The sequence below is a fragment of the Ursus americanus genome, chromosome 11 (genome assembly GCF_024610735.1).
Source record: "Ursus americanus isolate L20-20 chromosome 11, mUrsAme1.1.p, whole genome shotgun sequence".
Taxonomy (NCBI): Eukaryota; Metazoa; Chordata; class Mammalia; order Carnivora; family Ursidae; genus Ursus; species Ursus americanus.
Genome location: NC_142137.1, coordinates 18,364,183 through 18,436,271, shown reverse-complemented (window position 1 = coordinate 18,436,271; position 72,089 = coordinate 18,364,183). Strand labels below are relative to the sequence as shown.

The 72,089-nt window shown below is 38.2% G+C and overlaps 1 protein-coding gene and 1 pseudogene across 1 annotated transcript; one reads left to right on the top strand and one right to left on the bottom strand.

Moving 5' to 3' along the window:
• Positions 1–12,941: 12,941 nt before the first annotated feature.
• On the top strand, positions 12,942–35,929 carry MCHR2 (melanin concentrating hormone receptor 2). The gene is made up of 5 exons (XM_045806935.2): positions 12,942–13,123; positions 19,838–20,047; positions 24,509–24,703; positions 27,283–27,402; positions 35,614–35,929. Exons 1-5 carry the CDS (start codon positions 12,942–12,944, stop codon positions 35,927–35,929), a joined length of 1,023 nt encoding a protein of 340 aa, XP_045662891.2.
• A 2,409-nt stretch (positions 35,930–38,338) lies between these two features.
• Positions 38,339–38,421, bottom strand: LOC123798615 (small nucleolar RNA U3; annotated as a pseudogene).
• Positions 38,422–72,089: the final 33,668 nt, after the last annotated feature.

Below are 72,089 nucleotides of genomic sequence, written 5' to 3'. Positions count from 1 at the left end.
ACTATATTAGGTGATAGGAAAAAAATGATGGGGAAAAAAAATGACTCCTACCCTCAGTGAGGGCAAAATGCAGGAGTTCTTTCAGGCTGAGGCACTCCCTGAAGGGGTACAGGTCTACTAGCCTAAATGTGCCTTTCTGCAATTTACAGACTCTCTCCTTCCCCAAGACATTTGACTTCCATCTGTCAGAAAATGGACAAAACATGCCAATTTTATTCAAACAAAGTACTCTACTACCATCAGACAGACAACTGTTTTAATAAATATATAAACCTATGATGTCTACAAAGTAAATAAACCACCCTCCCTTAGATGTGGCACCCTTGAGCAGTGCACAACCTGCACAATTGTAGCAGGAGCACTGCTGGTTCTCTTGGCCCAATTCTAGCCATGGCACTTTCTCCTCTCCCCGTCCCATCCCTGCCCACACTCCAACCAACATCAGAAGAACAGGGCTCTCTAACACTGCTTCAGAAAGTCCACTGCCCTCTCACTCTGATTATAGCACAAGTTATGAAGAAAGGTACCAGGCCTCCTTTATCTGTATTCCCCCACCCCACCCCCAACACGCCATTCCTCCTTCAAGGAAGGCCAACAGATGACCTATACTTCTAAAGAATTGTCTTGACTTCCCATCACCTCTTCCATATTTCAAAAGCTAGGCAAAACTGGGACATTCCCCTTAATACAACCTGCTTTCTGAGAAAGTTCAGATGGCAATCCTTAATTTTGCATCGTACATTTAGTACAATACTTCGTTTTCTCAGGGGTGTTCACATTATAAGCAATATTTGCACTATGGATATGAAAGCCAACATTCTCAGTTAAATTAGTTTCAAGCATTAGTGGAGGGGCAGCTTCCTGGAGCTGCTGAAAGGCTGTCCTTGGGTGTGGCCCTGCTAGACAGTCTGTCAGTTGTAATTTCTTCCTCCACGTTTCTCCATGCCTTTGCCACCTAACACTAGAATCTCCACGGAAGTTGATCCTTAGGGCGTTTTTTTTTCTTGACTATTTATTTTGTGGGTATAATTATCGAGCTTACCACATATTAGAAGTATTTACATTGTTTATATTTATTTCCAGAAATAAACATATGATATGGCCCGAGGCTGAAAGTTAGCATGATGAAGTATACCCATCATCTAGAAAACCTCACTGTGGTTCCGCTGACTGATAATAATAGGCTTGTTTCTAAGTAAGTGAGTTGTCTTCACTCAAAGCTGAGGGAACAGCACGACATTTGAGTTTCTAAGTCAATACTTTGTTGTATTTTTTTTAACATAAGGCTAAGTGGAACTGACTTATCCATTAAGCATAGAAGCCACAAAGCCCAAGGACCCACAAAACTTGTAGAGACCAATGAAAATGTTTTAATTTTTTCTAAATTCAAAAGGGAAAAATAAATAGAATCCAACCTGGATTATATTTGTATTTATACCAATGCAAATATAGGATATAATGTTTAAGTTTTCATGGAGGAAGGGGCTCATGAAGGCAAACCTATCTAGGACTCATGAAAGTATTGACACAGCCCTACTCCGGCTGATACCACAACTTCTGTGAACAATCTCACAGATACTCTGTTCTTCCTAAGCAAAGAGTATTTTTCCTTCAAAATTTATTTTCAACTATTATTAAAAACAAACAAAAAGTCTTCTCTAGCAAAATGATAAGCTAGAGTTTTCCAAAGAATCTAAAGAGTTTAAGATAAGGAGGCCTAGAATGTGAGAGTCTGGACTCTCTAACCTATTTTGAAATCTGCAAAGAACATTCCCTTCCAGCTAATACAGTTCAAGGTCAAAGGAGATTTTGAACGTGCTAATTAAAATGTTAGAAAATGACTGAGCAGAGGAAGACTCATTTTTATTCACACGTTTGAGAGTGATTCATGAATGAGTGGGATAACATGTCAGACTGTATCCCAGACCTTAATCACTTATCCAAAAGTTAAGCATTTACTTAAATCAAACCAAATTTACTAAATATAACTTCATAATAAAAGTGAAATTAAACTGAAAGCAAAATCAGTAAGTCAGGTAGGTATTAGCATTTTGGTCTCCGTAAGCCCAAGATCACTTTTGATGTGGAATGTGTGAGTAGCTGACGAAGAAATGTGTGTGACAAGGGGCCACCAAGTGTATGAGGCAAGAACTCTAGCAAAGATGCAAATCCCTTAAATTAAAGGTAAAACAAATTTGAGCAACAGGCCTTGGATTCCAGCCAGCCCTCCTTACCTTAGCAAGGCCTGAGCAGTCTGGATGCAGAGACTGAAAGGTGCTGATACAAAAGAAGCTGCCAGAAAGTGAGCTGAGGTAGGACCCAGGGGCTCAAAGACCCTAGGTGCATCAATAAACATGAGGTAGCTGGGGGGAGATTTCAAAAAGCTACAGGTGATACTTCATGAAAGATGAAAGCCTTGGCTAACCTGCAGCAGACCCAGGGTAGCATTTTGAACAATTGCATGGGCAGCTGGTGGTTTGAAGGATTGAGCTGTAGCGCAGCTGGTCTACACAAGCAGGACCTACAGCAACCAGGCTCCTTTGCACCATTCATCACCACCAGAGGCTTCATTTCCTTGAGCAATAATGCCAACCACAGATCCCCCAAATCCATGCAGAATTGGTGCCCACCAGACTACAAGTGGTTTTTACTTAGGCTAAAAAAATCCAGACATTAAGAGTTTAGACTTGTGCAAAATCACATAGTTAACTAAAGCACCTGGGTGGCTCAGTTGGTTAAGTGTCCGACTCTTGATTTCGGCTCAGGTCATGATCTCAGGGTCCTGGGTTCGAGGCCTGCATCAGGCTCCACACTCTGCGTGGAGTCTGCTTATCCCTCTCCCTTTACTCCTCCTCCTACTCTCTCTCAAATAAATAAATAAAATCTTTTAAAAAAGGGAAAAAAAGGTTGAGACTTGTGCAAAATCACATAGCTTCCTAAGGCTATAGATTCTGAACTGTGACAGAGATGGTATTTTATAATCGTTGTCATTTGTAGAGATAATTAAAGGTTATGCAACCAAAACATGTAGGAGAAAAGTATTTGTTAGGCAATGAATAAAAATACTATGTTATTTTCCTGGATTTTGCGTTTAGGGTATCTTTATCTGTTTAAAGTTTGTAATGTGTCATGTCTTTCCTCATTCTAAAGAAACATCTGCACTGAAATGTGTATTTGTAACTTTGTTTTCACTTAAATAGCACCCCTCCCCATTGAATAAGCGAAAGGACCCACAAATCTGCATCCGTTCCTGACCACCCGCATACCCACCACTAGACGTGAGATGCAATTCCTTCATCATTCCGATGAAGAGAACCTTCCCTCTGGTTAGCTGGGAACAGAATCCAAATGAAGGATGCTGTGAATGTTTGAGGTAAAAAGTGAAGTGCCTTTGTGTCGATCAAGGGTGGATATAAAGTTCGGTTGGTTAGGCTGCATTGTTACAGCGTGGAGCTACTACGTACACAAAGGAGCAGGGGCGAGGTAGAAGTGAAGCGGTGGGTATGTTCCAAACACACTCCCAGCCAATCTGACCGCATTTGCTCATCAGCATCACCGGCGGGGTATAGTCTTCATTAGGATAAACTCTGCTAGTCCCTTCTCTCCAGCTTCTCCTTGTCACTTAGAGATATATGGGAAGCTGAGAAGTGAGAAAGAAGGCTTTCTTTCTAGCTGTGAGAGGTGACCGAGCCTGGCTTCCCATGCTTAGATCAGGTCATTGTAGCTGCTGTCTAGACAGTCAACAGATAGAGACAGGGTCAGGGGAGTGATCCCTTTTCTTCTGGTTCTCTTTACTGTTTGAAGTGTTTTGAGCTAAAAACTGGCACTATGTTTTGTTAAAGTGATTAAACAGGAGGCCATTCGACTGAGGTGGTCCTGATGCCTTGGTAGCTTATGTAATAAAATCAAACCCTAAGCTGAAGCCAATGCACTTGAATCCAAGAAAACAACACTTAAGAACAACCAATCACAAACAGCCAACGACGCTTTCCCAAATAAGACAACCATAAGCTACAGCCAATCCAGTAATTTTCTTGCATTGCTTCTGCTTCTTCTCTATTAAAACCTTTCCCCTTGCCCCTGTCAGTGGGGCGCTTCTAATCACTTTCAGTTTGGTGTTACTTGATTCCAATAAATGTCTGCTCAAATAAACTCTTTAAAAAAATTTTAATGTGCCTCAGTTTATACCTTTTAACAGTTTCTAAAGCCACTCGCTGTAGATTAAAGTTTAAAAAGTAGAGGGGCACCTGGGTGGCTCAGTCAGTTAAGTGACCACCTTCGGCTCAGGTCATAATCCCAGGGTCCTGGGATCGAGCCCCATGTCAGGCTCTCTGCTGAGTGGGGAGCCTGCTTCTCCCTCTGCCTCTGCCTGCTGCTCCCCCTGCTTGTGCTCTCTCTCTGTCAAATAAAGAAATAAAATCTCATAAATAAATAAATAAATAAATAAGTAAGTAAATAAATAAGAAGTGGAGCTTTGGAGCGCCTGGGTGTCTCAGTCAGTTAAGCGTCCAATTCTTAATTTCGGCTCAGGTCATGATCTTGGGGTCTGAAATTGAGCCCCAGGTTAGGCTCTGCACTCGGTGTGGAGCCTGCTTAAGATTCTCTCTCTCTGGGGCGCCTGGGTGACACAGCGGTTAAGCGTCTGCCTTCGGCTCAGGGCGTGATCCCGGCGTTATGGGATCGAGCCCCACATCATGCTCCTCCGCTATGAGCCTGCTTCTTCCTCTCCCACTCCCCCTGCTTGTGTTCCCTCTCTCACTGGCTGTCTCTATCTCTGTCGAATAAATGAATAAAGTCTTTAAAAAAAAAAAAAAAAAAAGATTCTCTCTCTCTCTCCCCACCCCACCCTCATTCTCTTGCTCTTCTCTCTCTCTCTCTCAATCTCTCTTCAAAAAAAAAAAGGGGGGGAGCCTGAATCTCAGCCCTGCCTTGGTTCACAGCTCCTACTCCTACAACTCTCGTCACAGGTTCCACATCCTCATAAGGAAGCTCTACTGCACTTGATGATGATGATGGTGATGACTAGTTCAACTGAACACTTACTAGAACACATTACGCTCAACACTTTTTCACGTGATCACATTAATCATCACACCCATACTTTGTGGTAGGTACTATTATTATTACTGTTTTACCAGTGGGAGAACTGAGACTTAGAGAAATTACTTAACCAAAGTTACAGATTGCAAGTGGCAGAATTCAGTACATTTTTATAAACCATAAACACATATATTAGAACAATTCCAGGAGGTGGAAATCTTGTTGATCTTGTTCAAGTTTGTTGAATGAATAAGTGACATAAAATAGAGCATGCCTGGAGATAATTAAAATAGAGATTCCCCAGGGCGCCTGCCTGGCTCAGTCAGTTAAGCGTCTGACTCTTGATTTAAGTTCAGGTCATGATCTCAGGGTCCTGGAACTGAGCCCCACAACCAACAACCTCCTTGCTCAGCAGGGACTCTGTTTGAGGATTCTCTCTCCCTCTCCCTCTACCCCAACCCCGTTCACACTCTCTTTCCCTCTCTCTTTCTAAAACAAATAAATAAATCTTTAAAATAAAATAAAATAAAATAAATAAAGAGATTCTCCAAAGAGAGGTTTTAATAGAATGGAAGGGGATAGGTGAATTAGGTGAAAAATAAAGAACCCCGATGAGTTGGGCCATAACTTGGAAAGCAATTCTATACAACTTGGACCTATAGGTGTGTGAGGGGAGGGGAAAGGGTACAGTAGCCAAACATAAGTATTATATTTTGTGCCTTACGGCTATTGAAACATCATTATTGATTTAGCTAATTATTAGCAGTAAAACTTTTTCCCATATAATTATTTTTCTGATATTTAACCTGAAAGGAGTAACAAGACGAAGGCCATAAAGCTGGCTCATCAGAGCCACTTAATCTCATCAACATGATCACGTTCATTGAAAAATAGGTGAGGATTATTATTCTAGGATTCATTTTTTAAAATAATCAAAATTGTGTGAAATATCACTGCAATGTAAGTAAACTCATTGTCTGTTCTTCTGATTTATTCTCTCCATCATGCTCTTCTTTGCCATGTACATTTTCCTATCACTTTTCAGACTTTGTAACACTCTCTTTTTAAAAAAAAAAAAATCTAATTTCCTTTATGTCCATTCCTCCTTTTGCTTGTCGTAGTCATCATGAATAAATTGTGTATGTATGAAGATGTCAGTGTACAAAGACGAACGATGTGAATCAGAATACATTAAACTGACACTGTCAGTCTTCTCTCAACACCAACCTCACAAGCATAAATTTCCCCCTTTTTTTGAAGAAGAAGAAGAAAATCTTCCTACAAGATGTCTTCACCTATTTAGGATCAGATTTCTGGAGTTATATTTTACATAAGCGTCAAAACTTGCAATTTAATAAATGAGAAAGAGTTTTACACCCAGAAGTTTCAAGGGGAAAGTACTTTCATTTACTACCTGGTGGATGGATTTACCCTCAAGGTACCACATGAGGACAGACAGAAACAATACAGATAGTTCTCTGCAAAGGAGTAGTTATTAAGTTCACCTTTTTAAAAATTTTATTATTTCTTTTGAGAGAGTCAAAGAACACAAGCATGTAAAGGTGGGGGGTAGGGACAGAAGGAGAGGGAGAGAAAGTCATAAGCAGACTCCATGCCAGCGCAGAGCCCGGCGCAGAGGCTCAATCTCATGCCCTGAGATCATGACCTGAGCCGAAATCAACAGTCAGACGCTTAACCAACTGAGACACCCAGGTGCCCTGAAGTTAATCTTCTTTTTCTTTTTTTTTATTTTTATTTAAATTCCATTGGTTAACATAAAATGTAATATTATGTTCAGCTGTACATTTTAGTGATTCAACATTTACGTACAACACCCAGTACTCATCACAACAAGTGCACTCCTTCATCCCCATCACATATTTTATTGATCCCCCCACCCACCCTCACTCTGGTAACCATCAGTTCGTCCTCTATAATTAATCTGTTTCTTGGTTTGCCTCTCTTCTTTCCCCTATGATCATTTGTTTTATTTCTTAAATTTCACATATGAGTGAAATGCACCCTGATGTTTATAGCAGCATTATCTACAATAGCCAAATTACAGAATGAGCCCAAATGTCCATCATCTGATGAATGGATAAAGAAGTTGTGGTGTGTGTGTGTGTATATATACATACATATAAAGAAAGAAAGAAATATTACTCAGCCATAAAAAAAGAATGAAATTTTGCCATTTGCAATTACATTCATGGAGCTAGAATTTTAATGCTAAGCAAACTAAGTCACTTAGAGAAAGCCCTGGTTTTCATGATAAAATTAGAGGGAGTTGTCCTGGATGAAAATGGCCCTTAGATATGATGAAACCTTACTTAAGAATTGAGAGATTCTCTGTGTAAAAGATCCTAAAAAAAAATAACTTTCTGAGTACATATTAACAATATTTAAAATATGAACATAAATTAAATAAATAATGCTTAAAACTTTTTCAACAGCTAATATTTATCAACCGTCAGTGAATCAATATTTTGGTTTACTAATGAGCGGTGTCTATTAAGGATTAGATAAGAATATGCTATAAGAATAAGAAAAAAGGATAAGAAAGGTAAGAATACGGTACTTGCTGAGCCTGATGAAGCACCAGATAGTGTTGGTCAGTAGCTCCTCAGATTTAGCTCTTCTCATGTTCGTAGACCTAGAGGGAAAGCAGGCCACTGCCTGCCACAACTAACAAGACCAGGTAAAGGACAAGAAGGTTATGTTCCTTGACGTGGGTTTATTATTCAATTGACGCATTTCTCAAATTTGAAATTAGGTGAATTGGTAAAGCAAGAAATTTCTTATAAATATGATAGGACTCATAAAATTTTAATTGTATTGAATTTTTATGGCTTCAGCAATTTGAATTCCAACATTTACAGGAGATGCTACACAAAGGTTTTAATCGACATCGGGAGAAAACACTAACTCCCAAGGTAACAGGGCTCTTCGCCTTGTCAGGTTTTTAAGGACATGAGCAAAGGTTTTAGATCAAAGGTTACAGTTTACTTTCAGGGTTCTTTCCACACAGTGTTCTTTTACAGATAACTTCTGTTCCCCCTCTCTAACGTTCCTTTCTTCCTCAGAGAACTTGAGAACTGAGATAAATAAAGGAAAAGGTACAGAGAGATGGAAAGGTGAGGATGAAGCGATTTGGGCTGAGATTTTTAACAGCCCAGGAGTTGTCGATTCCAGGTGAGCCTTTCGACTTCGCAATTTTTTTTTATTAAATGTTAAAAAAAAATAACACATAGCCCTATCAATTATACTACCGAATCTTAGATGTGAGGCCATTAGTCTTAGAAACGTACTTATTAGCAAGACTGTCGGCGAAAACTCGAGGAGTCATATTCCTGTAGATTATATTTGGAGAAGAGATAATTGAACATAAGTGATTTGGGAGATAACAGATATTGCCATACATAATTCATGGGAAAATGTTTACCTACGCCTTAAATTTAAATCATTTCCAAAAATGCATATATGTTCCCCAAAACTATTATTTTGAATATGTAATCCATATTTCCTTTATTGAACTTGTAGAAATGCTTAAAAACAATCGTCATGAAAGTTCATTTTTACCTGCTAAACACTAGATTTTTGCATACCCCCCAAATTTTTCTTAAGCATTGGTTTTTCATGATCTAAATAACAGAATGAAAAATGAAATAAATTAGTCATCTCGGCTTTTTCAAATAGCCACATTTGTTGCTTTTAAAACAGCAGGAGGTGCCTGACTGAATATGTTTCTCGGTGTGAGATTATTCAATGAGTTCAGCCAGTCAGTCACATGTAACTGTTTTGCTTGAAAATGGCTCTTTTGCAAAATTTTTGCATATATTTTGATGTCAAATTTCAGCATAACAGAAACGCAATCAAAGTTAACATTTATATTAGCTGATTTTTAATGTTTAACATAGCAGAATAGAAAAACAGAAGAGCACAGAGGCAAAGTAGGAAAATTAAGCATAAGTATTAATAAAGAAGAAAGAACAGAGATTCAGATTATTGCCTTGAAGCCATATGGTTAGATATTAGACTGCATTTTAAAAAGCTATTTTTACTGTTAATATAACCTGCAGAGCCAGACATAAAACCCTCCCATCAATCTGACTTTTCCAGTTAACACTCCTCTGCTTTTTTACATTTTTACCATTATTATATCTATCCCTAATTATGTGGATCAGTTTTGCCTGGGTTTTAAAATTCTGTGTAAATGGAATCATACTGTATGAGTTGTTGCTTTTTGCCTAACCTGAAGTCATTGGATTCATCCATGCTATTGTGTGTACTTGCAGTCGGTTCCCGTTAGCGCTGGCACGCATTTCATTGTGTGAGTATATCACAATTGATTTATCCCTCCCATTGTTAATGGGCATTTGAACTATTTTCAGTTTAAGACATATAAAACAAATACGTCTATGAACATGTGGGAGCACTCATCCTGGTACATATAAAGGTGTATCCCCAGGTTTATCCCATCTTGAGGGAGGTTTCTGGGTCACGGAATAATATGTGTATATGCAGGTATAATACATGATGCCTCCTTGTTTCCGCAGTGGTTGATCAATTTACACTCCTACCAGTGGGGCTGTTTCTGCAGCTCCACATCCTCACCAACACTTGGAACGCTCACACTTGACAGTTTTTACCAATCTGACAGGTGTGTGTAGATATCCCATTGGGGTTTTGATTTGCTTTTCCTTATCACCAATTAGATACTGAATGCCTTATAAAATGTTGGTTGACCATCAGATGCCCGTTTTGTAAACGCCAATCGAAGTCTATGGCCATTTTTCTGTTGAGCTGTTTATGTTTTTTTTATTGATTTACATACTTATTTTATATATTCAGAACAAGAGCCTTTTGTTGGTTGTATGTCTTAGAAATATCCTATGAGGCTTGCCTTTTTGCTACCTTAATAATATCTTTTTCCCCAATTTTCCATGTTACCTTTTATTTTTTGTGAACATGTTTTACCAATAGTCTACTGACTGAAATATTCCACCTAGAAAATAAAATAGTCACTCTGCCCCATTTCTCAAACATCCATTTTGTCCTTTCACATGTATTTTTTATTATTGAGTTACCAATCCTCTTAACTAATTTTTAAGTGAACGGTAGTGTTGAATGTTGAGTAAGTACAATGTTATACAGCAGATCTCTAAAACTTCATCTTACACAACTAAAACTTTATATCCATTGGACAGCAACTCCCCATTTCCCCTTTGTACTACCCTGAGCCACCATTCTATTTCTATGAGTTCAGTTTTTTTAGGTTCCATATATAAATGAGAACATATAGTATTTGTCTTTCTCTAACTTATTTCACTTAGCATAATACTCTCAAGTTCCATCCATGTTGTCACGAAAGGCAGGATTTCCTTCTTTTTCGTGGCTGAGTAATATTCCTCTGTGTGTGTGTGTGCGTGTGTGTGTGTGATGTTTTCTTTATTGATTCATCCATTAGGTTGTTTCCGTGTCTTGGCAATTGCAAATAATCCTACTATGAACATGGGAATACAGATATCTCTTGGAGATACTGATTTCCTTTCCTTCAGGCACACACCCAGGACTCTGATTGCTGGATCTTATGGTAATTCTTTTTCTAATTTATTGAGGAAACTCCATATTATTTCCCATAGTGGCTGTACTAATTTACATTTCTTCCAATAGTGCAAGAAAAATTTCCTTTCCTCCACATCCTCGTCAACACTTATTTCTTGTCTTTTTTATTTTAGCCATTTTAACAGGTGTGAAGTGATCTCATTGTGGTTTTAATTTGCATTTCCCTGATGATCAGTGATGTTGAGCATCTTTTCACGTGCTTGTTGGGCATTTGTATGTCTTCTTTGGAAAGATGTCTGTTCAAATCCTTTGTCCATTTTTTAATTGTATTGTTTGTATTTTACTATTGGGTTGTATGAGTTCCTTATATATTTTTGATAAAAACCGCTTTATCAATGACACGTTTCCAAATATTTTCTGCCACTCCATACGCCGCCTTTTCATTTTGCTCAGTGTTTCTTTTGCTGTTCAGAAGCTTGTTACTTTGATGTAGTCTCATTTACTTATTTTTGCTCTTGTTCCTTGTACTCCTGGTATCATTTCCAAAAAAAAATTGTTGTTAAGACCAGTGTTGAGGAGCTTTTTCCCTACATTTTCTTCTTGTAGTTTTACAATTTAGGGTCTTTCATTTAAGTCTAATCCATTTCAAGCACTATATAAGCAATGCTTATATCTTTGACTGCTTGCTGGCCATTAACCTCAAAAAACATTTTGAGAGTTCCCTGGGGCCTTAGGATAACTGCTTTCCCCCTTCAAAAAGGATCTGCATGTGCATCCGCCTGGCACCTAGGGGCTTCGCACTTCTGGACCACATGAGGCTAAGTTCAAGTCTTGAGAGTCGCTGGTCTAATTAGGCTTTGCCTACTCAGGGTGCAAATCTGAGGGAGGATTCTTCTGGACCCTCCTAAGGAAGGGTCTCTGGAAGCCAGAACCCCAGAGACCCATTTTCTTCTCCATTCCAAATAGAGTAAGGCAGCCATCTGAGCAGTCCCCAATGGTTGCAGAGGTAGGAGAGAAAAATCTAAATCCAGTTCACCCATACCTGAGGATGTAACCGCTGGGGTTCCAGCTCAGAGAAAGGGTTCTTCTGCAAAATCTTTCACCTTAGTAGGCTGTGGGCCTTGACGTCCCTCTGGATATGATTGCAGACATGGAACCAGGGCTCAAGTGGCTGTGGCAGCAGTAAGTGCCTTCTGGATAAAGATAGCCTTGGTGCTTTAATATTCTGCCGACCTCCCAGTTACAGGATCTTTTAATATTCAGGGGGACTGCCAGTAAGTTTTCAGATCTTGAATATTTTTAAATTGCTGTATACACAAACATACACATATTCACATATATACATATAAGCATTTGTCCAGCATATTTTGTTTTCAGTGGGAGGATTAATCTGGGTTACCCAATTTACCATTACCAGAAACAAGACTTAGATGGCATTTTTAAGTATCTTAGTCAAGCAAATAATTTTCCAGATCTACTTGGTTTCATTTCTTTACTTGTTTTTTTTTAGCATATTTTTTCCTGTGCCATAATTATACTTTGTATGTGGTACCCCCCTAGCTATAACACGTTTCCCTTCCTACATTGTCCTTTACTGAGCTCTTAAAAAAAAAAAAAAAAAAAAGCATCCATTTTTTTAGGGGGGGAGGGGCAGCGGGAGAGGGAAAGAAAATCTTAAGCAGGCTCCATGCCCAGCACAGAACAACACAGGGCTAGATCTCATCACCCTGAGATCATGACCTTAGCCGAAATCAAGAGTCAGACGCTCAACCCACTGAGCCACACAGGCACCCCTACCGAGCTAACTCTTATTCATCCTTTAAGATAGTCCAGGAATCATCTCAGGAAGTCTTACTGCGTTCCATTCCCAAATAATCAGAGTTGGTGTCCCCATGCACTTTATTGCGGACAGAGAAGATATATTTAACAACCTAAGTACTGCAGGGGTACTAGTCAGTCCAAGTAGACACACAGACCAATAAGAACAGATGGCAGCTGTAAACAACCAGCACCACATGTACTGAGTAAGTATCAGCAATGTTCAAAGAAGGTACTACACTAAGGTGGGATAACAAACGCATATTACCACAGTACGCTGTTCTGTAATTTGCTCTTTACACATCCCCTTTGATATTCCGTGAGGCCATCATGGACAAAGAGCTGTCATATTCACCTGGAATCTTATGTTGCATGGATTCTTGGTACAAAGAAGGCCCCAATAAATTTTTTTTCAATTAAGTTAAAGAAATGCTATGTTCATGGAACTGCCTCAAAAATTCATTAAAGAAAGAACTTCTTATTCCTTCACAGCTTTAACCACTGGAAGTTCATGAACAATGAATTCAATTCGCTCATCCTGTTGGAACACCTCTGCTGAACTTTTAAACAAATCCTGCAATAAAGAGTTTTCTTATCAAACCCTCAGCATCGTAGATACAATCATCCTCCCTTCTATGATTGGGATTATCTGTTCAATGGGGCTGGTTGGCAACATCCTCATTGTATTCACTATAATAAGGTAAGAGCTTCTATTGTTTTCCCTAATTTAGGCACATTCTATACTCACTAAATGAATCCTTTTCCCTCTATAGGATTTTTCTTAATGAAATCGGTTTTAGGAAATATTTGGTTAAGATCATTAAAGAAGATTCTACAGATATTCGCATCATGTATTAAGTAACATCTGAGTTGCAAAACTCAAAATGAAAAGACCTAAGCCAATGCTTACTGCTGGGTTAGGGAATTTTTAGAGCAGTGATTCTCAATCTTAGTTCCATATCGGATCACCTAGGGAGCTCTCAAAAGTCCGAATACATAGTTTCATCCTAGACTGACTAATTCAGAATCTCTGGAGCTGGAGCCCAGGCGTGGAGTAGAACTGCAACGCAACCATTTTATCGACAGTAAGACTTATACTGTGTACAGCCCAGAGATGTTTATAGAGCCAATACAGATGGAGTTTCTATATTTATTTAAAAAAAAAAAAAAACCTGCCCTCCTCAGTTGGTGGAAGAGGCTATTTTGCACTCATTTGGGCAAGAAAGAGAGACTCCACCTGATCACCCAAAGATTCCGGCAGTCACAGAGGGTGGGCTGTTCCCCTCAGTGTAGACCAGCGCCATGTAGGCCAAACTGAGAGACGTCTGCTCCGGAGCACTTCCTGACCTCGCTTTACATCTCCCACCTCATTCGGGTAATTTCCTCCTTCCTCTCAACCCCAGGGCAGAAAGCTCAACCTGGGAAATAATAGATTACCTGGTAACATACAGGGTAATATTGGTTTCTGGACTTTCAAGCATTTCACATTAATTTTTTTAAATGCTAGAAGCAGTTCAATGCAATATGTATTACTAATACCTTTGCAAAACTAGCACCAAGGGTTATGAAAATACCAAAGAAATGTGGCGGTATCTGACTCTAAAAAGTTCACAGACTAGTGGAAAAGATAAGATTTAAACACACAAAATTGAAAAATAATACAAGACATTAAAAATAATCAAGTGAAAAGGAAAAAAAAAAAAAGATGGTTCAAATAATGAGTTCCAGGAAGGGAAACAGAAGTAATCAGATATTCTCAGGAAGCCTCAAGGAGGCAACAGTGCCAAATAGAAAGTTAATAGTCAGAAACACGAGAATGTTTCTAGCTGTCTCCTGTTTGCATGTTGCTCCTGCCCACTTCTCTTTCCATCTTTCCCTCATACTCCTTGATATTTTTACTGTTGTCTGCTAGAGATACACGTACTGTGCCTCACACCCATAAAGCCTCGGCCCCACTGGAGAGAAATCAAGTTCTTATAATGTGTTGGCCTTGCAGATATGGTTGCATTTTATATAGGCAAATTTTATATGCAAAGACTCTTCAATGTTAGATTTCAGACCCTGTGACAAGCTGTCGAAGAGGTATTTGGGGCAAGAGAAAATTCTTGATTCCCCTCAAATTACACCAATAGATAATGGCCTGAACCTATCTACTCATCTGGAGACAAAGCTGGAAAAAAGAAGAAATGTGGAATATGAACTCTTCCAAAAGTCGATACTGAGCTATAATTCCTGGAAACAGATTCTCAACATAAAGCAAATAATCATTTAACTGGAAAAAAGAAAACCTGAGCCATCATACTGACCAATTTATTTGCAATGATTGTGGAAAAATCTGTGCTTTCTTTGTATCATTACCATTTATAGAAAATATGTGAGAAGATATATGTTAATGAAGCATTTAAGATGAATCTTCTAGTCTCTCAAAAAACATTTGGGAGCAACTTAATTTTAATTAGTAAGATTTTAATATTTTTCTTTGCAAATTGCTCTCCAAAAAATGTATTAGTCTTTCTAAAGTAATGTGAAAGCAAATTAATTTTAATTTTTTTTGGCTTAGGAATTAGGAATTTACCTAATGCTTTTTTTTGAAAATTGCTCTCCAAAAATTTTAAGGCAATTTGTATTAATATTTTCATCATGCCTTGCCATGATCTTTTGTTACCTTCTTAACAGATGGGTGGCTTAATTAAAACACTAAGACTACACTAAAAATAAGGAGAAATAGATACATTTAAAGTTTTAGGGACTTTGCATTTATGATGAGTATTTGTCTCAGGAGAAGATGAATAGAACTAAAAGTCGGTAAGATCATTAGCGATGCTGGGAAGCAAGCAATGAACTAACTCCTGACTTTGCAAAGGAAGACTAGAAACATGTATGAAAAAAATAGGTTTAAGGAAGATGGATTTTCCAGAATAAGAGGTTCTATGTGGCTATTTTTAAAAGTAAGAAGCAATTTGTGCATTAGGAAGGTGACTATAAAGTAGTGAGGCCAGATCATTACCAGTCTGTCACACGTTAAATTCACAGGTAGTCAAAAGGAAGCCAGATTAGAAAATGTAGGAGGGAAATTGGGCCAATTATAACATGATCATTTCTTCCTTTTATTCTTCAGACGGACTAGTGAACTCAACCCCATTACACAACTATGTTCCACAGTCACAGTGGGCCCTGGGAAGCTACTTCCACAAAGGGGAGGATGTTCTTCTCCATCAGTCTCTCACCCCCACCTCCTGAACACATCTTTCACCTGTCTACTGACAGCTTCATGTTGGCAAAGACTCGAAGGGATGCCCTTCTTCCTGATAGATAAAAAGTCCTTGTTCTGTCATTCCCTGACCTCAACTCCCTGTCAAGTCAACAAATTCACACTAAATCATGAACTTCTGAAACACCTTACTTTAAACCCTCCCAATGGTATCTGCATTTCATACAGAGATTACAAGAGGGTCAATGAATTAACCTGAAGGAACGCTAATGATCTAATGGTGGAAGACCAGTTGCTAAGATAGACGGGGAGGGGAAATACTTAGAACAAGGCCTCTTCCTTTCCCCCACCCAGTTTAAATCACAACTACTGGCTCCCTCTGACCCAGCCCTCAGCCATTCTCAGAGTGTCAGCCATATGTAAGCTCTTGCTGGGGTTGACCATACTCTTGCTGCACACATACCCTATGTTTTAGATACTGCAGAACCTTTCAGCTACATCTATTCACCTGAACTGGAAGGTTGTTGAGAGAGCCTCCTTGTGATGGTCCAGTGCATCAAGACAACTCTGTAATCTAAAGGGGTTGAATGCCTTGCCCAAGGACACAAGGAGGGCACAGAAATGAAAATGAATTCCCAGTCAGGTTCTTTTTCAATTGTATTACACTGTGTATCCAGAGCAAGGTTGGCAAATATGTCACTTGACCCTAAACTCTCCCATCCATGCCAATCATCTCTGATCTGTGCACAGGTTTGTCCTATAAGTAGTGCCTGTGTGAAGACTCAGAATTCTTCTCAGCACAGTGCTTCACAAAATCACTACTAATCCATTGGGGCTGGCTCACAATAGGAAATTAATTCAACTAGAGTTAAATGCCTAACAGGGGCTGGTAAGGCCACCCAGAGATACACAAAAGCAGGAAGCTACTACCGTGTCCTACCACCATCTCCCACCCCAACACCACCACCCTTCTCCTGGCCCTGAGTTGGACGGAGAAAAGGAGGCAGGTGGTTTTACAGACCTCAGGAGTCTGGGCCACCTCTCGGGAGCTATAGCCATAATGGGATCTGGGACCATGGAATAGGGACTACAGGATGAAGGTGGAGCCATAGATGGAATGCAGCCACTGCCCAGAGATGCCAACAGCAGAAAGAACAAGGAAATTCCCTGGCCTCTCCTCTCCTCCATCTTCCAGTTTCCCTCCAATAGTGCTTCCTATTGGCCAAAACCAACCAAAAGCCAGTTGGCAAGGACACCTAGGAACACAGCTGGAGAAGGGTAGGAAATGGATTTGAGAGCAAGCTGATCAGCAAAGCAGCCTCCTGCATGTGTGGCATTGTATGTTTTAGCAGTTTTCTTTAATCCATAGCATATATTGTTATTTCTGACTGTAAAAAGTAAACACGTTTTTTAATAGAAAAATTTTAAAGTCAAAATCAGTCTTACTACTATTACCCAATAGATAGTCATTGTAATCAATTGATATAATATTCCAGCATATTTTTAAACCCATGTTGAAATAAATTATTTAAATGTTACATAAATTTATGCTACATACATAATTGGGACTTTTTTACTTAATCAGTACGTATCCCTTTTGATTAAATACTCTTGCAAACTAGGATTTATAACAACTATATAATTTATTGTAGGGTAATGTGGAATACCATAGTTTACTTTATCATTCTTCAGATTATTGAGCCTTAGATATGGCCATGTTAACCATATGGAAAACATGTTAACTAAAATAGTCACTAGTCTACATTTTTTATTTTAAATGTTTGGGTCATGAGAGACAGAAATCTAATGAAGTCTGGCAATGGAAAATCTGGAGATAAATTAGACCTAAAAAAAGAATGCAAGTTGTATAGGTAGAGATTTTACAATTTCTCTTTATTTTTGTTTTAATTTCTATGTTGTCACTTTTAGTAAAGAAAGCAATAATAAACATAATGCGCTGTTTTTATTGCCTTATTATCTCATGCCCAGATCATCATTTGCTTCAGAATTCTCTTTTTCTATACAGAATATCTTCTAGAAACACTTAATTTAATTCTTTTTAATTGCCAGTTAATGGCCTGTACTGTCCTCAACAATGGAATTACCATAATTCATTATCAGTAAAGGATGGGTGCCTGTCTAGAGAAGAGCAAGGGCCATGAATCTAATTGCTGCAATTAGACCCTAAGCAACCACTTATGGTTTATATCCCAATTCAAATGAAAATAACATCTGTTTATAGACTAAGATTTATGAGGGGATTTTTGTGGTATTTTTGCTTTGTTTTTTGTTTTTTTTTAATGTGGAACTCTTTCTACCTGACCTCTAGGGTCTGTTCTCCTCCACCCCTCCCCATCTCCCACTGCCCAAAGCCTGGAGAAGACAGAGGATGAGAAACCAAGGACAGTCGCTTGGCTGCTCTTTTGGTTGACAAGATCTTTTCCTCAAATCTCTTCTCATTTTGGGTCTTTATGATATAAGTCACCACCTGCTGGGGACAAGGAACCAACATGGCATCAACAATGCCCAGAGTGTGGTCGCTGAGTTAAGTGTCCTTGCCAGGCTCTGGGTAAAATATCCTCGCCGACTAGTCTCACAGGAGGATTCTCTGGCTTAGAAATAAAGTTCACAGGCTGTAGAATTTTCAGCCAATGAATAATAAAGACACACACAAGCCTCCAAACACAGAGCAAAGCCCTGAACTAGCAATTGTGGCATAATCTTAGGGCCAATTTTTATGTGCTCTTTAAAGTCTTATTTGTCCTCAGTTCAGATGTCACTTCAGCCAAGAAATCCGCTTTGACTGTGCCCAGGGGAGGGGGTTAGAGGCCCTTTTGTGTGCTCCTTGTGCTTGCTCTAGCTTTCTCTCATCGCACCACAGTGATCGTTTATTTAGACATACCTAGACTACGAGCTCCTTGATGTTACAGTTTATAGATTACTTAGCTTAGCAGCCCCAGAGCACATTATGCTTGACATAGAATTGGTGTGCAATAAAACGTTTGTTGAACTAATGGATATCATCTCCTAGAAAAAGATGTTACCTGTTTATTATTGCATGTCCCAACTCCTTGAACATAGGGACCAACTGAATTTTAAATTTAAATTTCTGTTCTTAGAAAATTCTTTTGCCTACAGAGAAGAGTGCCATATCTAGATAGGACTAAATTCACTGCCCCCAGCAAGAGCCATGAGATCATTCTCCGAGCCCTCTACCAGTTTACTCTTTTCAGATTTCGTCTCCACACTATCTGGATTTCAGGGTCTTAATTTATAGTCTTTGCAAATGGGTTAGATTTATTGGAATACTTCTAAGTAAAGGCTGACATTTCTTTAACAGTGACCTGTTGGGACTGACTTCTGCTTCAGTGGGGGGAAAAAATGCATTACACGATGGAAACCATTTGTTTTTCCTGTTCAGCTGTTTTTGGTGCTAGGCATAAGCAAGGACTAAGCGCTTTGCCTGAGTGAGCTTAGAGTTGGTTTAATTTGTTGCTACACAGAAATTACCCCCAAAACTGCATGGCTTAAAACAATAAACATTTATTATCTCACGTCATTTTAAGGGGCAAGAATCCAGGAACAGCTTAGCTGGGTGGTTCTGGCTTGGAGTCTCTCATCAAGCTCCAGTTAAGCTGTCCCCAAGGCAACAGTCATCTCGGCAGGAGCAGGAGCACCTACTTCCAAAGTAGCTCACTCACACACCTGGAAGACTGGTGCTGGCTGTTGGCAGGGGGCCTCAGCTCCTCTCCATGTAGACCTCTCCACAGAGTTGCTTGAGTATCCTCCCAAGATGGCAGCTGACTACCCCAGAGAAAGTGATCTGAGAGAGAGCAAGGAGGAACCCTATAATGCCTTTATGTTCTTATGTCACGCGTTGTCATTTCCACCATATTCCATTTGTGAAAAGTGGGTTGCTAAGCTCGACCACCCTCAAAGGGAGGGAACTAGGCCCCATCTTTTGAAAGCAATATCGGAGAATTTGTGGCCAAATTTTTAAGCCACCACAGTAAGTTATCAGATAAATAGTTCAGAATGTTTAAATATGCACAAGACTAGGCATTCATATGTGCATTTGTGTAGGTTTTCCTTGAACTTCTTTTAAAATTCATTTTGACAATTAACAACTTGTAACAGGTGGCATAAATTGAAGAAGGTGCATACTTTCAATATCAATCCTCAGTTTCCCTGCTTTTCTTGCAGGTCCAGGAAAAAAACCATTCCTGACATTTATATCTGCAACCTAGCTGTGGCTGATCTGGTTCACATCATTGGAATGCCTTTTCTTATTCATCAGTGGGCCCGGGGAGGAGAGTGGGTGTTTGGGGGGCCTCTCTGCACCATTATCACATCCCTGGATACCTGCAACCAGTTTGCCTGTAGCGCCATCATGACTGTGATGAGTGTGGACAGGTAAGTGAAGAAACTATGAAACAGCTTAACATAATTCAGAAGTGCCTGTGCTTCATCCCAATTTAAGCAACATTGGTGCTGGTTTGTAACAGCCAAGCTCCTCTTCCTTTGCCTGTTTCATTGTAGGACTTAAAAATATTTTTTCCAACTTGCATAGAAATATATTTTTAATGGAAAACTTAAAACACTAAAATCTCCTTTTTGTAAATCATTCTTTTTAACTTGTTTTATTTATAATTCACTGTAAGATAAAAATATCTTGAGATCATGAAATGTTAGAAACCAGAATGAGTGGATCACTCCTGGAATAAGGAAGCTGAGTTCCCAAGAAGTGAAGGGCTTTTCTGAAGGCGCATGGCGAGTCAGTGGCAGAGCTGAGAACTGCAGTAGGTCTCCTCACTCTGTCCAGGGCTACTTCTGGTATGTTCAATGTCTCACTGGTACGTTCAATGTTTCACAGACTCCTGTTATCACCTAGCAGCTTGAAAGAATCTGGGGAATAGATGTGGGCTCCTGAATAGCTATGAAGAGATGCTTCAGTACTAGGAAGACCATATTTTACATCTTCTACACCCATTGTTATGACTGGTTAATGCAAACGCTGTCATTTTACATCATTAGAAGTGCATTCGACTGTGACCGGGAATGTGCCACAACCATATTCACTAACCATGTAAACTAATGTTATTAGAGGAGCTGGTAGTAATGATGGGTACTTGTGGAGCCAGTGAGTGGTGAAGCCCAGTTCAGACCCAGACTATTCTAGAGAGGGCAGGTTGCTCATAACTACCTCCTTATCTGGCCTCTGTAGGAAGCAGGCAAGCTAAGATGTCTCTGCCTCATCCAGATGCTAGGACCTCCAGACTAGGTCTTAGCAGCATTCCCCAAATAGAAACGAGCCCTAAAGACACAGTAATATGCATAACAGGAATTGTCTCAGGGAACAACCCACTTAAAACCTCTATCCATCTTCCCATCTCTCAGCCAATCCAGCACACTTGACCACCCCACCCCACCCCACTCCACCCCCGGCTTGCTCTGATCTACTTTATCTTTCTCCCTTGCTGCCAATATATCACATAGTTTAATTTACTTAGTGTGTGGATGTATGTGTGTACTCTTTATAGTTCAGCTTCCCCTGCTCCTCAAATGTAAATTCCACAAAGTTAGGGTCTTTTGTCACTAATATATCCCAAGTATCTGTGTGACAGTGCCTGGCACAGGGGTGCTCAAAAAATATTGGTGAAATGAATGACTGTCAGTCTTGAGGTCTATGTTAAATTTCCATGGGTCCATCCTTCCTGAGCTCTGTGTCTTTTAGCCTTCCACATGTGCCTTTGGAGTGGGGAAGTGATGAGCAGTTTTTCAAATGAATAAACAAAGGAATAGCGAGGTTCAAAGAAATCATTCACCGAATCATTATTATTCAGACATGAATAATGATGGTGATGTTTAATGCATTTTTATAACCTGTTGCTATATTTTGAATTTTCAAAATATAGAGTGTGCTTCTCAATTTATAATTAACAGCATATTTTAAAATCAATGTACCAAGTAGGTCTGGTTAGTTCAGCTGATGCCAGCCAAGGCTGACAGTGTCCTGAATAAAGCCTGGTGAGCTCATCAGCAGCCCAACACAGGGAGAGGGCTCTGCGCAGGCCCACTGCAGAAAAGCAGCCTATAATACAGGTTTTACCAATCGTAATCCCATTCTCAGAGATTAGAAAAAGCTTCTTCATACCCTGTACCCTGAAGGCAGGAGAGTATTGGCTTTATCTTTAAAGAAGGGAAACATCTCTTCTGTAAACCTTACTGCAAATAAATGGACATTGCCTGCATTGGAACAGACCAACTGTATACATTTCCTAAGGCTCACGGGTTCTTTTCTGTGAGTGTACGTGTGCGTGTGCATGTGTGTCTTACACACCTGAATGTCATTTTTTTAATCTAATGGACACAGTATGCTAAAATTTTATTTTAAAATTAAGACACTCGGGCCCTTATCCTTCTCTCTGCCCTCACTCTAGAGGCTCACATGGCCAGAGAAAAATGAAGATTCTATAAAACTGAACCTTTTCTCTTCAGCATTTCTTAGAGTTCCAACTGTACTAAGTGCATAAAACTTCAATAATATCTGCAATTTGGTAAAAAGAAATGGCATTTTCTTTGCAAGGCCATAACCACAGCATTGGCCATGTCAGTGCCATCAGTAAGCCTTTTGCCAATTCAATAGAGCATAAATTTCAAGTGTTTCTGATCATTTTCATCCTTCTTTCTCTGACTAGTAATAACTACAAGTATGTGTAACATTCCAACAGTGGGTGCCTACCTCCAAATCAATACAAAAAAATTTTGTGAACATCCAAATTAAAAACACGTGCCTCCAGATGAAAACTGCCTAGACTACTTTTGTAAGTAGATTCTCTAGAACATCGAAAGTCAGTAAGTAGGAGCCAAATTCCCTATTCATTTATTCATTCATCCAACAAATATCTGAGTATGACCACAGGCCAGGACTTATGCTGGATACAGGAAATACAACAGCATTAAAGTAATAGTCGAGGTTCCTGCCTTCGCGGGGCTTCCACTCCTGACATGTAGACAGACATTAAATGAAGAGTCACACTGGTAAATGTGTATTTCCACACGACAACACATACTAGAAAGGCAAAGGAGAGTTCCCCTTGCATGTACAGTCACAGGCCCGTGTATAGAGTGAGTGGTCAGGGGAAGCTTCCCTGAGACACAGACTGTTAAACAGAGACTCAAAGGAAGAGCAGGAGGAATCAGAAGGAGAATCGACCAGCCAGGTAGGACAGCATGCACCTGGTCCTGAAAGGGAAGAGAGCTTGAAAGCCAGAGAGGGATTGACACAAGCTACAGCCTGAGTGAGAGGCAGGGCCAGGTGGAGAAAAGCTTGGCAAGTAATGGTAAGAATTCTGAATTTTTCTTTTTTTTATTATAATATTTTTTTATTATATTATGTTAGTCACCATACAGTACATCCCTGGTTTCTGATGTAAAGTTCGATGATTCCTTAGTTGCGTATAACACCCAGTGCACCATGCAATACGTGCCCTCCTTACTACCCATCACCGGTCTATCCCATTCCCCCACCCCTCCCCTCTGAAGCCCTCAGTTTGTTTCTCAGAGAATTCTGAATATTTCTGATAGGAGATGGAAAACCACCAAGGGGTTTTCAGCTGGGGGAAGGAGGGTGTTGGGGTGAGGATATAACAGAGAAGATTCGCTAATCTATTGATGCCATGACTCCATCATCCTTTAATCTCAGACAGAATGATAGCTGGGTTGCTGTACAATCACTACTTCATCCCCTTCAAAAGCAGGGGGGCGGGGAGGCCTTCTCTCCTTAGCCACAGGTAATGAAGGTGCAGTTTGCATAAGGAGGAGCAGCTGGGGTGCCCTGATCTCCCTTCATGCCAAAGGGTCCCTTAACTAAGTGTCCCTTAAAAAGTCCTGCCTCTTATGCAAAATTGAAAGAACAGGGGATGGGAATTTTTTTTTATTTCTACAGATCTTCCTTAAATAGCTCTACAAAAATTAAATGACCATCAAAACATATGTCACATTAATTTAATGGCTATGAATACTGCTTTCCAACACCCGCACCTCCAGCAAAAATACACTTTCACAAATACTCTTCCTTCTGGGTCTAGGCTCTTTTTCACCCTTTAGCTTTCAGTTGGCTCTGAAAAATTCTTCTTGAATTTTCTAGGGAACCAAATATATTTGATATGTCAGGACTTCAAGTTTAATTAATGACTATCCTTTTTTCTGAATCAGAAATGGAAAGTCAGAGAAGAAAGAAAACCCCTTTCCCTATGAAATTAGTCCATTTCCCCTTGCTGGCCTCCAGCCTAAGTTCCCCAAGGACTTTGCACTGTCTGTGCTAGTCACGTCTGTGTATCCTCACTGTGACTTCTGTGAACTGAACCTCCAGGAGCCTGGGACCCCCACTGGAATGCCATCTGGGCAAAATGTCTGGCCCAGCAGGCCAGAGCCTCATCCTGTCCGCAGACTCTCCTACCAGCCAGCGCACTTGCCTTCTTCTTGCCTCCATGTCAGTAAACCCTACTGGAAAGAGGGCCTTTCCCTCCTGGAGGAAAACCCACTCAGAGACAAAGTTTTCCAGAGCCTAGCCTACATGGGAAGCACCTTTGTAAAGAGAGTTTGCACAGGGCTGAATTTCGCCATTATCAGTGTGTTCGTGGAAATGCCAGCTATTCCAGCGAGTGGTTTATTCAGACTTGCAGGGTCAAGAGTTGTTTTCTCTACAGGTATCAGCCGGCTCTTAAAAAATATAACTTTCTTTTACCCTGATAGAGGTGTGCTTCAGGGAGGATAATAATACTAATAATTTACTCTTGTCATGAACCTTTCATCCCTGGAGCTCAGTGCTTTTATTGATTGCTCCCAAACCCTTCTTAACTGGCTTTGCAGGTACTTGGCTCTCGTCCAACCATTTCGACTTACAAGTTGGAGAACGAGGTATAAGACCATCCGCATCAATTTGGGCCTTTGGGCGGCGTCCTTCATTCTGGCATTGCCTGTCTGGGTCTACTCGAAGGTCATCAAATTTAAAGACGGCGTGGAGAGTTGTGCTTTTGATTTAACATCCCCTGACGATGTCCTCTGGTAGGTTGTTAAAACTTAAGAAAAATAGAGTTGAGTTAAGTTGTGAAGTGCTTCATCCTCCTTGTCAACACATGAGCAGTCGCTCAGAGTGTCCTTGGGGATCCTCTAAGGGGCAGTCTCCCCACTTACTTTTCTGCTTTCCACATTCAGTTGGTAGTTTGATTTTAAGGGGAGGGTAACCTTTAGAAAAAGATTTGGAGTTTAATTATGTAGCCTCAGTGGACACAAATATATTTAAATATGGATTTTAAAGATCCATGGTAACCAGACATAGTGGGAATGCAAAAATCAAGAGAGGGGCAGAATTTCCAAAAAGGTCTAGGAGTTACTGAGACTCAGACCTTATCGGTATGCCACAGGAGTTTGGTTGAATGGTGTTCCCCCCAAAAAGATATATTCAAGTCCTAATTCTCAGTACCTGTAAATGTGACCTTATTTAGAAATAGGGTCTTTGCAGATATCATCAAGTTAAATGAGGTCATGCTGGATTAGAGCTGGCCCCAAATCCAGGGATTGGTGTTCACATGAGGAGAGTGAGATTTGAAGGGACACACAGAGGAGAAAGCCTGGGGAGACAGAGGCAGAGACTGGGGTGATGTGTCTGCAAGCAAAATAACACCAAGGACTGCCAGAAACCAGCAGAGACGAGGGGAAAGGCATGGAGCAGATTCTCCCTCAGAGCCTCCAAAAGGAGCCGACCCTGCCAACACCTTAGTTTCAGACTTCTCCCTCCAGAATGGACACAGTTCTGTTGTTTCAAGCCATCGGGTTTGTGGTAATTTGTTACGTCAGCTTTTGGTAACTAATACAGCAGCCAAATCCCAATACAGGGATTCCTCACATTTTAATTTGAAAGGAAAAATTAAGTCAAAAATTTTTTTTGAAATTTTGAACACAGCATTGGATTCTATGACTAAAATTTTTTATGGCTTACTAAGGGCCATGTATTGTGCTAGGTACTTTTTGCCTACATTACCTCGAGTCAATCTGGAAGATTCCTTTTTACCATCCACCACTTGTTAAATAAATGAGTCATTTCTGCATCATGTAGTCACAGCCCAAGAGGGATAGAGGTAGAGGCCCTTGCAAGGCTACAAATCCAGTAACGAAAAACTCCAGAGGACTACAACATCAGTAGGACCGATTGTTTATTCATTATTTCTCCCACCAGCACTGGCTGCACTCACAGATAAAAACCATCTAAAGGTGAAATGATATCTAATCACTGGTGGCACTAAAAACCATCTAAAGGTGAAATGGTATCTAAGCACTGGCTGCACTCACAGATAAAAACCAATCTAAAGGTGAAATGATATCTAATCACTGGTGGCTGACACACTAATATGGACCCCAACGTATCTAAAAGAGGAGCACAACCTGAGATGACTGTAGGACTTCAGCCTGTGTCAAAGAAATGACAATGATTCACTGTTTTGCACCAGCAGCTGCTTCTGCTATTTTTGGTTGGTTATCATAAAGGATAATCTGAGGTTCTAGCCTCTGTTGATACTCCCAGAATTAAGTTCTTACGGGAACCAAGACTGGAACCACTGTGTAGCTTTCAGAGTCCCTCTGGTCCCAGGTGCTTTCTCTCTCTCTGCCACCCTGTCTGCAACCACCCAACATGGGTGACCTTCTTTCACCAACACCAAGGTTCCTCAGGAATGAGGACACCTGGAATCTGTACAGAAATGGAGCCAGCGGACCTGAGAATTTCCTCTGGTGGAGCACGGAGGAAAATACTGGCTCATTTCACAACAGGCCCTTTGAGAAGCTATCTGGAGCCTTTATTACAAGTGTGGGATGTGTAGCTCAACTGTCTGTCTGGGTTCAAATCCCACCTCTGCTCATTACTAGCTGGAGAACCTCGGGCAAGCCACTTAACCCCACCAGGCCTTAGTTCTTACAGTTCTTCTGTAACAGGAGAATACTAATGGCAATTGTACTCATGGGGTGGCAGAGGTTCGGTGGATTAAAGTATTTAAGTACTCAGATCCGTGCCTAGTACATAATAAATGCTACCTGCTGTTCCTATTGCTGTTATTAACACTAAAAGATAATGGTAATAATACATATTCGCACATTTTCATACTCAGTAGCCTTGAGCTTGGCTGGAGGAGAGAGAAGCACTGTTGCCAGCAAACAAATGAAGAGCAAGACTTTTTTTGCAGTTCTTTTTTTCTTTCAAGATTTTATTTAAATTCAAGTTAGTTAACATAAAGTGTAGTATTAGTTTCAGGGTTAGAATTTAGTGATTCATCACTTGCATATAACACCCAGTGCTCATTACATCAAGTGCCCTGCTTAATGCCCATCACCCAGTTACCCCATCCCCCCACCCACCTCCCCTCCAGCAACCATCAGTTTGTTCCCTATAGTTGAGTCTTTTATGGTTTGCGCCCCTCTCTGTTTTATCTTATTTTATTTTTCTCTATGTAAAAGCAGCAAAGATCCTTAACTTTTCCCCAAGGACTTTTATCCTGAGCCCTGAAAAATTAGAGAATCATGCCTCGTAAACTGTAAAAGTTCCTGGCATTGGGAATATGACAATCATGTCTTCTCTCTCTCTCATTTTACAGGTATACGCTTTACTTGACGATAACAACTTTTTTTTTCCCTTTGCCTTTGATTTTGGTGTGCTATATTTTAATTTTATGCTATACTTGGGAGGTGTATCAACAGAATAAGGATGCCAGATGGTAAGTGTTTACCCTATTTTGCTTTATTTGTTGAAAGAACAATGCAGAGATCCTAAGACATCTACAACAGAAATTTAAACAATCACTTGAAACATACCACATTTAGACATATGGGCATTAATGTCTACACGAGCAATTTCTGAAAACAGGACGTGTTCTGAAGCAGCTATTTGAGGATCTCTCAGTGATAAATGTTGCAATCACTGATGTAATGGTTTCACAAAAATGTAAACAGAACTCAAGATAATATTTAAAGAATACTTTTATATTTGTCATCAATGTTAAATGTTTTATCTGTACACTTTGCAGAGTTGTGTACATATGTAAATATCTTAGATGCCATGTATAACTTTCTAATTTTTGTGTTTTAATTTTTTAATTTGGAGGATAGGGATCTCATTAATATTTGAATATTTAGGACAAGATTAATTAGGACTAAACAAAACCAAAGACTTACACTAAGACAACAGACTTGGGAAGAACCTTTAAAGATATTTGTCTCTAAAACTCTATGAATACATCTAAATTATTTTCTAGGGGGCCTGGGTGGCTCAGTTAAGCATCCAACTCTTGACTTTGGCTCAGGTCATGGTCTCAGGGTTCTGAGACGGAGCCCTGCCTAGGCTCCACGCTCAGTTGAGGGGTGGGGAGTTGGGGAGGATCTGCTGAGGATTCGCTCTCCCCCTCTCCCTCTGTCCCTCCCTCCCGGGCATGTGTGCTCGCTCGCTCTCTCTCTCAAATAAATCAATCTTTTAAAAAAAATATATCTTCTACTTGAAATTATCCATACCAGGTTGTTCAAGTGAGTGAGTCAGTGAATACGTAACATGTTGGATTTTTAAAATATTATTAAAAGTTGTCCTTAGACTAGATTACTGTATTTGTTTTGGACAGACAAGATCACTAGATTTCCCACACATAATCCCCTCTTAATTAATCCCCTCTATATCCCCTTCACGTATTTCAACCATCTCCCCACCCACACCCCCTCTGCCAACCACTAGTTTCTTCTCTACTTTTAAGAGTCTAATTTTTTGTCTTTTTTTTTTTTTTTTGCTTTCTTCATTTGTTTTGTTTCTTCCACATATGAGTGAAATCATATGGTATTTGTCTTTCTCTGACTGACTTATTTCCCTCAGCATTATACTCTCTAGCTCAATCCATGTTATTGCAAGTGGCAAGATTTTATTCTTTTTGTGGCTGAGTAATATTCCATCAAATGTATATATCACACATTCTTTATGTCTATCAATGGATACTACAGTTGCTTCCATATCTTGGTTATTGTAAATAATGTTGCAATAAACACAGGGTTACATATATCTTTTTCAAATTAGCATTTTTGTATTTTGGGGGTAAATATCCAGTGGTGCATTACTGGATCATATGGTAATTCTATTTTTAATTTTTTAAGGAACCTCCATACTGTTCCCACAGTGGCTGCACCAGTTTGCATTCCCTCCAACAGTGCAAGAGGATTCCTGTTTCTCCACATTCTCATCAACACTTGCTTTTTCTGTCTTTGATTTTAGTCACTCTGACATGTATGAGGTGATATCTCACTGTGGTTTTGAAATGCACTTCCCTGATGATGAGTGATGTTGAGCATCTTTTCAAGGGTCTGTTGGCCATCTGGATGTCTTCTTTGGTGAAAACTCTATTCATATCTTCTCCCATTTTTTTAATTGGACTATTTGGTTTTTTGGTGGCGAGTTGTGTAAGTTCTTCATATATTTTGGATACTAACCTTTTATCAGGCATGTCATTTGAAATACTTTCTCCCATTTAGTAGATTCTCTTTTTGGTGTTTTTTTTTTTTTATAGTTTCCTTTGCTGTGAAGAAGCTTTTTATTTTGATGTAGTCCCAATAGTTTATTCTTGCTTTTGTTTCCCTTGCCTCAGAAGACCTATCTAGAAAAATGTTGCCATGGCTGATGTCAGAGAAATTATTGCCTGTGCTCTCTTCCAGGATTTTTATGGTTTCAGGTCTCACATTTAGATTCTTAATCCACTTTGAGTTTATTTTTGTGCATGGTGTGAGAAAGTGGTCCAGATTCATTCTTTTGCATGTCGTTGTCCAGTTTCCCAGCACCATTTGTTGAACAGAATGTCTTTTTCCCATTGAACATTCTTGCCTCCTTTGTCAAAGATTAATTAACCACATATATAATTGTGGATTTATTTCTGGGCTCTCTATTCTGTTCCATTGATCTATGTGTCTATTTTTCGTGCCAGTACCAGACTGTTTTGATTACTCCGTAGTATGTTTAGAAATCTAGAATTGTGATACCTCCAGGGTTGTTCTTCTTTTTCCAAGATTTCTTTGGCTATTCAGGTCCTTTTGTGGTTCCACAAAATTTTAGAATTATTTGTCCTAGTTCTGTGGGAAAAAAATGCTGTTGGTATTTTGATAGAGATTGCATTAAATCTGTAGATTGCTTTGGGTAGTATGGATATTTTAGCAATATTGGTTCTCCCAATCCACAAGCATGAAATACCTTTCCATATGTTTGTGGTATCTTAAATTTCTTTCATCAGTGTTTTTTGGTTTTCAAAGTACAGATCTTTCACTTCCTTGGTTAAGTGTATTCCTAGGCATTTTATTATTTTTGGTGCAGTTGTAAATGAGATTCTTACCTTAATTTCTCTTTCTAGCTACTCAATGCAACAGATTTCTGTATATTGATTTGTATCCCACGACCTTACTGAATTCATTTATCAGTTCTGGCAGGTTTTTTCAGTGGAGTCTTCAGGGTTTTCTTAATATATTATCACGTAGCTGCATGATAGTGAAAGTTTTACTTCTCTTCAATTTAGATGCCTTTTATTTCTTATTTCTTTCCAGTACTATGTTGAATAAAAGTAGTGATCTTAGAGGAGAAGCTCTCACTTTTTCCTCATTGAGTATGACTTTAGCTTTGGGTTTTTCATATGTGGACTTTATTATGTTGAGGGATCCTCCCTCTAAACCTACTTTATTGAGGGTTTTTATCATGAATGGATGTTGTACTTTGCAAAATGCTTTTCCTGCATCTTCTGAAATGGTTATGTGGTTTTTATCCTTTCTCTTCTTAATGTGATCTATCATATTGATTGATTTGTGAATACTGAACCACACTTGCATCCCAGGAATAATCCCACTTAATCGTGGTGAATGATTTTAATGTATTGTTGGATTCAGTTTGCTAATGTTTTGTTGAGGGTTTTTGCACATGTTGGCCTCAGAGAATGAATCTGGAAGCTTTCCTTCCTCTCCTATTTTTTGGAATAGATTGAGAATAGGTATTAACTCTTCTTTAAATGTTTGGTACAATTCACCTGGGAAGCACTCTGGTTTGTTGGGTTTTTTTTTTTATTACTAATTCAATTTCACTGTTGGTAATCAGTCTGTTCAAATTTTCTATTTCTTCCTGATTAAGTTTTGGGAAATCATGTTTCTAGGAATTTATTCATTTCTTCTAGGTTGTCCTATTTGTTGGCATATAATTTTTCATAATATTTTCTTATGATTTGTTCTATTTCTGTAGTGTTGTTATTTCTACTCTTTCTGATTTTATATGAGTCCTTTTTTTTTTTTTTAATGAGTCTGGCTAAAGTTTTTTTTTTTTAAGATTTTATTTATTTATTTGACAGAGATAGAGACAGTCAGTGAGAGAGGGAACACAAGCAGGGGGAGTGGGAGAGGAAGAAGCAGGCTCATAGCGGAGGAGCCGGATGTGGGACTCGATCCCATAACGCCGGGATCACGCCCTGAGCTGAAGGCAGACGCTTAACCGCTGTGACACCCAGGCGCCCCTAGTCTGGCTAAAGTTTTATCACTTTTGTTGATCTCCTCACAGAACCAGTTCCTGGTTTCATTGATCTGTTCTACTGCGGGCTTTTGTTTCTGTTTCATTTATTCTGCTCTAATATTTACTATTTCTTTCCCTCTACTGATTTGGGGTCTCATTTGTTCTTGTTCATGCTCTTTTATGTATAAGAGTAGGATGTTTATTTGAGATTTTTCTTGCTTCTTGAGGTAAGCCTATATTGCTATAAACTTCCCTCACAGAATAGCTTTTGCTGGATCCCAAGGATTTGGGACCACTGTGTTATCATTTGTGTCAATATTTTTTTATTTCCTCTTTGATTTCTTGATTGACCAATTCATTATTTAGTAGCATGTTATTTAACCTCCATGTATTTGTGTTCTTTCTAGATTTTTTTTCTTGTGGTTGATCTCTAATTTCCTAGCATATGGTCAGAAAAACATGCATGATATGATTTTGACCTTTTTTAATTTGTTAAGACTTGTTTTGTGGCCTAACATGTGATGTATTCTGGAGAACATTCCACGTGCACTTGAAACAACGTATATTCCACTCTTTTACAATGGAATGTTCCGAATATATCTATTAGATCCATCTGGCCCAATGTGTCATTCGAAGCCACTGTTTCCTTGTTGATTTTCTATCTGATCATTCCATTGATATAAGTGGAGTGTTAAAGTTCCCTAGGAATGTATCACTATCAATTACTTCCTTCATTTTTGTTTATAGCTGCTTTATGTATTTGGGTGTTTCCCATATTGGTTCTATAAACATTTACAATTGTTATATGTTCTCGTTAGATTGTTCTCTCTATAACTATGTAGTATCCTTTGTCTCTTGTTACAGTCTTTTTTTTTAAGTCTATTTTGTCCAATACAAGTAATGTTACCCCAGCTTTTTTTTTTTTTACTTCCATTGGCACGATGAATGTTTTCTATCCCTTCACTTTAAATCTGCATGTGACTTTAGGTATGAAATGAGTCTTGGGTATGCAACATATAGATATGTCTTACTTGTTTATCCATTCAGTCACCCTATCTTTGTAGCATTTAGTCCATTTATATTAAAAGTAATTATTGATAGGTATGTACTTATTGTCATTTTTTAAATTATTTTATGGTTGTTTTTGTAGTTCGTCTTTGTTCCTGTCTTCTCTTACTCTCTTCTCTCATGGTTTGATGGCTTTCTTTAGTGATATACCTGGATTCCTTTCTGCTTATATTTTCATATCTATTACTGGTTTTTGATTTGTGGTTATCATTAGGTTATATATAACATCTTATCCATATAGCAGTCTGTATTAAGTTGGTGGTCTTTTAAGTTTGAATCCATTCTAAAAGCACTAAATTTTTACTCCCCTCCCCCAATATTTTAGGTATATGGTGCTATACTTTCCATCCTTTTATTTTGTGAATCCCTGGACTGATTTTTATAGATATACTTATTTTTATTTTATATATTTTATTTTATACAGATATACTTATTTTGTTGCTTTTGTGCTTTCTACTTTTCTTACTCCCATTTATGGTCTTTCCTTTCCACTCAAAGAATCCCATTGTGAGGCTGGTTTAGAGGTGATGAATTTCTTTGACTTTTGTTTCTCTGTTTTACTATTTTGTGCTCACTTTGGCAGCACACATATGTCTATTCCACTATTAATTCCCTCTAGTGTATTTTTAACTTCAGTAATTTCTCAAGTCCAGTGAGTATCTTTATGACTATTACTTTAAATTCTCTATAGGCATATTGCTTATCTCCATTTCATTTGGCTCTCTTGCTGTGATTTTGTCCTGTTCTTTCATTTGGGACCCATTCCTCTGATCCTCATCTTATCTAACTGTGTCTGTTTCTATGCGTTAGGAAAGTCAGCTACATCTTCTGTTCTTAAAAGTAGTGGCCTTATGAAGAAGAGGTCCTATAGTGCCCTGCAGTGCAATGTTCCCTGTTCACCAGAGCCGGCACTTCAGGGGTGTCTCCTATATGTGTTGCGTGTGGCTTACTATTATGGCTGAACTGCATTTGCCTTCAGTTCAGTCATCTGCAATGGCTCTCTCTGCCTCTTGTGGGCAAGGTTTTGTTACTGTGCTGTTAATGGATCAGTACGGGGTTGCCTTGGGCTTGAGATGGGTCAGACCAGGCATCTGCCAGAGCTGCAGTCACACTGAACTGCAAGGCACTCTCCCTGTGTTGTCCCGAGAAGCTTTTATTGGTGGTCAGGGCCTGCAGTCAGACCAGATGTCTGCCCCTAGCCCAGTGCTGGGGCCACGGTGGAACTTGTGTGTGTGCGGTTATCTTCCCCTCTCCCCAGGGCAGGAGTCACTTTGGAGTGCTGCTGGCCATTGTCAGGGCTGTTTGCACACTGCCAAGCTTGTGGCAGCGCTTTGGATGGGCTCCACCCAAAGGCATATTGGAGATCCGCAGAATGTGCGGTTGGGGCATGCAGGATTAGCAAAATTTGCACAGTTCTGCTCTGGGAGAGGACCTGTAGCCACTTTTGAGGACTGCCAAGGGCAGGTTGGAAAGGTCAGTTCTGAGGAGAACAGGGGGTGGGACACACTGTTAGCAAGCCAGGTAGCGAGTGTTCACGTTGGTTCCCTAGGTGTCCATTTATCTAGGCTGGAGGGCAGGGGAGGGAAATGGCACCACCAGCTTTTTTATTCTTGGAGAAGTCCCCTAATGATTTTTGCTCCTCCAGCAAATTTTCTGAGATTAGTAGATAAATCTTCCAGTAAAGCCCATGGATGTCTCAAACTGCTGCTTCTATTCTATATCTCCAAGGGACTGTTTGTTGTGCTGTCTTTTTAAGAGTGGGAACTCAGTTTCCTACCACACTTTGGCTCTCCCAAAGCTAAGCCTGCTGATCTTTAAATTTCCAGGTGTTAAGCCTCACTGATTGTAAAAACTTGTGAAGTTAAGCCCCTCTGGTTTTAAAGCCAAATGTGGAGATTCATCTTCAGAGTGCAAGTCCCCACTGCCTGGGGTACCTGGTGTAGGGTCTGCTCCTCTGCCTTCTTCATGCCTGCAGCTTTCTGCCCTCCTGAAGACAGCCTCACATGTCACTTGGGTTCCTGACCACATCTTTGTCCTTCCAACCATTTTTGGTGTGCCCTCTTCTCTATGATTAACCACAGAAAGTCTGTTCTGCCAGTTTGGGGGTCATTTTCTGGGCTATTTACACTGATGTGTGTGTTATGTAGGTGGGGGATGAGGTGAGTTTAAGATTCTTCTAACCCACCGTCTTCCCTAGAAGTCAAATAGGTTATCAGTTTGACTATGAGTCAAAATTCGTGGAAACTCTGGTACCAAAGGTTTAGGTATTCTACTGACCCCTGACATTTTTTCTCACTTAGCTTCCTGAAATTCTTTGGAAATATTGCATTCTTTAAGGGTGGGTTGTTTAGAATGGGAAAGGGAAGCAGCCACAGTTATAGAAAAATAATTTAGCTTCTAAATGTATCACAGGCAGCTGAGCTGGTAAGACAGTTGAAATGGAATCACATGGAATATTGAGACACTGACAGCTGGAGAGGATGCTTGAGCCCTTTTAAGACAGTTCTCCAAAGCAGATCACTTTGTTCCCAGCACTGTTCTCAGAAATGCAAAGAGCATCTCAGGAAACAGAACTCATACTGTCCAATTATCCCTCAAAACGGAAAAAGTTAGAGGACTGATGGTGACTACTCTGATAAACTGCAGAGGAATCGTTACCTTACAGTGACTTTCAGTTGCCATGCTTTTTAAAGTATTATTCCCCAGGCTTATTCATCTGCCTCAACTATGTCCCTGGGACGTTTCTATTAAATATCTAAATATAATATAACGTGATAAAACTTGGGAATTTAAAAATATTTTTATTTTGGAATAATTTTAAATTAATAGAAGAGTTGCATAAACAGTAGAGAGAGTTCTTATATACTCACTTCGTTTCTCCACTAATATGCTACCTTACCATGACACATTTGTCAAAGCAAAGAAAATGGCATTAGTACATTACTACTAACTAAAATCTACCCCTTATTGGATTTCTCCAGTTTTCCCATTAAAGTCTTCTTTCTGGTCTAGAAGTCAATGCAGAATACCATATTGCATTTAGTTGTCATGTCTTCCCAGTCTCCTCTGGTCTATGAAGTTTCCTACACTTTCCTTCTTTTTAATGACCTCAAGGTCATTAAAGGAGTACTGGTCAGGTATCCTGTAGAATGTTCCCAATCTGGATTTGTCTGATATTGTATCACAATTATGTGTTATATGTTGTGGGGGAAAATCAGCTCCTCTCATCACAACATATCCGGGGGCACATGGTAACTGCATTACATCTCTGTTGATGAAAGTTCTAGGAAATCATTGCACCGTAATTTCTATGGTTGTTTATGTTCTGTCTATCCTAATGTTTCCTTTGTAGTTACAACCCCAGTGTTCCAAAAGAGAGAGTGATGAAGCTGACAAAGATGGTGCTGGTGCTAGTGGCAGTCTTTATCCTAAGCGCTGCCCCGTATCACGTGATACAACTGGTGAACTTACAGATGGAGCAGCCCACGCTGGCCTTCCATGTAGGCTATTATCTCTCCATCTGTTTCAGCTATGCCAGCAGCAGCATTAACCCTTTTCTCTACATCATGCTGAGTGGAAATTTCCGGAAACGTCTGCCTCAAGTGCAAAGGAGAGTGACTGAGAGGGAAATCAACAATATAGAAAATACCTTGAAATCGAGCTTTTAGGAGAGTACATGGATCACCAAAAGTCTAGTTAGTCTTGTCTATGTTATTGATATTATTAGAAAGGGCAGGTGAACAGTGTGCTTGTGTCCATCCTTCCTGGGTACTTGTGACTCTTAGTAGCGTGGAACATAAGTGTAACCTTTCAAATGCAAGGAGTTTAATATGCTAACTTTAGTATGATGTAAAATATTTGTCTTCATTGGGAGTAAGGAATGGGATAGTCTAAGTTACCTGAGCTCCATGATTGTGGATGTTATTTCAGCACATTATAAACTAGTCATTGATAAAAAGGCCATCCATGACTATTAACGGAAAACTCACTAAGGAATCTGGCCTTGCCATCCATGCTTCGCTTACTGCAACAGTGCTCTTGAGGTTCCTAGGAGGGGAACACCTTACAATGGGGTCTGAAATTTGGCCATTTTTTATCTACAAAATTTCATATGGTCCAATCTAATGCCTTTGATAATCAGCTCCACCTGTTAGCTAACAGTTACCATGTACTGAACATATGCAATATGTAAGATCACATGTAACAAACCCTTGAGGTACGTATTACCTCAATTTACTTAGCCTCAGAAAGGTTAAGTGATAGCTTGATGCTGCACAGCTACGTAAGAGCTGAGCTGAAATCCAGGTCTGCCTGTTTCTGTCCTTTGAAAGCACCACCTTGGTAACCTGTGAAACTATCATACTGGAGAGTGCCAATAATTCGGGGGGGTTTGCTCTCTCCTATAGCCCCATAAGGAAATAACTAATGTCTGTAAGAAATTAGCATATTTTGCATTTAGCTTTGTTCTCATGCTTATGAATTGTAGAAATCAGCATCTGCGTTTTAATAATAGTATTCTTCAGGATGTTAAGCATACACTCAGATACATTCTCTTTAGGTACAGTATGTGTTTGTCCACGGGTACAAAAGTAATACCCCTTAAATTTGTAAATGTTCATTGTATCTATCGCTTCCTCTTTGGGCTTATATAAAACATGCACTTTGCATAGAAAGAAAAGAAAGAAATGCTTTTAAAGCCTCTATTCTCAACAAAGGTAAACACTGTTATTTTGTTTGTGGATGAAATCTATAAACCCACCTCCTTCATCTAAATCGAAGAATCACTTGCTCCATGGATATCTTACACTGATTTTAATCTACCCTTTACAGAAAAGAGTCACAGAGACCAGCTTTTTCAACAATCTAATGTCCATTTTTATACCTCAGTTGTCAAGACACATGACTTTTAACCCAATGTATTTGGTTCTAGATCTTTCAAAGACCATTTGAAACAAGGTAATGTATAAACACATATCTGGATTAAAGGTCATGTAAAGAACATGAGACTGATGCAGGTCACATCTGAGATATTTTAGTTCTGTATCAGCTCTACAGAGCTCCATCAAGAGCCTAGTGCTCCTTTATAATGTCAGCAGAAGCTGGGTCATGGCTACAGTTCCAGCGGCCTTCCTTCTTACTTCCCTAAGGTGCAATAGCCAGGGTTCGGTAACCCTGACACCTGAAGACCCAACACCATGGGTCATAAACATGTTGTCATTTGGTAATTGAAAAACGGTTGAAGAGTTTACCTCCATTGCCTTTTTTAATACAGAAAATATGATGAATTTAAAGATTTAAATGATTTTAAACCAAAAGACATTTTTCTAATAGCATTTCCAATAGGCCTCAAATAATTCCAATATATAAATTGGTCAGTGATTTGTTTCAACTTATATTTATTAAGAATTGTAAAGAACTTTAGCATTCAATCAAAATACAAAATAAACAGGGTGGCTATTAAATTCATTGCTGTGCCTTCACACAGTTTTTCTATACATTAAGTGTATACACACACACACACACACACACACACACACACGTACGCACAGATGCAAATCTGCTGAAGCGGTTTAATAGAGATTCTGTTTTGTATTTTTGCCCATGATATGCGTACATGTTTATTTTCAAGATAAGTTAATGATCAGCTTCCCATATCTAATTAATACTTGTGTATTTGTCATTACTTACAATCATAACTATATGCTTATTCAATTTTAGATAAATCATTTAAATTTTGACCAATTAATATAAATCAATGAATAATGCTTATATATTTATTTACTACTGGCTTATAGATTGTATTCTTAAGGATTTCTTATACAAAGGATTTCATATTTCTTTAATACAGTTTCTCCTAAGCAAGCATATAGAGTTCAGAATTAGTAAAATGTGTCCTAAATATGGCTAATAGTCGAACAGCACTATCACACCAGATTCTCAAAAATCTAGGTACTTGTATTATACCTGAAGTCCTAGAAATTACTGCTTTTCATGGGTTATCTTATCACAGGGGTCACAGAATCTTGGACTTGAAAGATACTTTAGATTATCAGATGCTACAGATGAGAAAAATAATACCCAGAAAGATCGTTATTTTTACACATTCAGAGAAACTTCTCTAGTAACATACTATAGAAATGATCCCTTAAAGTATAGTTTTAAGATAGAGTTATTTCTAACAGTCTAGTGTGTGTCCAGAGATCCACCCCTTATAGGCAGCTAGAAACCAGCCCTGAGTTCTTTGCACGAAACTTTCTTCCCTTTTGGTACAGTGAGAAACAACTAATAAGAAAATTAAAGTTACCACTTAATGACTATAAAAAATTCCTGAGAGTTCAGTAAGTAAATCAAGATTGTGTAAGTATGTTTTAAAAAGTTGTAGAATTAGGGGGAAAAAACTGCTGATTCTTCATCATTTGCTTGGACTTCTTGTCAGGATGGCAGAGATTAATTTTCCATTTATTTCACAGAGTTCTAGGGAATAAGCCCAAAGCAAAACGCCCTCTCCCTTGCCTAAGGCTAGGAACAGCCCTACAGCCAAGACTTCTTTTCGACTTCACCCCGGAAGGATAGTATTAAATTATGTCATTTGTCCTTTCAGCAATTAGCTCAGATACAGCAATGTCCATCCAAAAGACAATGCTAAATTAGTATCTTGATTTTTGGTGTTTGTATATTCATTATTTAACACGTATTTACATAACAGTTTACCTCCAGGACACTATGCTGGGCTCCATTACCCAATCTCAAGAATTGAAAATCCAGTGTCTCCTGTTTCCTGTAGATCAATTCTACCCACTCGGGTGACCCAGAAAACAATCTTACAGTGACTTTTCAATTCTAAAATACAATTCATGTGTAAAATGCACCATTAATTTAATAGTTGCTTTTGGGAAATAAAAATACACCATTAAACATTCACATTAATAGTTAGGTATACCCTAATTTAAAAAAAAAAATAACATGTGGGTAAAGTGCACATCACTAATTGAGAAAAAAAATATATTGACAATTCATCGTTGCATCTTCTTCTAAGATTAAATGTACTCATCTCTATCATTCAATGAAACAATTCTCCACCCACTGATTTCTTCCCTACTAACAGATACCTAAATCCAAATACATAAAATAAGCATACAAAAGGATCTAAATTAATTAAACACCTCACAAAATATTTCACTTGTTTTCAGGCACAGGATTGAGAAAAAAAAATGTAAATAATTTCGAAATAAATTGTATTTCTATAGCAACAGAGCCACAAGTACTTGCTACCTTAACAACTGAAAAACTTAACATGGCATCCTGAAAATAAAACTTTGAGTTTCTTGAGAATAAAAAGTTATCTTGGGCTCCATTACTCCTTACCGGGAATGTAATTCTGGGAGACTGCTTCAAAGGTATACTCTTATATCAGAAATTTATTCAAAAGTATAAAGTCACGCCCTAATAAAAAGCAAAAAACATTTCTAAAATGCATGATTTTTACTGAGAATACAGTTGTTTCTCTAACAAATATAATATGTGCTGTTCTTCTTAATACAATAACACGCTTGCCATTTCTCTGAAAAAATACTCAAGGCAATTATCTCTACCCCTAAAAGATTTAAGTAATTGTAGGCACTTTTTAATAACAGTTCTCTAGGAATGCCTGGGTGGCTCAGTTGGCTAAGCATCTGCCTTCAGCTCCAGTCATGATCCCAGGATCCTGGGACGGAGTCCCATCCTGGGCTCTTTGCTCAGTGGGGAGCCTGCTTCTCCCTCTGCCTACCGCTTCCCCAGCTTGTGCTCTCCCTCTCTCTCTCTGACACTAAATGAGTACAATCTTTAAAAAAAATAATAATAACAGCTCTCTAAAATATCATATGTAGATTTGTTCCCGTTAAGTAACAAAAATTCAACCGAGTAAATTTTAGTGATCTAATTGACTTCATTAAAGGATTCATGAATCAGGTAGTATCCCATCTAGCAAACAGAAGGGCTCTTGAGGAGTTGTACAAAATGAAAGGTCATTCTAGAAGGAGTATGGGGCAAGAAAGTTACTAACAAAAAAAAAAGGATTATTCCAGGTAAGACCGCTTTCCCTTAGGGGTAAAGGCAAGGGGTCTTACCATGAAGATGACCTCATCTTCCTTTGGGGGATGGAGAGGGCCCTTCCAGCAGACTCATTGGCACTGACCAAGAAAGTCCTTCCTGACTGACTGACTAGTTAAGACAACATTTCTGGGGAAGGTAATAAGGTGAGGTTAAGCCACGGTTAGGGAACCTAGTCTAACTCTTTTGGACCTATGGTTTTCTACTCTAACATTTTCAAACAACTGACAAACTTATTTCCAGGAATAAGAAATAAGGAATCAGGTCCCTCTCCTCAGTTTTCAATACTGTACAAAAGCTCTGGAAGGAATTCCTAATGTGCAAGAGAGCTGGTCTCAGTTTCAGCCTTATCAATCACCAGATGTAAAAGACCTTGGTAAAACTATTAACCAAACTACTTCATTGTATGAATTAGAAAATTGGAGCCCAAAGAGGGGTAGACAAAGCAAACAGCTTTTTCTTGTTAAAACAAGGGCAAAATTTTGAAGCTCCTGCTTCAGGCCTTCCCTGTTTCCAGCGTGTCATTCTCTGGGTGGCATTCAGAGAGGAGGAGGCAGTAAATTTCATGCAAAGAAGTTTGGCTCACAAATGCAGTAAAATACTAATAAATGCAGTGAGAGGCCCTGAAGTTTTTTGAGGAGAGCAGTATCACAATCAGATCTTTGCTGGTGGAAATAACGCACTGGAGTAGAGGACGGGATGAATGGGAAAAGCCTAAAACTAGAAAAACAGGCAGGAAATTATCACAATGGTCCAATGGCAGGGAAAAACAAATGCTGCCAACCAGACAATGGCAATAGTTGTATATACTTAATTAACATTTGTTGAGTACACAAAATGTGCCAGATATTGAGCATAATCTTATGTAATCCTCACACCAATCCTCAAAGCTACATACTGCTATTGTCCTTATTGTCCCCATTTTATAAGTGAGGAACTCAGAGCTTGAAGTAGCCAGCCTCAGATTACATAGCTGGCAAGGGGCCTCAGAATTCAAACCCAGATCTGATGCTCTTATCCGTTCACTATGCCGTTGCTTCTCAAAATTTGCAACGCATGCATATCGCTTGGGGATACTGTTAAAATGCAGATTCTTTTTCTCCCCAAGTTTTAACAGAGGACTTTTTCCAGCTATATTAAAGTGTAATTGACAAATAGGAATACTACTTGTAAGGCATACAACTTGATGTTTTGATATATGTATCAATTGTGAAAGGATTGCCACAATCAAGTTAATTAACATACCCATCACCTTTTTATTTATTTATGAAAACCCTTAAGATCTACCCACTTAGCAAACTTCAAGTATACAATACAGTATTGTTAACTATAACCAGCATACTGTACATTAGATCTCCAGAATTTACTCATGTTGCAGAACTGAAACTTTGTACTCTGACCAACATCTCCCCCATTCACCCCGCCTCCTGGCCCTTGGCAACCGTAATGTCACTCATTGCCTCTATGCATTTGACTAGTTTAGATTCCACATAAATGAGATCATGCAGTATTTATCCTTCTGTGTCTGGCTTATTTCAATTGGCTTAATGTCCTCCAAGTTCATCCATCCAGTCACAAATGGCAGGATTTCCTTCTTTTTAAAAGCTGAATAATATTCCCGTGTGTATGTGTGTGTGTCTGTGTCTGTGTGTCATCTGTGCGTATCACATTTTCTTTATCCGTACATCTGTTGATGGACATTTAGGTTGTTTCTGTATCTCGACTATTGGAAATAATGCTGCAAAAACATGGAAGTGCAGGTATCTCTTCCAGTTTTTGTTTTTTTTTTTTGGATATATACTCAGAAGTGTGATTGCTAAATCATATGGCTGCTCTATTTTTAATTTTTTGAAGAACCACCATACCATTTTCCATTAAGGCTGTACCAATTTACATTCCCACTAACAGTTTATACAAAGGTTCCCCTTTTCTCCACATCCTTGCCAACACTTATCTTTTGTCTTTGTGATAATAGCTATTCTATCAGGTGTGAGGTGATATCTCATTGTGGTTTCAATTTGCATTTCCCTGATGACTAGTGAAGTTGAGCAAATTTTCCTCTACCTGTTGGCCATTTGTATGCCCTCTTTGGAGAAATATCTATTTAGGTCCTTTGCCCACTTTTTAGTTAGGTTATTTATTTTCTTCCTATTGAGCCGTTTGAGTTCCGTATATTTTTTTGGATATTAACCCCTTATAAGATTTATGGTTTGAAAATACTTTCTCCCATTCTATAAGTTGCTTCTTCACTCTGTTTATTGTTTCCTTGGCTGAGCAGGAGCATTTTACTTTGATACAATCCCATTTGCCTATTTTTTGCTTTGGTTACCTGTGCACTTGGTGTCATATTCATGAAATCAATGCCAAGACCAATGTCAAAAGATTTTTCCCTATGTTTTCCCCTTGTAGTTTTATATTTCAGGTCTTACATTTAAGTCTTTAATCCATATTGAGTTGATTTTGTATCAAATATCTCACATTTCTACATGGTATGAGATGAGTCCAATTTCCTTCTGCATGTGGATATCCAGTTTTTCCAACACTATATTAAAAAGACGATTCTTTCTCCATTAGGTGTTTATGGCACCCTTGTCAAAGATCAGTTGGCATAAATGCATGGATTTGTTTCTGGGCTTTCTATCCTGTTTCATTGGTCTACCTGTCTATCTTCAAGCAAGTACCATACTATTTTAATTACTGTAGTTTTTAAAATATATTTTGAAATCAGGAAGAATGATGCCCTCCAGCTTTGTTCTTCTTGCTCAACATTGTCTTGGCTATTTGGGGTCATCTGTATTCCCATATGAATTTCAGATTTGTTTTCTATTTCTGAAAAAAATGCCATTGGGTTTTTGATAGGGATTGCGCTGAATGTATAGATCACTTTGGGTAGTATGGATATTTTTGCAATATTATTTCCAATCCATGTACAAAGGACATATTTCTATTTATCTGTGTTTTCTTTAATATCCTTCACCAATATTTTATATTTTCACTGGATAAGTTCTTCACCTCTTTGGTTAAGTTTATTCCTATTTTGTTCTTTTAGTTATTATTGTAAGTGAGACTGTTATCTTAATTTTCTTTTCGGATAGTTTGTTTTTAGTGTATAGAAATGCCACTGGTTTTTGTATGTTGATTTTGTATCCTGCAACTTTAATAAATTTATTTATTAGTTCTAACAGGTTTTTGCTGAGTCTTCAGGGTTTTCTACATATATGTGATCGTGTCATCTGCAAATTGTGATAATTTGACTTCTTTCTTTCAAATTTGGTGTTGTTGTTTTTTTTTCTTGCCTAATTGCTCTGGCTAGGACTTTAAGTACTGTGTTGAATAAGTGGCAAGAGTGGGCATCCTTGACTCTTACTAAATCTTAAAGGAAAAGCTTTTAGTTATTCACCATTAAGTATGATGTTAGCTTCCAGCCTTTCATATATGGACTTCATTGTGTTGTGGTAAGATGCTTCTAAATCTATTTTGTTGAAAGTTTTTATTTTGAATGGATGGTGAATATTGTCAAATACCTTTTCTGTATCTATTGACTCGATCATGTGGTTTTTATCTTTCATTCTGTTAATGTAGTATATCACATCAGTCAATTTGTGTGTTGAACCTGCCTTGCATCCCAGGCATAAATCCCACTGAATCACGGTGTATGACCCTTTTAATGTGTTGCTGAATTCAGTTTGTTAGCTTTTTATCAAGGACTTTTGCATCTAAATTTATTATAAGTATTGGCCTGTAGTTTTCTTTTTTTAAGATTTTATTTATTTATTTGACAGAGAGAGAGAGCAAACAATGCAAGTGGCAGGCACAGGGAGATGCAGGCTCCCCACTGAGCAGGAAGCCTGATGTGGGGCTTGATCCCAAGCTCCTGGGATCATGTCCTGAGCCAAAGGCAGATGCTTAACCAACTGAGCCACCCAGGTACCCCAGCCTGTAGTTTTCTTGTTGTATCTTTGGTATCTGGGGATACTGGCCTCATAAAGTAGTTTGGAAATGTTCTCTCCTCTCATGTTTTTGGAAGAATTTAAGAAAGATTGACATTAATTCTTCTTTGAGTATTTGGTAGAATTCACCAGTAAAACCATTTGGTTCTGGGCTTTTCTTTGTTAGGCGTTTGTTGTTGTTGTTTTTGTGTCAGTCTCTTTACTCATTATTGGCCTGTTCAGGCCTTCTATTTCTTCTTGATTCAATCATGAAAGGTTGTATGTTTCTAGGACTTTATCCCTTTATTTTAGGTTATATAATTTGTTGGTATGTGATTGCTCATCTTCACTGTTCTTATGATTCTTTGTATTTGTGTAGTATCAGTTGTAATGTCTCCTCTTTCGTTTCTAACTTGATTTGTCCTCTCTCTTCCTTTTTAAATGCAGATTCTGATTTAGCAGTTCTAGGTGCAGTCTGAGATCCTGCATATCTCACAAGTTCCCTCCCAGTTGATGCCGAGATCGCTGGTCCATAGACCAGACTTTGAGCTGCAAGCAGTTATGTCCAATGGAAGTGCAAAGGAGGAGACAGACAGGAGAAACCTTCCAAAAAATAAAGTTGGTTATGCAGACTGAAGAGGGCAAGAGAGAAAATTGTTTTGAGATTTCTAGCCTATGGGAAAGTTACCAATTGAAATAGTAACCCAAGAGGAGGACCAGCTGCAATCTGTATTAATTAAATAATCTCTGCCTGTCTGTTCTTAAAGCAATTTTATTATTATTTTTTAAAGATGTATTTATTTATTACAGAGAGAGAACGTGCGAGTGGGTTAGGGGCAGATGGAAAGAATCTCAAGCAGTCTCCCCGCTGAGCATGGAGCCCAACACGGGGCTCAGTCTCACGATGCAGAGATCATGACCTGAGCCAAAATCAAGAATTGGATGCTTGACTGAGCCACCCAGGTGCCCCTTAAATCAGTTCTTTTTAAAAAAAGGGCTAAATAACATTCATAATAATAATAAAGATAAAAATAAATAAAAAGGACTGAACCCACTCTCTGAACAATTATCAAAATCAGGCTACCAGTAGTGGTTAACAGTGCATATGCATCAACCTATTTATTCAACTCTATTGTTTATTAGCAACCCAGCCACAACAATAATCTCTGGTTACTTAAATCAGGATTGATGGTGACATGGAAAGACATAACACAGACAGCAGGGATTAATTACTTCATAAAGAGTACAGAGAAAAGGAAGGAGGGGGGAACTATAGGCTATAAAGTTAGTCAAGCTGTGTTTGCATCCCTAAATTTGTGTAATACTTTGAGCAAGTTCTTTACCTGTTTTAACCCTCAGTTTGTCTATAGATTGAGGATGATGACAGCACCCAATTCATACTTCTTTTGTGAGCTGTAAACACTTTGAGCACTTAGAACACTGCTTATTGTAAATACTTAATACTTTTAGTATCATCACCACCCTCATCATCTTCATTATCGTCAGCACTTTAAAATACTCAACAAATTGAAAAATGTATGAACGATATTTTACAATCCCTCCTATTGAGAAGTAGAGTCTTTTTCCCCACCCCCTTAAGCTATACTGACCTTGTGACTTCCTTTGACCAATAGATAGTGGCAGAAGTGATGTTGTGTAAATTCCAAAGTGTAGGCCTCAAGAGAGCTTGCAGCTTCTACCTGTGCCCTCTTGGAATCTGAGGCACCATATAAAAAGCCAGCCTAGCCTACTGGAAGATGAGAGGCCATGGGGAGGAGAACTGAGGCACCCAGGCTGGTAGCCAACACCAGCTCCCAGATGTGAGACCATCTTGGACCCTGTAGTTCAACTGACTGCCCACCATTCACAGTCATATGAGTGACCCAAATGAAAGCCACAGAGGAACCACCCAACCAATCCACAGAATTGTGAAAAATAATAAATTGTTGTTGTTTAAGTCATAGCTTTGGGGCAATTTGTTCCACAGCAATAGGTAACCGAAATAGCATCCATGAAAGTAAAAAATTAATAAAACAGCCCTTGGGGATAAAAAAATTGTAAGCCCCTAAAGTATTACAGTTATTATAAACCTTGATTCCTTCCTTTCTTCCACCTAGCATATTCCAGATAATATACTAAGCTTCAGATAAAAATTGATGAACAAAAGCTTCAGATAAAAATTGATGAACAAAACATTTTCCTGTCCTTACAGAGTTTATGGTCCAGTTAGCATTACAAATGTGAACATGGAAATATATATATAATTGTAAATTGTGATAAGTGCCTAGAGGAGAGAATAACAGAGACATACCTTAGTTGTACTGGACAGTTTTTTGTCAGTGCTTAGACACAGAGATGCTGTAAAATAAATTCTCTCCCATTGATTTTATTCTAAAAGAAATGGCTATTACATCAAACTCAAAACATTTAAAGTATGAGGAAACTGTTGTTCCATCTCTTTTCTATTTAAAATAGTAGATATAAATAAACTATCTCCAGAGATGGAGAAAGCAGATGGATTTGAAAATTCAAGCTCACACTGAATATAATTAACTTGGAAAGGGAGAGAAGCTAATGACGCCTGAGATTATAGGTGCCCAGGAGACAGGCAAAGGGCTAACTTATTTTTAACACTACACTAGTATCAGCAGTAAGGAAAATTCAAACCTGATTAAAGTCTCTGAGGAGGTGAAAAAGCAAATGAAGAGAGAAAAAAATGTGGCTATTGGAGAGTAATTAACATTTTGACCCAGTTGCCAGCCTGAGTAGGTGTTCACTGCTTATTAACAAAGCTGGGTTTCTTGGGTCATTGCAAATGAGAAGGTCTTGTGAAAGCACTCTGGACATTGTTTACTATTTGATTCTGAAGAAGGTACACCTGAAGAGACAAATGGGGTTAGGCAAAGCACTTGTTCAGCAGGAATGGAGGATTGCTTTCTGCACCAAGGAGGCCTTATTTGCATTCCCAAACAGAACCCTCTGGGGTATTGGATCAGGCAGAGGAGAAGATAACCCTTCACCTTGAAGAACTTGATAATGGTCATGTCCCAGGTCACCATGATTGAGACATAAATATAGCCTGGTCTACAAAGACCTTCACAATGGAACCCCTCTACTCACCCCACAATTTGGGCCGTTCCCCTCTACTCACCCTACAATTTGGTCAGTCATATACATGGAGTATACATTCATAAATCCATGCTTTTTTATGTGTCATTCCTGCTACCTAAAATACTCTTTTCCTCTTCATCTAACAAACTCCTGCTCTTCAGACCCAATGTAATTGCTATTTCTTTACACTCCTACTCCCAAAGCAAGCCAATTTCCTTCTTGGTACTTACATACTACTCTGTGGTCTCCGCTATTACATATAGCATAATCAGTAATAGCATTATGTACTTGTCTTACCCACTACGTTTGTAAGCTCCTCAAACCAAAACATATCTAACTCATCTTGGTGTTAGTCATTCTTAGGTATCTATCATATAACAAGGGTCCAGGAAACACTCAGTTGATGAAATAAATAAATAAATAAATAAATAAATAAATAAATAAATAAATAAGCAAAGGAGGCAGAGAACACTTGAAAAGATGTTGGAGTGTCTGTGTGTGTTGTGTGTGTGCGCATGTATGTGTGTATATATCCACAGTCATTTGTGGGCATGGAAAGATATATATCTAACATATAGGAAGATTTCTCATATATAAACTATGAAAAGACTTTTGTAATTAAAATATGTTACAGACCTCTTTAAGCTTCTCCTTTTCGTTTTTTATTTTGAATGTAACAATAAAGCACTGGTATATCACCTGTGTATTAAAATGCTTGCAGGCATTTTGCCTTAGTTAGGCTTTAGCTAGGGTTTTCTAAAAGGCATCTGATTTGCACTTAAGATTTAATGTGAAAAAATATAAGTAAATGAGATAAAAGGATTTAATGTGGTATCAAATGTCTTACTGTGAACCTATGAGAACAATATTTGATAAATGTTGCAAGTGCTTAACTTAAAAGCTTGGACCTCTGTAATCCAATTTCTAAACTTCAAAAATGCCTAGTACATTTAAGAACATTTGAAAGTTCAAAGAATAACCTTTTCAAAATTGTATAGTTACATCAGGTATCAAGCAGAAAATACTCAATTCTGTCTTCTTTTTCAATGAATCAAAATCCCATAAATGTTAACAAGGAAATAACTACAGCTTCTAAAGATGAGTGGTTCTACCAAGTGTCTTCTCTACATGAGTAAGTTCTTTCTTGCGTCCATAGAATTGTTATAATTTGATGGGCATTTGAACATATTTTTGCTGTCAAGATATGTTTTTAAATAATGCTTAGTTCTTCTCTGAATTTATAAAAGATATAAAAACACTCACTATCAAGAATTTGGGAAGGAAATAAGTAATTTTCTTTAGAAGAAAATAAAAATCATCCCAAATTCAGCAGCCCAAGACAGTTATTGCTAATATTTTATTATAATAATATTTCATTAGAAAAATAATATAAGGGGTACCTGGGTGGCTCAGTTGCTTATGCGTCCAACTCTTAATTTCTGCTCAGGTCATGATCTCAGGGTTGTGAGATCGGGCCATGTGTCAGGCTTTGTGCTTAGCCAGGCATCTGCTTGAGATTTTCTCTCTCCCTCTCCCTCCACCCACCCCCCTGCACTCTCTCTCTCTAAAATAAATAAATAAATCTTTAAAAAAAAAAAAAAAGAAAGAAAGAAAGAAAAGAAAAAGAATATAGATAGAAAACTTAGAAATACAAAATCAAAAGATAAGCTGAAAATCACAGTGTTTTCTAGATTAGTTGTCCCTAAGTATGTATGTTATTTTAACACATATTGGACCATGGTATATGTTTTTAAATAGAATTCAGGTTACTCCCAGGGTTTTTTTGAGGTTATAACTAATACTGCAGTGAACTTTGTGTGTAGGTATTTGTCTGAATTTTTAACTACTTGTTTAGAACAGATTTATAGAATAGAAATAAATAGATCACGGAGTACCCAGTTTTTAAAATTCTTAACATATGTTGCAAAGATACTCTCCAAAAAGTTGCCAACTATGGAACTTCCTACCTGCAATAGATAAGAGCATCTATTTCCCATCTCCTCAATAATACTCAGTATCTTTTTTTGTCTCTACTATTATGACAGGCCATGGCTGTTTCTCAATAATTTTGCACACTTCTTTGATTATGAAGTGAAGTTAGGCATTTTTCACATATTAATTGGTCATTTATATTTCATTTACTGTGAATTAAACCCCTTGAGGACAGAGGTGTTTTTCTGCCACACTGTAGTGACCCAATAACTGCTGTAAAAAGAATCATATTTTCCCATACTCTAACCATTTGTTACATTGGTTTTTAACGTTTTTCTTTTTTATTTCTAAAAGCTGTTTATATACTAGATATTTATTGCCATTATTTCCCCAATTTCTCATTTTCCTTTTAATCTTGTTTATAGTTTTCTTTGATGAACAGTCTTTCATTTTATATAGTCATCCATTAGCCTTTTTACTTTGAATTTTTCCTGTTGCTTTTATGGCTTTATGAACTCCAATTCTGAGATGACTTGCAGTGTAAACATAACTCACAGTCATTATTGGGTGGAAGAGGGTATTTATGACTTCTGTTAAGGTATTTAATTTGCAGAAAAGTATTCAGTGACTCATGAAAATCACTTGAGGAGTAATTGCTGTGTTCTGGCAATCCCTAAGAAGTGAAAATATGAAACTTTAGGAAGTATATATTTTTCCTTACAAGTATTCTTAATCTGGGGTGAGTCCTCTGAGCCCGTAAAATTCAATGTGCACTTTTCTGGATCGAGTCTGAAAAGATCTATGATTCCAAAATGGTTAAGAATCATGAGAAGTTCTTCAAGGATTTTTCACATTTGACACTATCTGGATTCCCCAGTCTTTAAACTTTAACTTTTCTTCAAATCCAGAGTTTGACATCCCATAAAGAAGAACAGACTGAGGAATAGTGACTGATGTTTTTAAGTTGAAGAAAAAATTTAGCACAAGCTTTTCTGAAGATGCTGTCATGCTGAACCCAAACTTAACCAGTGATAACTTAGAACACTGGGTGCCAGCCTTACATGAGTACCAACCCATGTGTATGTCATTGAAAATTCAATAGATCCTAAGGCCTAGTATGTCAATCTTTTCACATAATTTAAACTCATAAAATCTCCCAATTGGATATGACTATATAAGCCTATGAGCCTTACAATCCTATATCACCATCCTCTCCAAAATATCTCCAACAGCGGTCACCAAATCTATGATTAAAGATTTCTAGGGATAGGAAGCTCTTTGCTTTTTAAGACAGTTCATTGCAGAATTTCTCCCTCCAGCCCTTATTTCATGAAGATCTAAGTTTTCCATTTATCTTCCTGAAACAATGGAGCCCAGGTAATCAGGCACACCTGTGGGAAATCTGCTGAAACAACTTTACAGCCTTCTTAAACGGATAAGCTGAGACATAATCAAAACAGCATGTCACTGCTCTGTACAGCTTTCTTGCTGAAACAGTGTGAGATTTTGAATACAGAGTGCTCCTTAAAAATGAAGGCAGAATTTAAGTTTTAAAAAGCATAAGTAAAGTATAAGCCATACTTGTGTTTAGACCTCCTAATTTGGGGAAACAGAGATGGTTGTTAGTTTCTGTGTAGACAATCATTAAAGTATAAGGTCAGGCTATTTCCACAAAACTGGCCAATCATTTTGACAAAGCTAAGCAAATGAGCAGAGATATTGTCAATTTGGACTTGGAGAAATGTCCCAATGCCAACATGGGCAAACATCTCTGGGGATTTTCCAACCTGTCATCTCGATTCCTGTAACAATGGAAAGGGGGTGCAGAACTGAGTGTGTAGTTGTTGTCTAGGAAAAAGTGCATATGGATGCAAAAACACATGTGAAATAACTTCAATATCTTTAAATACTTATTTTTTTAAAATCTTATTATTTATCAAAAAATAGCATATAGATTAGATATGGGAATTAGCCTGTTAATTTCTACATCACTCACAGCAATAAAGAAAGTTCAATCAGAAACCCATGGGGAAGACAGTGCTCAATTAAGATGAACTCAAAGGTAACATGTTAGAGACTCTTATCACTACCTCTAGATCCCTGAAGAAAAGAATTCTGCTCTAGTTAAACACTTTTTTGAGTCTCATGCTCTCCTTTAAATTATTACTATACAGAGTTTTGGCATATGGCTTTTTTAATGCTTATCTGTTTATATAAAATATTACTAATAGTGTTTTTCAAGGTGCAGGTCACAACCAGAGAGCCATGAGACCAGGTTAGTGGCTCTCGACCAGCTGTTTGTCCTCTCCCCCCACTTAATTAATAGAACATAGAGTTTGTGTATATGTGTGTGTGTGTTGTGTGTCCACATACATGCACTAGTATGTGATATAAAATGTATTTCTTATTCTAAGTCAAAATCAAGTATATTTGAAAGACATTCTTTTATAGATTAGAGAATAGATAGAGATCAATAAATGATAGATTCCCATTTATTTAAGAAAAAGATTATGTCCCTATCGCCAAAATCTAGACATGATAATATTTCTCTTCAAAGTTTTTTCTACCATATGTTATCAAAGAAATGTTTTTAAATGACTTCATTCATCTTCACAACTCTCCTGTGTGGAAAATAGTGGACTTAATTAAATGGTACTGTCAACTTCACCCTAAGGGAATGGATTTCTGTAGATAGTAGCTGCCAATTCTTATTTGCCAAACCAAAGATTTTTCAAGAACATAGATTAAGATTTCTGAAATGTGACTAAGAATGAAATGTCAATGGTAATTTAGTTCTGATGACAACAAATTAGATCAGGTCAAAGCACAGACACAGGAAGCATAAAATACCATCTATAGAGCATGCCTTCTTAACTTTCTTCTCTCAATAGCCAAGTCCCAGTTATCTAGAAATGGACTATCTACAGTATGAATTATTCATGTAAAACTCTCACAGATAAAACGATGGCATGCACATATATCCTCCACTGCCATTTCCTCTTGCCTCTTTGGCTTAGACACAAGGTGCCAAATGCTTGCCTAAAGCACAGCTGGGAATCCAAGCTCCTAGATCACCATCCCAGACTTGCCTAATTGAGTCTCTGATATTAGCCAACCCTGCTTCCCACTCTATCTCTGCCTGTCTATCCCTAGTAAAGAGATTTCTGCCAAACCCTGCAGCTCCCTTCTTGATTATCTTCTTTGTTTGTATCACACCATTTCTCAACAATAAATCCTAATGCATCATGGCCGTGCATTTAATTTGGAGTCTCATGGTAAATTACAAACTTCACAGACTACCGTGTGAGATGCATCAACTACAGTAAACTCCCTCTTGTGTATTGGTCCAAATGCAGCTGGAATTTTTCCTCAGATCATTCAGACACTCTGACAATTCCTGAGAGACTTAGTGGGGGAAAAGATATTGTGATCATTTACTATAAGGTGGTATGCTTAGCAAACAAAATTAAACACACTCAGCATTTTTCTATTTTTCCTCCAATTGCAATAGACCTTCAAGATTACATCCAACCCCACTAGCTGTACAAAAGAAAGAGCTCTTAATTGGGAGTCATGAGAATAAGATACTTTCTATTTTCTATAATGGTAAACCCTAAGTCCTGTTCCTTCACCATCGAAATGATGCAGAGCAGATCTAGGTGTTCACAGACAGGCACAGCAATCACCCTACTGAAGCAAAAGTAGAGCCAAGCAAAAGTAGGGGGAAGACAGAGATATTATGAGGGACATAAACTGGGAAAAGATTGGACTTAGAAGATTTGGTAAGAAGTGACTGATTAAGGGAAGGGTATAAAGAAAATTATAAATGTCAATGACTGCATTTCAAGCCTTACACCTTGGATAAATCTTTGGGAAAATAGTAAGCTCTAGTGGTTATCTTGTCATACAAAGCAAATTATTTCCAAACCAGTATTCAGTAATTCACAGATTGTAATAAAAATGCATTTCAAATAACAAACAGAGGTAGAATGAATTGTTGAAATAGCCATTTTTATTTAATCAATCACTCCATTCTGTCAAATATCTGGTCAATTTAGTGAAGGGGAAAATAGACAAATAGTTATATGGCTTAACTAATTAATCAAACCAGTTTAAATGGTTGATTCCTTCATTCAACATAGATCCAGCTCCCAGGCACCCTCCCCCCCAAAAAATAAGAATACAAGGATTCAATTTCATACCATTTGTTTCTATGTCAATGTATTAGTTTCAGTTCTACCATGAATGTTCAGTTCTACCATGAATGTTCAGTTCTACCATGAGATGGCCTATGTGTGGCATCCACCCATTTTTCAGGACCAATACATAGGATAAAACAGAAAAAGGATAGTCCAAGAAGGAAGGATTTCCAGAAAACAAATGCTGGAAGCAGAAGGGCCGGCAGACAGAACTGCCTGTCAGGTGTGTGGACATCAAGGATGTGATGGTCTCCAAGGATGCCAGAGTTCTTTCTTTCGTGAACGCTTGCAGCAGATAAATAACAAGGACTAAGTCATAAGCCAGTAAGTTATGCTTTGAATTATAAAGAAAAACTCCAAGAAAAGTTTAGACTTTGGGCAGTGAGAGGGCTCTTTATAACTGTCCCATAGTGGTGAAATAGAACATCCATCCTGATTATGGTATCAAAATAAATTCCCCAAATTCTTGAGGTGGGCTATAATGCCCTTGATTCAACACTTTCCTGTAAAAATTTATTATGTCTCAGGCATCATTGAGTCTACCTCATTACTTCTCATTTACAAGAAATACAGAGCCATCATTCCCTAGTTCATCTTCAGAGTACTCTTCTAACCCTCTCTGCACACATATCTCACCTATGGATCTCTGGCTGCTGAATGAAAATGTCTCGCCTCTTCTTACCTCTTAGTATAGTAAGAACTTCTGGAAGCAGCAGCAGGGTTCCAACAGCAGCAGCAGCAGTGGCAGTATCAGGGGTGGCAGTTGATGTCTGGGTAACATATTCTTTTCTGATTTGCTCCTCCATCCTTCCAAAAAGTTATCTACCAATCCCTGCATTGACTCCTCTCTGCTTGAAATACCCAGTGCTTTCTATTTTCCTGACTGAATCCTAACTAATAGGGACCATATTTACCTTCATTGCCCATGTTTCTCCACTTATTCCTTATATTTTATTAATTAACAAATAAATACTATAAAATTAAATGCTATAAATACTCTATATATTTATAAATACTTTACTTTTCACAGGTAAAGAAACTTGAACCAAATAAATTATTCCGGAGTTTTAGAACTCTCAGACAGCTATCACATTGCCTATTTATACACAAGAAGATTTAACTGATTGGTCTGAAAATTGACTAGAGTCTGTTTTGATCTTCTGACGATAGAATAGCCACTTAACAAAATAAGACCTTAATTTTTACCAGTCCAATATCGTCTAAAGAACCTACAAAGAGACCAGCTGGCAGGAGGTAAGAGTGTTTGAAGATTAACTCTTCTGAATCAATTTAGATCAAAGTGTGGCAAAAACAGACCATATAAGTGAACATTAAATGAAATATGGTATTAAATTATCTCTGAGACACATGTGGACTCTGAAACTATTGAAGCCAAGTCTAAATGTGTTTGGAGTTGAGCATGAAATGTTCAGTTTCGTAAATATAATACCAAAAAAGATCTTTTTAAGTTTGATAAAATGACACTACTACCTTTTCCAAGGCATCTTTTTACGTACCGTGATTTAAACTAACTAGCAACTAACAGTACTGTTGCCTGAGCAATCAGAGATTTTGCTAAGAGTCTTGAGAACCAAGTAATGTCTTTTTTTCAACTGTCAGATATAGTTGAAATCAATCAGTTAAGTATGGCGACAGGACCATGGTCTCATTCTCTGTAAGTGCCAGTTAGTTCTACTCGGTTTCATGTCATTGGGCTGCTCTCAAACCCCAAACAAATACTCTTTGAATATATTCTACTGGTCCCAAGAAAATGAAAGAATCAAAGAATTATGGAATTTTAGAACTTCATCAAACCTCAGAAATCTTTTCAAGATATTACAAGATTTATACAAAGTTTTATCCAAAGATTTACCCACATTGTCGAGTTGAGCAGTCAGGATAAGAACTTGAGCCCCTACACAGGTCATTTTGCCTCAAGTGCATGAATGAATATCTTAGGAATGTGTCATCATGTGCAGAAAACTCGGAGCATGTTCTGCTTAAAGTCAGTGAATCACACATTCATTCGCCCTTCCTAGGTCTTCAGAATCCATTCCACTCCAACAACAAATTCTGAGTTGTGGTTAAAAATAAATCTGTAAGAGAGAGTGGGAAAAGATGGCAGGGAGTAGGGGACCCTATTTAAACTGGTCCCCTGAATTTAGCTGGATATCTACCAAATCATTCTGAACACCCACGAAATCAGCCTGAGATGCAAGAATATATATCTGGATTTCTACAAACAGAGTATTTCCAACGGTCTAGAGGTATGAAGCAGGGAGCTGTGATTCTGCACACAGATATTGGAAGATAAACAGAAAGGGGAGCAAGCCACCATATGCTGGTTCTGGAAAGGTGATATAACACTGGATTGCAAAAGCATCCCACGCTGGGGACAGGGCACAGACTCACAGACAGGTAGTGGTGGGGAAAGGACTTTAGTGCAGGCCCCAGACAGGATCCAGGAACTGTGGGTGAACGCACAAACCGGGAGCGGCTTGCAGTTTTAGAAGCACAAAGGGCAGAGATGTGCCTGGCCCTAGGCTCCACCCTAGGAGCTTTGCTGTGGGGTGCACAACCAGGGAGGCTGCAGTTTTTAGCAGCGCAGACAGAAACAGAGACAGTGTGGCCTGGAGAGTTCAGTGAAGAGCAGACTCTGATTTCTCTGTTCTGAGACAGAGATTTGGTTGCGGTCACTTCTCTGATTCTTGGAAGAGATATGGAAAGCCACCAGAGAAAAAAAGCTCAAAAAACCAGCTTCCACTGAGCCCACACCCTCCCCCCATAACAGGGGGCAGGGCAACTCTGCCCAAGCAGGGATGCCTGAGTAAAAGCATGGCAGGCCCCTACCCCAGAAGATAGGCTGGAAAAACAAGAGGATGACAAACCGAAGGTCCCTATAAAACAGGTGCGTCCTGCTTGGGTCATGGTTAATACTTTGGACTCTACATTCCCTCAACCACCCCTCAACAGAACGACTAAAAGGAGGAACCCCAACAAAGAAAAGAATCAGAGACTGTGGCCTCTGCCAAAGATCTAATAGATATGGATATAAGCAAGATGTCAGAAATAGACTTCAGAGTAACAATTATGAAGTCAATATCTAGGCTTGAGAAAAATATTAGCAACAGTATAGAATCTCTAAGGGAAGAAATGAGATTTAATCAGGCCGAACTTAAAAATGCTATGAATCAAATGCAGTCTAACCTGGATACTCTAACTGCCAGGGTAAATGAGGCAGAAGAACGAATTAGTGAGGCAGAAGAAAGATGATGGAAAAGAAGGAAACTGAGGAGGCCTGGGAAAAACAGATTAAAGCCCAAGGGATCAGACTGAGAGAAATAAACTACCCAATGTCAGAATTATTGGGATCCCTGAAGGGGTGGAGAGAAAGAGAGGTCTAGAAGATATATTTGAACAAATCCTAGCTGAGAACTTCCCTAATCTGGGGAAGGAAACAAGCATTCGTGTCCAAGAGGCAGAGAGGACCCCTCCCAAGATCAATGAGAACAGAAAGACACCAAGACATATAATAATACAATTCACAAGTCTTAGATCTAAGGAAACAATCTAGAAAATGGCAAGGGAAAGAGATTTCTTACATACAGAGGGAGGAGCATCAGAATAACGTCAGACCTGTCCACAGAGACCTGGCAAGCCAGAAAGGGCTGGCAAGACATATTCAGGGTACTAAATGAGAAGAACATGCAGCCAAGGATACTTTACCCAGCAAAGCTGTCATTCAGAATGGATGGAGAGACAAGGAGCTTCCAGGACTGGCAAAAACTGAAAGAGTATGTGACCACCAAGCCGGCCCTGCAAGAAATATAAAGGGGGGGGTTCTATAAATGAAGAGACCCCCAAGAGTAATACAGACCAGAAATTTACAGAGAAAATCTATAGAAACAAGGACTTCACAGGGAACATGATGGCAATAAAATCATATCTTTCAATAATCACTCTCAATGTTAATGGCCTAAATGCTCCCATGAAATAGCACAGGGTTCCAGACTGGATAAAAAGACATGACCCATCCAAATGCTGTCTACAAAAGACTCATTTTGAACCTAAAGATACATCCAGACTGAAAGTGAGGGGATGGAGAACAATTTTTCATGACAACAGACCTCAAAAGAAAGCTGGGGTAGTAATTCTCATATCAGACAAATTAGATTTTAAGCTAAGACTAGTAAGAGTTACAGAAGGACACTGTATCATTCTTAAAGGGTCTATCCAACAAGAAGATCTAACAATTGTAAATATCTATGCCCCCAACATGGGAGCAGCCAACTACATAAGCCAACTGTTAATCAAAATAAAGAAACATATTGATAATAATACTTTAATAGTAGGACACCTCAATGCTCCACTCTCAGCAACAGACAGATCACCTAAGCAAAAGATCAACAAAGAAGCTAGAGCTTTGAATGACACACTGGACTAGACGGACTTCGTAGATATATATAGAACATTCCACCCTAAAACAACAGAATACTCATTCTTCTCGAACACACATGGAACTTTCTCCAGAATAGACCACATAACAGGGTCACAAATCAGTTCTCAGCTGATACCAAAAGATTGAGAATATTCCCTGCATATTCTCAGACCACAATGCTTTGAAACTGGAACTCAATCATAAGAAAAAATTTGGAAGAATTCAAACACTTGAAAGCTAAAGACCATCTTGCTTAAGAATGTTTGGGTCAACCAGGAAATTAAAGACGAACTTAAACAATTCATGGAAACCAATGAGAATGAAAACACATTGGTCCAAAACCTATGGGATACTGCAATGGCAGTCTTAAGGGGGAAATACACAGCCACCCAAGCCTCCCTCAAAAAAAAAAAAAAGAAAAAGAAAAAGAAAAATCCTGAATACACAAGCTAACTTCACACCTTAAAGAATTGGAGAAAGAACAACAAACAAAACCTAAGCCAATCAGGAGAAGAGAAATAATTAAGATTAGAGCAGAGATCAATGAATAAGAAACCAGAAATACAGTAGAGAAGATCAACGAAACTAAAAGCTGGTTCTTTGAAAGAATTAATAAGACTGATAAACCACTGGCCAGATGTATCCAAAAGAAAAGAGAAATTATGAATGAAAGGGGAGAGATCATAACTAACACCAAGGAAATAGAAACAATTATTAGAAATTATTATCGACCAAAAAAACTAAGAGGCAGCCCACGGAATGGGAGAAAATATTTGCAAATGACACTACAGATAAAAGACTGGTATCCAAGATCTACAAAGAACTTCTCAAACTCAATACACAAGAAACAAATAAACAAATCATAAAATGGGCAGTAGATATGAACAGACACTTTTCCAATGAAGACATACAAATGGCTAATAGACACATGAAAAAATGTTCAAAATCATTAGCCATCAGGGAAATTCAAATCAAAACCACACTGAGATACCACCTTATGCCAGTTAGAATGGCAAAAATTGACAAGGCAGGAAACAACAATTGTTGGAGAGGATGTGGAGAAAGGGGATCCCTCTTACACTGTTGGCGGGAATGCAAGTTGGTACAGCCACTCTGGAAAACAGTATGGAGGTTCCTCAGAAAGTTAAAAATAGAGATATCTTATGACCCAGCCATTGCAATACTGGTATTTACCCCAAAGACACAGATGTAGTGAAAAGAAGGGCCACACGCACCCCAATATTCATAGTAGCAATGTCCACAATAGTCAAACTGTAGAAGGAGCCAAGAAGTCCTTCAACAGACAAATAGATAAAGAAGTTGTGGTCCATATATACAATGGAAAATTACTCAGCCATCAGAAAGGATGAATACCCACCATTTGCATCGACATGGATGGAACTGGAGGGGATTATGCTAAGTGAAGTAAGTCAAGCAGAGAAAGACAATGATCATATGGTTTCACTTATATGTGGAACATAAGGAATAGCATGGAGTACATTAGGAAAAGGAAGGGAAAAATGAAGGGGGGATATCAGAGGGGAGATGAACCATGAGAGACAATGGATTCTGGGAAACAAACTGACAGTTTCCTAGGGGAGGGGGGTGGAGGGACGGGGTACCACAGTGATGGGTATTAAGGAGAGCATGTATTGCAAGGGCACTGGGTATTGTGCACCAATGATGAATCATGGAGCATTACATTGGGAACTAATGAAATACTGTATGGTGAGTAACATAACATTATTTAAAAATCAAAAAATTAAAAATCAACCTGTAAGGAACTGTATTTTACTTTTGAATTTGTTTTCAAGGGGAATGTATGCCTTCAGCTGTCTGTCTTTTTTTAAGAAAATTTTCACAATTTCACATCCAGGTTGGGTTATCAAAGCTAAATCATAATAAATTTCAAATTTTCAAATCAAATTTTCAAATCAAATTTTCAAATCAAATAAATTTCAAAATTTCACATCCAGGTTGGGTTATCAAAGCTAAATCATAATAAAGCAGCTAATTCTATAGTAAATCAATAAATGCCAAAGCTGGTATAGCGATATAGTTTATAACCTTAAGTGAACACAATTTTATATAGCAATGTTCTTGTAAATGTCATTTCTTACAATAAACATCCTAGTCTAAAAGTTATGTGTGTACAGTTTGGTGAAGTATTTAAAATTTTTCTTTGTTTTAAGAAAAGTCTTTCCCCTAATTAGCAAAGAGTCTTAGAGAGAATTATAATTTCACAGTGATAAGATACAAATAAATATTTATCAAATTTAAATTTTTTAGTGACAGGTATTCAAATACTAATATTTGTTCTTATCTAACAATAAGTAATGGCTAGCTGCATGCTTGTCCTCCCAAAGCACCTGTGTCCATAGTCCTGCTTTTTCCAAGTTTCTTAATTTATAGCCATTAACTAAGGATAGTAATTTCTGCTCTAACATATTTTTGACTAAGCTGTGGTAAAGTATGCAAGGCTTATAATTTAATGTTTCCACAACCTCTCTTTTCATTTTCACTTTTCTAGATCATCATTACCTTAAGATGTGGACATAGGAAGGAGGCTGTAGCAATAAACTCCTTCAGCATCTGCCCGCTCAACTGCTCCAGGAAAAATCCACGCTCTCACTGAAGTCAGGTTAATCATCAAAAACTACATCACAGGGGCACCTGGGTGGCACAGCGGTTAAGCGTCTGCCTTCGGCTCAGGGCGTGATCCCGGCGTTATGGGATCGAGCCCCACGTCAGGCTCCTCCACTATGAGCCTGCTTCTTCCTCTCCCACTCCCCCTGCTTCTGTTCCCTCTCTCACTGGCTGTCTCTATCTCTGTCAAATAAATAAATAAAATCTTAAAAAAAAAAAAAAAAAAAAAAACTACATCACAGCCTCACTCACCCCTCTTGTCTTTTTACTTGTCCGAATCCTGCATTTCCCTCCAGGATGGATCAGTGAAGTCTGTCCTTACTCCTCAATGATAACTCTTTCCACTGACTTTTCCTGTCATATATTGTCTACCACTTGCATGGCTTTTGTATGCCATTTTGAGTGTTATTAATCATCATTCCCATTCATATTCCCAGGTCCTTATTTTATATTCTGATACCTTGCATAGTGACCTGCTCATAGTAGGCAATTAATAAATTACCTACTGATTTTGTTAGTTGGTGAAAAATAGGAGCTTTGGGGTCAGACTGACTGTTGTAAACCCTAGCTCTACCCTTCTGAGTCACAGTTCTCCTCAACATGAAAGTAATAAGACCTACCCTGATGGTTGCCGTAAAAAAAAAAAAAAGAGAGAGAGAGAGACATACCAAAGTGGTATTTACTAGAATAATAGCTGACATATATTTAGCACTCAATAGTAGTAGCTTTGATAATGAACAAAAGTCTGTGTAGCATTATTAATAACCATATTGTTAGGAGCAGCACTATCAATTAGTCATTACTAATAACAAACCAGAGCTTGAATCTCTTTAATTCTGTCTATTCCCACTAACCAATTCTTACGTTGTTATCAAAACAAAATGTTGAACTTTTCAGCCTTGATCAGATAGTATCTGTATTTATGCACTTTATCTATGGAATCTGTAAAGCAAATATTTTTAATATTTTTACTTACCATACTATGTTTAATTTTCCCTTACATTTATCATAAGCTTACTTTATTTTTCTGCAGCAAAGTAACAGGTGATTATAGCTTGACAACTGTTCTACCTTTGTTATGCCCAGTTGTAGTAGGGTCATTTTTAATCTTGGTCTTAACACCTACATGACATTTCAGTAAGGCACAGAAAGCCATCGATTTTTCATGACGGAATTTTATTTTGCCTTCAAAAGTTGGCAGATTAAGTGATCTATTGCCATTGACCTTTATAAATGAAAAATAAAAATTAGACAACTTTTGGAATCTTTTTACCCAGAAAAATGGCAAATAGGCCTTATGACAACTGAGGCATTCAAAACACAAGTTTGTTTATCAGAAGCCTCCATTTCCATGTCCCAAGCATGTTTCCAATAGGGACAAAACACATTCAAAGGCAGTTCTACTCATCATGCTCCGAACATCTCAAATCAATCCCTACGACTGTGGAAATATTAGCAAACCCACTGGCTCACATGCATAACCTCACCACAGCCCTATCAGTCTCTTTGACTACATTCAAGGTATTCACAGCATCCACATCTCTCCGCTCAGGATATCCTCCCTGACCCCACTGCCATCTCTTAACGCTCATTCCAAGTCAGCCGATCATTCAGCCTCTACTCTTCCCCAATCTGATTGGCACTACATTTGGTTACAGAACACTAGGCTATGTATTGTATTTCAAACTGTCCCAAGATTTCCCAATTAAAAGTATCACTTGGGTAGTAGATAATTAAATAGTAGATAGAGATAAATAGATAGATGATAGACCATAGATATATAGATTAGATAGATAGATAGATAGATAGATAGATACATACATACATACATACATACATACATACATACATATTCACAGAACCTTTTCCTGAAGATTCTGTCTTGGAAGTTCGGGGGCTATCCCTGGGATTCTTGCTTTTAACCAGACTTCAGGTAATACTTATGATCATGTGCCTGATTTGACAGCATCGTCTTAGTTCAGAATTCCCAAACTCACAGACTTTGGACTATAGCCCACAAAGTGCTTTTTGAAAGTTTGAATTGAATGTCTTTAAGTGAAACACACACCAATTCCCTCAGAGTCCACCCCTTGCTAATATTATACTTTGGGGCTTCACACCTTTAAGTCACTTGTCTGTCATGTCTGTCATCTGAAGGCATCTGAGTTTGTGGATTCTGCTTTACTGTCTACATTCATGTTTCCTCTTTCACATAGAACTTTAATTCATTAAGAATAAGTAGAATATAATCATCAGGGATATGCAAATCAAAACCACAATGAGATATCACCTCACACCTGTTAGAATGGCTATCATCAAAAAGATGAGAAATAACAAGTGTTGGCGAGAATGCAGAGAAAAGAGAACCTTCGTGCACTGTGGGTCGGAATGTAAATTGGTGCAACCACTATGGAAAACAGTATGAAAGTTCCTCAAAAAATTAAAAATAGAAATACCATATAATCCAGTAATTCCACTAGTGAGTATTTAGCCAAAAAAACAAAAATACTAATTCAAAATGCTGAATGCACCCCTCTGTTTACTGCAGGATTATTTGTAATAGTGAAGATATGGAAGCAACCTGTGTCCATCAATAGATGAATGGATAAAGAAGATGTGAGATACAGGGGCGCCTGGATGGCTCAGTCGTTAAGTATCTGCCTTCAGCTCAGGTCATGATCCCAGCGTTCTGGGATTGAGCCCCGCATCGGGCTCCCTCCTCAGTGGGAAGCCTGCTTCTCCCTTTCCCACTCCCCCTGCTTGTGTTCCCTCTCTCACTACCTCTCTGTCAAATAAATAAAATCTTAAAAAAAAAGATGTGAGATACATACACACACACACACACACACACACACACACACACACACACACTGGAATATTATTCAGCCATAAAAACAAGTGAGATGTTGTCATTTGCAACAATATGGATGGGCCTAGAGGGTATTATGCTAAGTGAAATAAGTCAAACAGAGAAAGAGAGATACCATATGATTTCCCTTATATATGGAATCTAAAACACAAAACAAATAAATGGAAAAAGACCCATAACTACAGAGAACAAAATGGTGGTTGCTGGAAGGGGGATGGGGGGCAAAATGGGTGAAATGGAGTGGAAGTTAGAGTTCCAGTTATAGAATAAATAAGTCATGTGGATGAAAAGTACAGTATAGGAATATAGTCAATGGCATTATAATAGTGTTGTATGGTGACAGATGGCAGCTACACTTGTGGTGAGCATAGCATAATGTATATAGTTGTCCAATCACTATGTTGTACACCTGAAAACAATGTTAAATTGAGTGTCAACTATACTTCAATTTAAAAAACAAATTCAAAAACCACTAAAAAGATTTTTACATGATTTTAAAGCCCATTTTTAGGTATTATTATTAACACAAAGTCCATTATTCTGATCCACTTTCTCCTATTATTTAAAAGTACAAACTGAAAGTTATCCATTCAAGTTTCAAGTAAATTTTGTATATATGGTTATAATAAATCTGTAATCATATGCTCTTAGTATGGTAGAGTAGGGTTTAAGTGTTTGTTTTACATTTTATGCTATTAAAAATTAGGGATAAAAAAGATTAAGTAGAATAGATAAAACAGACTCTTTTCTTTTTGCAATACATTTAGCATTCAAGGAGGGTGGTTTGTTGTTTTTTGAATTTTTTTTTTGCTTTGTTTTGATTTATTTTGTTTTGTTTTTTTAAAGAGTGGCCCTCTCTAATGTATTCACTGACATTCTCTTAAACACCAAAGGCAAGCTGACAGGCACAGGATTCTGATTTCACCTTGACTCAGGTTTAGAGTAGCTGAGTTTATCTCTGCAATATTAAATCCCTCTGGCTTGAACTATCAGACATTGTTCTCTGAAGCAAAGAAGATGACATAGCAGGTACACTGAAGCAGTTAGCATCCTGCTGAGACAACGTCCCCTCTGTATTCATTTGGGGTATTTACTCTGGGAAAAAGTGCCATCCACTATTCTCTATGCTAGCCGAGAGGCTGGGTAATTCCCTTACCCTGCATACAGCTCAGAGGACTGACCCCAGTGTCACACACTGCCATTTCTCCAAGAGAGAGGATCAGGTTTGGTTTTGTTTTGTTTTGTTTTGTTTTGTTTTGTTTTTTTACTCACCTTAACAATACTATCTTATAGGGTTCAGAAATAACAAAAAGAAAAGAAAAAAGGAGGAGGAGGGAGAAGCAAGGAGAAGGGGAAATGTGCTTCAGGCGGAATATATTGGGGTTGGAATATATATTTCCTCTCAGCTTGAGAGAATTTAGTTAATTAGGGAAAATTTGCCAGCTGGGAGTAAATGGCTTCTAATGAGAATCACAATTTCTCCTTTCCCAGAACTCTCCAAGAGAAATGCCAAGAAACCTGGATTCTGGATGTTTCAGACTTCCTTTACCCAAAGTAGTAGAAGAATGGGGGGAAAATGTGTCCTGAGTACTTCAGCAAACATGTCTTGAGTGCTTATTATGTGGCAAGGACAATTCTAAGCACTAGGATCCAAAGATAAATACTTCACTGCCCTCAAAATCAAAACAGACCAGTAAAAATTAATCAATCAGTGCTACATACTGGAAATAAATGCAAGGTGATTTGGGGTCTAAAAGATAAATTCTGCCTCTACCTAAGGGTAAGAGTAGGAAAGGCATCAGCAAAAACAAAACAAGTGGGAACACTTGGGCTAGTCTTGATAGCTGAGTAAAAGCTCACCAGATATATAAAGTAGGGCAAGACATTCCAGGCAGAGGGCGTTTCATGTACATGGAAGTTTTGGAAAGTATTTTGTGTCAGATTTACTGGAACCAGGAAGGGTTCATGGGCCCGAAGGGTTAGAGAGAATTCAGACAGGTGCTGGACCAATAGGCAGATGTTGGGATGTTGGGCGATACAAGGCTCATAGGGCAGGCCACCACCCTTAACAGATAGCCTTCCCCACAGACACATCTGATTGGCAAGAGATTCAGGCATCGGAATTTGTCTAAGACCTGAAAGCTATCATGAGGGTCAGTAATAGCCACAAAGATCACCAGAAATATGATATCTAGAGCAAGAAGTCCCATCTGAAACCAAAAATGGTAACCTGAGTATTGAAAATGAAAGCAAACTTTCAGGTAAATATGGTTAATTCAGCATGCACTTTTATGGTCTCTCTCTTCTGTCCTTGTACCAAAAAGTCAGTAAAAGGGGGGAAAGGTGTAATCCACAAAGGCAAAGAGAATCAAAGAGAATACAAAAGTAAGTGAGCAATACCCAAAAAAGGAAAATGGAAAGCAAATAGAAAAGTGGTAACCGACGGAAGAGTAGAAGTTGAAATCTAAGTGCTTATACAGAGAGATGACAAAGAGAAGCAAACCCAGCAGAACACAGGAAAGGCCAAGTACTGGGGGTAATAGGGAGAAGCATGAGACTGAATAAAAGAGGTGATGGACATCTTTATACTACATAATTACACACCTCTAAACCCCCTTTGTCACCTTTGCAGCAAGATCTCTCACCCATTCCTCCTCACTCTTGTTGTCAAATGCTAGCAACCAGGCATATCCTTCTTAGGGAACTAGACAATTATTTGCTGGAGATACTGGGTCTAGATTAGTGAGGAAAGGGTAGGCCTTGCTGCAATAATAATGAATGCTTTAAATAGTGTATTTCTTACTCATCACAGTCTGAAGCATACCAAGTTGTCTTTCTCTATATTGTGTCTAAACATCCAGAATGTATGGTATCCAAGGGCCACAATAAAGGTTTTTGCCCACACTTTCCTGTCACTCATTCTGCCTCCTGACTGATACTGGTGCTTCTTCATGTGGCCCTACATGCCATGGCATGCCCCCTCCTCTTGGAAATTATGAGTAACCAACTATCTTTTCAACACTAATTATCTTCTGCTCTGTTAGACCTCGCCATTCAAAACAAAGTCATGGGTACATTTTAAAACAATGTCCAGGAAAATCTTCCACTATGGAAAACAGAGACGATGTGAATAAATGGGGGGGGGGGGGAATGACCAAAAAGAAATATAGACAATACAGAGAAAAGAAAAAAATTTTTTTAAATACCTACAAATACTATCCTCAGATAAAAGTGAAAATATTGCATCTTTTATACAAAAAGAGACTATTAAAATAAAAACAGATATCTCAACAAATAAGAAAGACCTCTTAGAAACTAAAATAATGATGTGTCAGCTAAAATTCAAAAGAACTGTTGAATGATAGAAGTTAAAAATCTCCAAGAAAGATTTTTTTAATGGAAAATGGAAAAAATAAGAGTCAGAGGATCAATCTAGGCGATCCAACACCTGACGAGTAACTGTCTCTGGGGAAAAAAAAGGGACGTAAATTATCAAAAGAATTACAAAACTTAGTTTTCAAAACTGAAGTACATGAATTTCCAAACTGAAAGGGCCTCCAAAGGCCCAGTACAATAAATGAATATAGATCTACACCAGGGCACATCATCGTGAATTTTCACGGTATTAGAGATAAAGAAAAATCCCAACAGATTCCAAATTAGAAAGAAAAAAGATGAAGAACTGTGCTGGTATTAACATGTTTTTAATTATTAATATGTAGCAACGTATCCTAAATGTTAAGGGAAAATGATTTCAAATTCATAATCTTGTACCTAATCACCAATCAAGTATAACAGAAGAAATAAATAAAAGACATTTTAAAACTTGCTGTGACCCAGAAATTTTATCTCCTATGTACCTTTTCCAGGAAGATTTTGGAAAAACTACTTTACCAAAATTGAGAGAGTAAATCAAGAAGAAATAAGACATAGGAACCAAAAGAAAAACATTCAATGAGGGAGGGAGGAGGTAAAGGAAATCTCAAGACAGTGGTAAAGACAGTAGACAACAGCACTGAAGTAGGCCTTAGACTGTTTCAGTCTGATTAATGGAAGATTCCAGGAAGGAGGTCTCCATGATAATTAATTAATTAATAGATGTATTTGAACACATGGAAAACAGTAGTATGAGGCATTCTATGATTTGACATGTAAAGAGCTTAGAAGTCATCATTCCCACCCTTACAATAAGGAAAAGGCTGAAAATTTGAAAATCAATTACTTTCCTTAGATCATTCAGAAAATTGAAATCACAGGACAAACCACCACCCCCAAAACTGGACAGAGAGGTGAAAACAGAGAATACAGATTAGTTTACCTAAGGCAGGAGCCACCAGTACCAGGAGCCATTCAAACACTTCAATGGTAACTTCAATGAATTGCTGGGAGCTAAGAGTAGACTAGCTTGAGACTTTTAAATTACTAGGGGCCCAATGTTGGCAGAGTCACACTTAGATGGGTTTTAACTCCAGAAGCTTCACCAGGTTCCTACGTAAAGAGTAGAGAAAAATCCCATATTTATCTGGGAGTGGAAAAGTAACCATTTTGAAATAAACCAAGAGCATTCTCCACAACAAAGTCATACCTGGCAGGGAATATATTTTATCAGAGCTCTATCAGACTTGGATAAGGGAAATTACCTTATTTATTTACTTACCTTAAATTACCTTATTATCTAGCCCCTTCTAGGCTTCCTGTCTCATCTAAAGCAAGGGGAGGTAGTAGAAGCTGAAAAATACTGTGAAAGTCATATTCCAGAGGTATAGGCCCACTAAAAACCTGAGACCTACTCACGGAAATATAGAATGCTTCCCTTCCTCCTATATCTTACCAGCACATCAAAGTTCTTCACAAGAAGTCTCAAGGGAAAACCAAAGAGAAGAGAAAAGACAAAAAATAGGACACTAGAGGAAACTAAAGCCTCTGTTACTTAACAGCTAAAGCAAACAATAAACATAGCCTAACTCCTAGCCAAATAGACATAAAACCTTGCGCTAATGGCCTATCTCAGCTCCTATCATCCACTACATCATGTCCAGTTTTCGATGAAAAAAAAATGCAAGGCATCGTAAAAAAAATTTTTTTAAATGCAAGGCATATTTAATAATACAAGAATAAAACATAATCTGAAGAGACAAACATCAAAACCAGACTCAGATCTGTTAGAGATTTTGTAATTATCAGACCAACAATTAAAATAACTACGATTAATATGCCAAGAGATCTAATGGTAAAACACAAGAACAGATGGGTAATGTAAGCAGAGAGCTAGAAATTCTAAGAACGAATCAAAAAGAAATGCTAGAAATCCAGTGTAACAAAAATGAAAAATACCTTTGTTGGGCTCACTCAAGATCAGTGCTTGAAGCTATGTAAATAGAAACATCCCAAACTGAAATGCAAAGAGAAAAGGGATGGAAAAGGGGGGAACTGAATATCCAAGAACTGTGAGACAACTACAAGGAAGTATAACATATGTATACTGGGAATACCAGAAGCAGTAGAAGTAGAGAAAGAAGCAGAAGAAACATTGAAGTAATAATGGCTGAGAACTTTTCATAATTAAAGGCAGATACCAAATCACAGATCCAGGAAGCACAGAGACCACACAGGATCGATATCCATAAAATCTACACCTAGACATACACTATTCAAAATGCAGAAAATCCAAAGCAAAGAGAAAATCTTAAAAGATGCCATATGAGAAAAACACCTTAACTTTATAGAAATAAGGATAGTAATCACACAGGACTTCTTTTCAAAAAACATGCAAGCAGGAAGAGAGTGAAGTGAAATATTTAAAATGTTGGTAGAAAAAAAACCCTAAAATTCTGTGCCAAACAAAATTATCTTCAAAAATGAAAGAGAAATAGATTCCTTTAGATAAACAGAACTGAGGGAATATATTGCTAGTTGACCTGTCTTGAAAAAAATCTTAAAAGCAGATCTTCAGAGAAAAGAAAAATGATACAGTTTAAAAATCAGATCTACATAAATAAAGGAAGCGTACCAAAGGTATAAGCGAAAATAAAATAAATTTTTTTCTTCTTCCTTTCTGATCTAATAAATATTTGTTCAAAGTAATAACAGCAACTATTATATAAGTGAGAGGAATGCAGCAATGTTATACATCATGGGATGAAGAAATTGGGAATATTCTGTTATAAGGTACATGTCCTATCCATGAAGAGTCGAGTTATTTGAAAGTGAACTTAGAATTATTGAAAATGTATATTGCAAACTCTAGAACAATCACTAAAAGAATAGTTTCAAAGGAGTATAATCGATACGCTAAAAGAGGAGAAAAGGGAATCATATAAAATTGTCAATTAAAAGCAGACAAGGCAGGGAAAGAGAGGAAGTTTTTCATAGTATTCTTTTATAACCCTTTGTATTTCTGTAGTGTTGGTTGTTAATTCTCTTTTGTTTCTGATTTTGTTTATCTGCCCCCCCCCCTTTTTTTGGATAAGTCTGGCTAGAGGTTTATCAATTTTATTAATCTTTTCAAATAACCAGCTCCTGGTTTCATTGATCTCTTCTACTGTTCTTTGTTTGTTTGCTTCTATTTCATTTATTCTACTGGTTTGGGGCTTAATTGTTCTCTTTCTTACTGCCTTAAGTACAAAGTTAGGTTGTTTATTTGAGATTTTTCTTGCTATAAACTTTCCTCATAGAACAGCATTTCCTGCATCCCAAAGATTTCGGATCATCATGTTATCATTTTTATTTGTCTCTATGTATTTTTTAATTGCCTCTTTGATTTCTTGGTTGACCCATTTATTTAGTAGTGTGTTATTTAACTCCCATATATTTATTTTCTTTCCAGGTTTTTTCTTGTGATTGATTTCTATTTTCATACAGTTGTGCTCAAAAACAAAACAAAACAAAAAAACGCATGAAGTGATTTCAATCTTTTTTAATTTGTTGGCCAACATGTGATCTATTCTGGAGAATGTTTCATGTGCACTTGAAAATAATGTGTATTCCACTGTTTTAGGATGGAATGTTTTGAATATGTCTGTTAAATCCATCTGGCCCAATATGTCATTCAAAGCCACTGTTTCCTTTTGATTTTCTTTCTGGATGATCTATCCATTGATGTAAATTGGTGTTAAACTCTCCTACTATTATTGTATTATTACTATCAGTTTTTTTCCTTTATGTTTGTTAATAGTTGCTTTATGTATTTGGGTGCTCCCATGTTGGTTGTATAAATATTTACAATTGTTATATCTTCTTGTTGGATTGTTTCCTTTATGATTATGTAGTGTCCTTCTTTGTCTCTTGTTATAGTCTTTGTTTTAAAGTCTATTTTGTCCGGTATAAGTATCACTATCCCAGCTTTCCTTTCACTACATTTTCATGATAAATGTTTTCCCATCCCTTCACTATCAATCTGCATGTGTCTTTAGGTCTGAACTGAGTATCTTCAGGCAGCATATAGATAGTAATAACTCAATTTTTTAAATGGGCTAAGAAGTTGAGTAAACATTTCTCCAAAGAAGAATACAAATGACCAATGGATATAAGAAAAGATGTTCAATGTCACTAATGATCAGGAAAATGCTAATCAGATCCCTTCCCCGATTTAACTAGAGGAGCTTAACTGTTATCTTGTTTCTTTTTATTCCACATAAGATTTCATTTGAATAAAGGGTTTGATTGTTGCTGGAAGGGCATTAATGTTGAAAACCCTTATCTGCCAGTTTCTAGGTGAGTGACCTTGATCTATTCCCTTTACCTCCCTTTAATTGCCTCACCTGGAATCGGTGAGACATGTCAAGCATCTCACACAGTGGCCAATCGATAGTAGGTGCTCTTATGACTGTTGATTCCCCATTTTTCTTATCACTCTGGAAATCCTAAAGGCACTGGTGGTCATTGATGATAAGACACCATAAGGCCAAAGGAAAAGGCTTTTGCTTTTCTTGCTAAAAGGGACAACAGTCATCTGGCACCTTTCCTCACTTCTTTATGCCTCATACACAGAGATGTAGTAGCATCTCCATTGCAAACATGAAGGAAAGGCACACACACACAAAATCAAAGAAATGGTGCCAATCTGATCTCTCCATTCTGCTCAATCAATGGTACTGGATGCTGTATCAGAGTGTCAGCAGGCAACAGGTGGCATACTCAAAAAGTAACTAAACAGGGGTGCCTGGGTGGCACAGCGGTTAAGAGTCTGCCTTCGGCTCAGGGCGTGATCCCGGCGTTATGGGATCAAGCCCCACATCAGGCTCCTCTGCTATGAGCCTGCTTCTTCCTCTCCCACTCCCCCTGTCTGTGTTCCTTCTCTCGCTGGCTGTCTCTATCTCTGTCAAATAAATAAATAAAATCTTTTAAAAAAAAAAAGTAACTAAACAAAGTTTAATAAAGGGGCTCTTACAATGCTATGGGCAGAATTAGGAGAGCCAAAAAGGAATAATGAAACCCCAGGACCCAGCAAGAGTGAAAAGCCATCATGACCTGAAGCTTGAAAGGAAAAGAGAAAAGGGCAATAGGCCTTGAATCAGAAGAGAAGGGAGGGGGGCTGCCCCACAGGAGCCATGGTATTAGGTAAAAGATCCAAGGCTCAATCCAACTTAGCTCAGCAGGGAGGAAGCCAGGAAG

Excerpts from the sequence above, each read along its gene's own strand:
- MCHR2 (XM_045806935.2), top strand. The coding sequence starts at position 12,942 with ATGAATTCAATTCGCTCATCCTGTTGGAACACCTCTGCTGAACTTTTA. Across the intron at positions 20,048-24,508 it reads ACTGTGATGAGTGTGGACAG|GTACTTGGCTCTCGTCCAAC; the intron begins GTAAGTGAAGAA and ends CTGGCTTTGCAG. Across the intron at positions 27,403-35,613 it reads CAGAATAAGGATGCCAGATG|TTACAACCCCAGTGTTCCAA; the intron begins GTAAGTGTTTAC and ends TTTCCTTTGTAG.